The sequence below is a fragment of the Hibiscus syriacus genome, unplaced genomic scaffold, assembly GCF_006381635.1.
Source record: "Hibiscus syriacus cultivar Baekdansim isolate YM2019G1 unplaced genomic scaffold, ASM638163v2 tig00113725_pilon, whole genome shotgun sequence".
NCBI lineage: Eukaryota > Viridiplantae > Streptophyta > Magnoliopsida > Malvales > Malvaceae > Hibiscus > Hibiscus syriacus.
Window position 1 is genome coordinate 5,663,654 of NW_024063471.1, and position 72,089 is coordinate 5,735,742.

A 72,089-nucleotide genomic window follows, 5' to 3' on the forward strand; every position below is an offset into this window, starting at 1 on the left:
CAAATTCTTGAGAACACTCTCTCCCAAAGAGAACAATACAAATTTGCAAACTTACAAGGAAATCCTCACAAGGTAGATTGTTTGCACAATTCTAGAACAAAGAAAAGAACACTCAAGAATGAATACAATTGAGCACAATAAGTGTTCTTGAAAGCAAAATGAATAATGAAAAATAGGCTTGAAATGCTCAAACTTGAGGTTTGATGCTTTCTCTTTGATTCTCTCTTGATTCTAGTTGCTTGTTGTTTCTTGTTATTGATCAATGGCTTCTAAGCTTGCTTAAATACACCTTGAATCACTTTTGAACATTGGGGATTATTAATGAAGTTTTTGGAGCCGTTTAAGTGTGAAAACAATTAATATTTCTGCTTGGAGCGTGGGGGGAATCGGTACCCCTAATGGGGAATCGGTTCCCTAGGTGTAAAATTCAAAAATTTCGACCGTTGAACAGTGGGGGGGAATCAGTTCCCTCCGAGCATACTGGAATTATCAGAGCCAAACCATTCAGGGGAAATCGGTACCCCCTTGGGGGGAATCGGTTCCTTCTGAGCAATCTGTAATTTTTGGCTTTGAAATGGTTCGAAATATTTTGTAAAATCGTTTTAAAATTATTTTAAGATTAAAACTTAATTTTACACTTGAGTAAGGATTTAAAATGAACTTTGAAATACTTTGAGTAATATTTTGATATTCGATTTAATATATCGAATATGCTTAGAAAAAATCTTTTTCAAAATTAAAATTCTTTTAATTTAATTTGTTATATCGAAACATCAAAATGTTTTCAACATAATTATAAGAGTTGATTGATCAAAGTTTTATCAACTCGAGTATTTCAACTTGGGAAGTATGTGTTATTAGCAAAAAGAAAGATAAATCCATGTGGTTATACATAGATTTTGACAGTTAAATAAAAACTCTTCAAGAGCAGAACTTGTTTGCCAAAATATTCAAATGTGACACTTTGGTTAGTAGAGATGGTTTCTTGTGGCCATGTTGTTTCGGTATAAGGTATAGGAGAATATATTAAGAAAAACTCATGTTGTAGTAAATTGGAAACTCCCAAAGAATGATCCTGAAGTTCAGATTTCTTTGGGGCTTGTTGTTTACTATTGAAGGTTAGTGAAAAAGTTTTCGATATTAGCTTTGTTGCTAACCATGTTTTAAGGAAAGATATGTCTTTCTGTAGAACGAAAAAGGGTCAAGAGAGTTCTGAAATACTAAAGATGATTGTAATAGAGACACTAGTGTTTATACAACTTGAGTTGGGTAAAGATTATGTAGTTTTTACTAATGCATCTATCAACGGTTTATGAAGTTTGCTTATGCACAAAGGTAAGGTGGTGGTATATGCCCCAATAAAGTTAAAGAATCAAAAGAGGAATTATCCACGCATGATTTAGAGTCGGTCGTAGTCGAATGTCTTAAAAGATTTGACTTTGTGCTAATTACAAAAGTCTTATGTTATTCTAAAGAGAAAAGTGATTGAGTAACAAAAAAGTAGTAAAGTTTTCTGAAAGTATCGCTTTGGAACTAAGTATTGCGGTTGGGATCAAGTTGAGAATTATTGAACTTTAACAGAATTTATCAATTAGCTTTTGTCTTCTGAAATGGACAAGACCTATAATGTTTTCATGTGTCATTGCTTATTAATTACCAATCAAATCCATTGCATGTTCTTACTTTGGCGAAAATAGAGATTCGATTAGATTTGAATTATGAAAAAGAACCAATAGAGATCTGGATTAGAGAAATCTAGAAATCACGTAACCAAAATGATTCTTCTAGTTTAAGTATTGTGGTAAACGCATAAAGTGTTTAAATTTGAGGATGAATTTTTTTTAGGGGGAGAATTGTAATACCCCAAATATCAGGTCAGTGACTAAATTAAAAAGATTTTAAATTTGAAGACTTATTTGAATAAATGGTAAAAGATAAGAAAATGATTTGAAATAGTGTTTTGGATTAAATTATAGCAATGGATGAATATAGAGGGTATTTCAGTATTTTAAGGAAAAATGAATTTAAAATTTATCCTTATTAGGGATTTTAGGAAGAAAAAGGGAAAGTAGAAACAAAGAGAGTTATCTCTTCTCTTTTTCTTCTTCTTCTCGTGCAAGGACCACCCTCCGTAGCCAAAGGTAAACTTCAATTAATCAGTTTTTTCTTTCGATTATGGGTTATTTTTATAACCTTAAGTGATATGTAAGCTAAAGGGAGGGTTAGATAGGATTAAAACAAAGATATGAAAGAAATATTAGAGATTAAAGAAAATGGGTTTTGAAATGATATGTTAATATATGAGTGTTTATGGATGTTTATTGGTAGATTTGACTTGTCAAATAGGTAAATGAGAGATTGGAAACATTTGATAGGATTAAGAACATATTAGAAAAAGTAGTGTGATTCTTAGAATTGAATGTTCTTAGAAGATTTTTGATGTTTTAAGAAACTAAATGAAGGAAAGTTAGTATGAATAGGTAAAAAAGAGTTTAATAGTATTGTATGGTGTAATCATAATGAAATTTGACCCCATTTGGGTGATAATCGGGTTGACAACTGGATATTTTGGGCACGAGTATCAATACTGATAAAACAATACTGATACTATAGGCTTAAAATCAGTATAATTTGTTGAGTAGTATCAATACCGATTCAAGTGGTATCGATACCAAAAGGGGAGTATCGATACCATGAGGATGGTATCGATACCATTGAACACAGAATGCAAAAATGGTATCGGTATCGTAATAGAGTACTGATACTATATTATAGTAATATCAATACCATGGTGGGGGTATTGATACTATTGAGCCAGAAATGTTAAAAATAGGCTGTAGAAAGTTAATAATATGTACTCTTGAGTAACATTTAAGTATAATTGTTAGGAAATATACTAACAATTGATATTGTACGTGTCTTTATTAGATGCTTGAGTATATCAAAATCAAGCTCCCGAGTCAAACAAAACTAAAGGCAAAGGCAAAGTACCGGAGTAATCAACTTTGAATTTTGGATATAATAGCGAGACAATCCAGGTGAGTGTGTTTATTATGTACGTATATGTTACGGTGGTCATAGGTTTATTATTGATTGATATATGTATGGTGATTACCAAATGGCACTGAGTGTGCAAAGAGCTAAGGAATTCATACTAAGTGTAAGAATTTCCGTATGGGTACTATGTGTGTAGAACTAAGAAATTCATACTAAGTGTATGAAATTTTGTGTGGGAAATATATGTGCAGATATAAGAAGTTCATAATAATTAGGTGAATTTCCGTATTAGTAGTGGGTATGCAACCCACCTAAATTATAGTATGGGTTAAGAAATGACGATATTAGCACTACCAATGTAACTATAAAGTTTATAATGAGTTGAGAGAGTTCATTGATATTATGAATAATTATTATAGTAGAAACTGTTCTAAAATACAAGATTAATGACCTAACTGTGCATTTGACAGAAAGGTGTCAATCATGCGAGTTAGGTGAAAGGCTAAGTGCCTTTGAGGCCTAACTGTGCATTTGATAGAAATGTGTCAATCATGCCAGTTAGATGAAAGGCTAAGTGCCTTTTAGGCATGACTGTGCATTTGACAGGAATGTGTCAATTATGCCAGTTAGATTAAAGGTCAAATACCTTTGAGTAAAAGATTAATGGCCTAGGTGTGCATTTGATAGAAAGGTGTCAATCATGCCAGTTAGATGAAATGGTAAATGCCTTTGAGTAAAAGACTAGATGAATAACAATGCATAACGTTGTATAAAATGCATGAAAGGATGCCATAATCGAAATGCATGTGTGTGCATTATCGGTATGAAAGGATGCCATAATTGAAATGAATATGGGTACATTATCGGCATGAAAGGATGCCATAATTGAAATTTATATGGGTGCATTATTGGCATTAAAGGATTCCATAATCGAAATACATATGGGTGCATTACCGGCATGAAAGGATGCCATAATCGAAATGCATATGGGTGTATTATCGGCATGAAAGGATGCTATAATTGAAATGCATATGGGTGCATTATAGGCATGAAAGGATTTAATAATTGAAATGCATATGAGTACATTATCGGTATAAAAAGATGCTTTAAATGAAAAGGCATAATGATGCATTATAAATATGAATGAATGCTATCAATGAAAATAAAGAATAACGAAAAAAGAGATAAATGAAAAAGAAAAATATAAAAGAAGATAGGTATGCTAGGCATACTAAAAATAGTTAAGATAATTGTGAATGAAATGCGGTTTAAATGAGGAGGATTATAAGATCCTTAAAGAACATACGATTTAGTACGAACTAAATAAATTTGACATACCTATGTATACACAAAGGTTACTTTACAATATTATGTCTCACTAAGTAAATACTTAACGTGTGTTGTTTCCATGCGTAGGTGATTGCAGAGACAAATTAAATAAGGAGTGCAACAGTAGCAATATATATCATCTATTAAGGTTGACTCTCATCAGTAACGGTAGGACAATCATGTTTATTTTGAACAACTGCTGGCATGTAATCAAATTTTAAAAAATGCTCTGTAACGTATATAAAGTTGACATTTTGATAGTATATTTCGATGATTGTTTTATCATTGTGCTAAAATGTTTTAATTTAAATTTCGAAACAAACTTTTAAGGGTTTTCAAAAGACAAAACTATTTCAAAAGTAAGGTGACATCCGTATCTCGTATACGGAAAGGTATACGGGAGATGGGTGTTACACCAATGGTTAAGATCATCATATTTTTAGGGTTTTCTCATAACCCTAAACTAAGTCACCACTACTCAGGCCAAAGTTGATAGTAATCGCCATTTCTGTTGTTTACTCGAGTCACGCTAATTCCGCTAAAAACGAGATGATTTAACCAACAACCGATAGATAAATCAACTAATAGTGAAAAAATCAGTCAAAAAAAGGGAAGACAAAACAAAACAAAACCCATTAAAATAAAGAAAAATCCCGAGGAATCCGAGATGTTAAATGCTCAAGTTGGGATAATCATGCTCCTACAATAGAGCTTCCATACTCCACCAAATATTTCTGACCTAAGAAACTCATCAAATATAAACATGCAACATCAAATTCGGAGAGGGATTGAAAAGAAAACAAAAGAGAGAAGAACAAAAAATATAATAATAATAATAATAATAATAATAATAATAATAATAATAATAATAATAATAATTAAACCTTTACTTTGGTTCGAAGCCTCAGATCGAGAATTCCTTCGGTCAAAGCCTTCATTGGTGATTAGAAAGTAACATATCTCGACGAGAGCTCCATCGGACGATGGTTTCAACGACTACGGAAGGTAGACCTTACAATTACTTTTGTTAAATCTAGTGCTTTAGAGTCATTTTTTGGGTGAAGCTAGCCCAAGATTTGGATTTGGGGAAGTGAGGATAGTGTTTCAGTCAATTTTAAATTTTCTGACCAACGATGATGGTTGTCGACGCCGATGAGCGGCGATCGATTAGTGCATCTCGACCCCCAAAGGAGAGAAGGGAGAAAGGGTTTGGGAGTTTGTTTATGGGTAAAAAAGTGGCGAGAGTTTACAAATGAGATTAGGCTAATATTTAGCCTTAGTTTTTATTTTTATTTGTAACCCAAACTATGTCGTATAGAGAGAGTTAGGGTTTATGAAATAGAGCTTGGTCTATCCACGTAAGGAGGGTCCCTAGTTTTGTAATGTTATATTTTAGTCACTAAATACAAGCTTTCGTTTGTTATGTTTTGATCTTTAAATTGTGTTTTGCTTATGATTCGGTCAATGTTTGTCTATTAACAGATTTTAGTTAAATCTCTAATCATGGCTAGTATATCGATATTTATTTTATTTTAGCCACTATGTGTGTTTGTTTTCATATTGGGTTAAATTCTGATTTGATTTATTAATTTTAGATTTATTATATTTTAGTCCTTCGAGTATTGCATATGAGAAAATGTTTTATTTATGCTTTATATCCCTATAAGTCTGTTGTATGCTTATCCCCTTTTATTGTTCTTTTAATTTAAATTTAGTCCATGTTCATTTTAGTTCTTTTAGATTTAAAAATCCAGCCCTTGTTTTTGTTAGTCTTTATAATAATATATACATATTATAGTTTAAAATAGTATTTTAATATATGGTTACAATTTTTTAATATATTAAATATACACAGTATTATATGTCGGCTATATGTTATTAAGAGCGACCTTTTTTATTTTAGTACATATGTATAATATTTTATGAATAAGTCTTTCAATTGTTTTAGTATTTACAAAATCTTTGGTTGTTTGACTAACATAGGAAAGACCTCCAAAAACCTGGAGTGCTCTTTCGAGATTATTCAAATAAGGTTGATATTTTACCATTATTATTTATTTATATTTTCAATTTTTTTTAAAGGTATATAAAATGTGTTTCATTTTGAATAAATGTAGTTTTGTATATTGATTTTCATATAATGAAATTATTTTAATAAATATAAATTTTCATTGTATTTTTATTTTAGTATTTTGTTATTTTATTTATTTATTTATTTATTTATTTATTTTCCATATTATGTGGATATTTCACCCATCATATATATATGTCATTTATTACTGTTGCATTCATAAATTATGTATTTGTTTTTTAAATATTGCATCATGTATTTGTTGTACATTGTCTCATGTCGTAAGTTAATGGAATTGCGTCCAATATAACTTGATTTCAATTTTCGTTAATTAACTTAGTAAGAGAACATCCTTTTTAAATAAAATCGAGTGAATTAAATCATTTTTTTATCGAGCCAAGTGTTTTAAAAAGAGATTCACTCATTTTCTTTAATTCATAAAATAAAATGATCGGAACTTAAATCTTGAGCTCAAATTTGCGATATCCCATCATTTTAGAAAACATATAATTGAGGGTACCAATTTTAGGTGCCGTGGGGTACTCATTCTTCTCTATGCGTAACTGACTCCTGAATCCTAAAAAATGAACTTCTAGTAATACATAGACTAATTTTTATCTTTGAAATGATTTTTTAAAAATTGTTTTAAAAAGATATTTTTAGGTATTCGACCTACATAACCAAAAGATAGGTATTCGACCTACATAACCCAAAGATTGATGGTGATTCCAAATTAAACAAAAATTCAAATTTTCCAAAATAAAGTCATAATTATTTTAAAATTATTAAAAATTTTAAAAAAGATAAAAAAGGATAATTATGACAATCTAATTTCTTATTTTAAAAATTATAATATTAAAAAATAATTTTATATTGATTAAAATCCACTTATACTAATAAAATTAATAAATTCTATATTAATTTATAGTTATTAAATTTAAATAAATAAGTGATTTAAATTTAATTAAAATTTAAAACTCATAAGTAAATATTTCTTTTAGCTAACAGTAAAATATTTTTTATTTTATTTTTAGGATTATGGTTCAAGATTTTGATTTTAGAGTTTAGGATTTAAGATCTATGATTTAAGGTTTTAGGTTTGGAGAAAAAATTATTGTTTTACCGTGAATTAAAAAATATTTATTTATGAGTTATAAATTTTGATCAAACCTAAGTCATTTATTTATTTAAATATAATAACTATAAATTAATGTATAATTTGTTGGTTTTATATTGTATAAGTGGAACTTATCTCATTTTATATTAAATTTATATAATTATATGATTAAATTTTAAATTATATTAGGGCTGATCAAACCGCATACTAAATTTATTGTCCACAACATTCGGACCGGATAGATCACCCGGGCCATGGATAGGAATAGGGGGAAGACCGTCAATTGACTACAAAACTGGAGAGAGTTCGAAGTGAGAGTGGCTTTGCCGCTTGCGTTATCCATTTCTCTCTTTTGGAGTTAAAATTTTAAGGTAGTCGTGCCAAAACAGCTATATCATTTTAATTTTTTTTCTTCCGCCAAACAATGGCGGCAACGGCATCTCTCAATCTATGCCGTCCATGGCTATCGCTGCCGCATCGTAATCAATTCGTCATCAAATCACGACCGTCCATCCGGTCTCCTATCACCTGCTACGCTCCTCACTCCGCTAACAAGGTCTGTTACTTAGTTCTCTTTACCTTTTTCTTTTTTTGATTGTAGAACATACATATAACTTTCTTTCGGGAGCGGATTCAGTGTAAGAGGGAGTACACAAGCGTAATGATAGTGCCGACGGGAGTGGGGGCCAGCATTGGAGGATTTGCCGGTGATGCTTTGCCTGTTGCTCGAGCCTTATCCTCCGTCGTTGATTGTCTTATTTCACATCCTAATGTAAGCTTCTAAGCCTTTCTTTTCGTTATTCGTTAAGGTTCCAAATAAATTAAATTTAATGGGTTGAAATTAATACTATTACAATTTTGCAGGTTTTAAATGCAGCAATGTTATACTGGCCCATGCCTAATGTAATGTATGTTGAAGGTTATGCTCTGGACAGATTCGCCCAAGGCTTATGGGCTCTTCAACCTGTTCATCAAAACAAGGTTTTGTTTCTTCTTAATTTCTCATTTCCTTATTCGTTTCTAAATTTGTTTTTTAGGTTTGAGTTTCAATGATTTAGTCTTTGTTGATAAATGTTGAAATCTATTACGATTTGTGATGTTGCAAGTTTAAAAAGAACATGAAAAGTTCCATATTGAATGAGAAAAAGTAGGGAGTTTTAAGGGTTAAAGGAGAGAAAACAAAAAGGAAATAAGCAGGATTTTGATGCGTTTGAAAAATAATGATGGATTTTCAGTTTGAGTTGGTACATGATATGCATTATTACCATATTGATTATAGTTTTGTAGTTGCTTGTTTTTTAGGTTCCTACCATTTAACTTTTCCGAGATATTGACTTGATGCAGGTGGGATTGGTTCTTGATGCAGGCATAGAAGAACATCTTCGAATCCGCCATTTGCAGGTGGCTGATGCCACAAGGGCTTCCCTTGGATTGTCAGTTGTTGAATATGTTGTCACTGACACCCCATTAGAGGTACCAATTTGATTTAGTTGAGAAAAGATATTTAAAGTTCTGAACTCTTAACACAAACTACAAAATATTTCAGGCAATAGAATTTTCTAGTTTCTGCTCGATGCTGCTACTCTACCGGCTAAAAATGATAAACACCAAATTACTGTATGTTATAAATTGCATCTTTGTATCAAACTTGCACTATAGCTTTCATGTTTTGGGGAGAAACTGTGAAGCTTGGAGCTGTCATGTCACTGCATAATATTGTTATTCTTGATCTTTGTTGATGAGAGAATTTGACTTTGTAAAAGCCATGGAAGAGGATAACCTGATGCTCCATAAACTAAAACAAGTTTTGCAGGTAGAAAAGTGGATCAATCCAACAACTGGGCAATCAACGGGCAGGATTAAACACCCTGATTCTTTACTGCGGGCTGTTGATAATTTAGTCGAACGATCACAAGTGGATGCTGTTGCTATTGTTGGGCGCTTTCCAGATGATGAAGTGGATGATCTCGATGACTATCGACTTGGACTTGTAAGGCAATCGTATCTTCTCCTTGACTTCTTCAGTAAAATGAAAAACTTATTGTGTTACTATTTTGGAAAGTATACTAATTAGATGTTTTATTCAAATTACCTGACTATTGACATGGTTAGAAGAAGTCCTCTAATTTGTTTTGATATTGTTGGCTTTTGAATAACATAGATTGATAGTAGATGCTAATAATGCCACTCTTCTCTCTCCTTGTCCCTCTGCACAGGTTCCTGTTCTTTTGTTGGTGATTTGTATTAATTTAAAATTTCCATTGAAAATGATTTTAAATGAGCTCTGTAATGATGAGCACTGCTTGAACCACGACTATAAACTTCCCTTGCATTTCCAAACTTTATTAAGATATATAAGATTCATTGACATATAACAAGTACTCAAATGATAAATGTTAGCCTCAAGTAATAGTATGTAAATCTTGACCCAAATCTCCAAAGTTTCATTGATTCTTAAACCTAATGTTTTAAATATCAGTCTCTCATAAACCAAAACCTAGCAGACGTTGAAATAACATAAACTTTAATAAGTCCCAAAATTTATGAGAATTGATGATCTGTTGCCGTTATGAACTATATCAAGTTGAAAATTGTTGGTGTATAACAACTTAACGAATACTTTCAAACTATAGCACTCCATTGATAATCTGAAATCCTCAAGAATTCTCAAAATCTATGCATAGAAAACAAAATCCTCCTAGAAACTAAAATAACATAGGTTTTTATAAGTTAAACCCTATCACTGATAAAAACACAATAGCTAGTCACCCTAAAACCCTAGTACTTGAGAATTAATCAAAATATTAACTAATAAAATAACCTAAGTGTTGGAACTCCTTATATTAAGTAATAGAATCTTATAAATTATTCCTATAATCTAATCCCTAATTTCTAGGAGTTAACATAGACTAAATATTAGCAAAACTATAGTTTCTGATTTTTAGGAGTTATTCTTAATTTTTGTTGTACTATTTTTCCTATAAATTGTAAACCTTGGTTCTTGGAATAACAAAGTGAATAAGGATCTTTTCTTTTCTTAGTTTTGTTCATGGCATTAGAGCAATAGGTATATTTGGTCTTGCTCTAACAATCGCTAGCTCTATCAATCTCTAACTTGTGCGATTTTTTTTTAAAAAATTCCTTATGTCTAGTTGTTTTCTCCCATGATAGACCCTTGGGATTGTGGAAACTAAAAACAAATTTGTTTTTCAGTATTTTTCTCATTGATTGCAGCATACAAAGTTAGCCTTTTATAGACTAGAGTTTTACCTAGTTAGGGTGCTTAACAACATACAAAGATTTAAAATTTAAATTAGAGATAAAGTCAATCTAATCAAAACTAACAAATAACAAAATAACAAACTAACTAAATGTATTCACAACTCACACTCCCCCTCAAGCTGGTGAATATACATTGTATAATCCCAGCTTGCACATAAAATTATCAAAACTTGCTCTTGGTAGTGCATTAGTAAGCTCATCAACTAACTGCTGATTAGAAGAAACATAAGATAACTCACTTGCTTCACCATTAACCTTCTTAGAAATAAAATGCCTATCAATCTCAACGTGCTTAGTACGATCATGATGAACAAGGTTTCTAGCAATCATGATGGCATATTGATTATCACTAAAAATAGAGAACTTGTCATCTTGATTCAGCTGCAATTCCTTAAATAGCCTTAACAACCACATTCCTTCACAAATTCCAAGAGCTAAAGCTCTATATTCTGCCTTAGCATTGTTCCAAGAAACAACTGATTGTTTCTTGCTTTGCCATGTCACTAAATTCCCCCACAAAAAAGTACAATGACCAATAGTTGATCTTCTATCTGTCAACTCTCCAGCCCAGCTCGTATCCGCATACACTTTTACTGTTATATCTTCAGATTTTCGAAAGATTAAATCATGACCAGGAGTAGACTTTAAGTTTCCCAACCAACCTTTGGAATTGCTCCTTTTCCATAAGATCTCCCATGTCCCCCTTATTCATCTTCAAACTTGTATCCATTGGAGTTGCCACAAGCTTGCAACCTAACATCCCAGTTTCGGTCAAAAGATCAAGAACATACTTTCTTTGATTAATGACAATTCCTAAATTTGATTGAGCTATATCCATTCCCAAGAAATATCGTAATTTACCCAAGTCCTTTATCTCGAACTCAGTATTAAACAATCTTTTCAACCTGTCAATCTCACACGCATCATCACTAGTAATAACAATATCATCTACGTACACAATCAGAATAACGCATTTATTACTAGGGGTTATATTCACAAAGAGTGTATGATCAGCCTGACATTGCTTGTAACCATCACTAAGAATTACCTTTGTAAATCATTTAAACCAAGCACGTGGGAAATGTTTAATGCCATAGAGAGCCTTTTGCAATTTGCAAACCTTCTGAGTGTTTGAGTCTGTTTTCAAACCAGGAGGAAGCCTGCCATAACTCAAGGGTTGACAACCAAAACTTCCCAAAAGATGAGTGAGAGAGAAAAACGTAGAGAGAGAGAATTTGAAAGAAAAGTCAGTTCCCGATGAGTGTTGGTCGGCGTTTATCGACAACCTGAGTAGGAGGGTTTCTCGTCGTACGCTTAGGGAAATATTCTTAGTCCATGGTCCTGTTATGAGAGTTTTTATTCCCAATCAAATTAGAAATCCAAAATAAAAATTTTCCACCTTTGCTTTTGTTCATTTTAAAAGGGAGGAAGCTTTGAAGAGGGTTGTTGATGAGTTAAACGGGGTTGTGATTGATGGACGAAAGATCTCAGTTAGTCCCGCCAGATTTAAGGATGAATGTTCAAGGTCAGGGGTGGTGCATACTTTTTCAAGCAAGCCTTCTGGTCAGATTAATGCAGATTCTTCAAAATCAAGAGAAAGAGAAAATATTAACAGAAGCAGAAGGGACGACGAAACTTATAGGGATGCTCTGATGTCAAATGGGAATACAAGGGGGAACAAAGAACTATTGTCTGAGGATATCCAGAGGAGGAATGTCAAGAAAAATATTTTGGAGATGCATATTTCATCAGAAAGTGCCAACTGGGTGAAGAGGTCATTAACAGGGATTATCAAATACTCTTTCCAAGTTGAGTTCATTTAGAATGCCTTATTGAAAGAAGGCTATGATGTTCAAATTGCTAGATGGGGTTATGTATGAAATTCTTGCGTTTTAGTTCTTAAATCTCATGAGGAGATGCTGGATTTATGAAGCAACAAGGAAGAGGTTTTAAAACAGTGGTTTGAATGAGAGAAACCTTTACTGAATGAAGCCGGAGTTCCAATGGCCTTCTGCATGGCAAAATTAATAGTGGTTCCTTTGTTATGCTGGAATGATTCTTTCTTCGAGAAGTTGGCTGGTAGATGGGGCAATGTGGTAGGTATTCATGATAGTACAAGGAAAAGAGAAGTTCTCACAATGGCAAGAATTTTATTGAGGGTGGCAAGCCCCTTTGATGTTCCAGAGGTGATCACTCTTGGATCTTATGAAAGATCATTCAAAGTAAGTATCAAGATTGGATTAACAAGTGAGTTTTCAAGTTCGTTTTTCAGTAATTTTCCGGTGGAGGATTCCGGTGAGGCATTTTTTGAAGAGATTATGTCTGAGGAGGATGAAGACATATTGTTGTCAGATCTTGGGGAAGGTGAGACATGTGCAGCAAGGAAAAATCGTCTGTCAGTAGACAATTGGATTGACCAGGGAGTGTTTCGTGTTTCTGGAGGAGTTAGTGAGGATAGACAACTATCAAGACTTTCCTTAGATAGGAAAGATATTAATTATGATCTGCCAGAAAGTTAAAATGTTGGGAGTTTAAAAGTTGGTGAGTTTGCAGGTTTGGGGATTAGAAGTCAAAATTATTCGGCTGATGGATCTCAGGCCCATTCTGAAGACTCTGGGCAGTCTGGGTCAAAAGATTTTTCGGGTTTCATTTCTGGGCCAGCATTTACAATTAATAAGTTTGGGGAATTGGTTGAGAACCTTAATTTATCAGAAAAAAACAGGAAAATGTTTAAAGTATTGGAGACGAGCCCAATTGCAGAGAAGCCAGTTAATGCATAAATAGAGGTCAAAGAAGAAAGCTTAAGGCCGGTTGAACTGGTCTCAACTAATTTAGGAATCTACTCAAGGGGGAGACAGTTACATCGTTCTAGAAGAAAATTCACAACAGAGAGTGATGTGCTGGAAACTAGAAGTTTGAGCAGTTGCAAAAGGGTCTATAGTAGGTCGAGGGAAAGAAGATATTGGTATGGGGATTTGTTGAACCTCTCGATTGAAACAGATGGTATCATAGTTACGCAGAGGAAGTTTGATGTGGATTCCAGTACTAAAAATCAGCTTTGTTTATCAGCAGAGCACATTGCTGATGGGAGTCTTCTTCCTCGCATTGACAATGGTTCTGAGGATGGGAGCGTAGAGAGGGAGATTGAAGGTTACTTTTCAGAAGGTGAATGCTTAAGATCCAAATCTGGTTTGTTAATTAGAAGGAAGAGAAGAACTAGAAGGATCCTGTTTCGAGAAGCCCTTGACCAGGTGAGCATTGATACAACATCCTCCTCAGCTTTCTCGATTTTATTGAAAGAAGCTGTAAAAACTTGGGAGGTTAGTAAGCTTTTGGGGGTGTCTTTTAAGGAAGGGAAAAAAGCCTTTTTGGAAAAAATCATAGCTCTAGAGAAAGGATTGAATGAGGTTAATCAAGGTTTGGTTGATTGAGGGTTTTGTTTGTAACTATTTCCTTTTATGAAGATGCCAAAGTTAGTAATCTGTTCATGGAACGTTAGGGGCTTGGGGAAAAAGGAAAAAAGAGGGCTGTTCAAAATTTATTCACTAGCTTAAATCCTACTTTTCTTTGGCTGCAAGAAACCAAGACTAAGAAATTTAAGAGGTCTTTTTTTTAGAAGAAGTGGGATTAATAAGTTGAAAGGAGTTTTGGAATCTCCTTCAATTGGATCAGCGGTGGGCCTGTTGTGCTGTTGGGATGACAATATTTTTGAGTTGGAGAGTCAGTTTATTAGGAGATTTATAGCGACTTTTGGTAAATTTCGGAATAATAATTTCAGATGTGGTTTCATCAATGTATACGGTCCAGCAGTGGAGGAGGAGAAATCTGGTTTTTTTTTTAAGAATTAAGCAGTTTTCTTAGTGGACAAATTTATCCCGTTTGTGTGGGAGGGGACTTCAATGTCTATTTACAAGAAGACGAGAAGATGGACAGAGGTCAAAGTAGGAGTTCAATGAAGATCTTTAATGAGTTCATTATTCATACGGGCTTAATTGATATTCCTTTGAATGGGGGTAGGTTCACTTGGTGTAATAACCAAGAGAATCCCACTTTTGTAAGATTGGATCGTTTTTTAGTTGATTGTCATTTTCTAACGTTGTTTCCGAACATTTTGCAGTCTCTTCTACCAAGATCATTGTTAGATCACAATGCTATAGTTCTTGCGAATAAAGGAGTGGACTGGGGTCAAAAACCGTTTAGACTATTCAACTATTTGATGGATGAGGAGGGTTTTGAGGATCTGGTTATTTCTTCTATTCAGAGTTGTAAATTAAGTCAGAAGAAGGCAGGTGCTTTTAGTCTTTTAAGGAACACCAAACATGCAATAAAGAAGTGGACTGGAAACAGAGATAAGTATCTAGGAGCCTTGATTTCTGAGTTAGAGAAGAAAATTTCGTTGATAGAGGCTGATATTCAACAGAAGCAAGGTGCTGTCGACAGAGAGGTATTAAAAGAGTTGAAAAATTACAGAGTAGAATTGTGGAAACTTCACAAGATCCAGGAGCAGATTTGGTTTCAGTACTCGAGATCTAAATGGATTGAAGATGGGGATCGCAATACTAAATACTTCCATACCTGTGCTACGGTTAGGAATAAGAGGAATGCCCTGGTTGCACTAAATTTTAGAGGAGAAACTGTTGAAGACCCAACTGCAATTAAGGCCATAGTAAAGGATTATTTTTTTAAGATCTACAATGACCGAGCTACTTTAGAAATTGATGACTTAAAACTGGATTTTTCCAGAATTTCTTTGGAGCAGATTCAGTTCTTAGAGCAAGAATTTTCAGAGGAGGAAGTTTGGGATATTGTGAAGTCTTGTGGTAGTAACAAAGCTCCGGGTCCTGATGGCTTTAATCTGGGATTTTTCAAGAGGTTTTGGCAGGTCCTCAAGGAAGATATTATGAAATTCTTTCATAATTTTTACTTGGGGAAGGAATGGGAACATGGAATAAATCACACATTCATCACTCTAATTCCAAAGATTTCAAATATTGGTGGTCTGGACGATTTTAGACCTATAAGCTTAGTTGGTGGTTTGTATAAGATCCTCTCTAAATGTCTGTCAAGGAGACTGAGGAGCTGCATTTCAGATTTGATCAGTCCATGTCAATTCGCTTTTATCCCCGATCGACAAATCTTGGACTGCTCCCTTATAGCCAATGAAGGGATTGACTTTTGGAAGAAGAATGGTTTAAAAGGATGTGTTTTTAAAGCTGATTTCAAGAAGGCATATGATACTCTTGACTGGTCTATCTTGTTCACAATAATGCAGGAAATGGGCTTTGGTTCTAGATGGATAGGTTGGATTTCGAAGTGCATCACATCAGCAACTGTTTCAGTCTTGGTGAATGGGGTTCCAACCTAAGAAAATTCCAATGGCTAAGGGTCTTCGTCAAGGCTGTTCCTTGTCTCCATTGTTGTTAAATATAGTTGGGGAACTCTTGAATTTATTGATACTTAAGGCTGTTTCAGGGGGGCTTTTTTCGGGTTTGATCAGTAGAAATGAGGAGAGGAATTTCACATCTTCAATTTGCTGACGACCTTACAATTTTCTGTGGTGCGTCGAAAAAACAGATCTTGAATGTGAAGAGGGTGCTTCGAGTGTTTGAGATTATTTCTGGACTTCAGTTGAACTTGAAGAAGTGTAAATTGTTTGAGGTGAACTTAAAGGAAGAGGAAATTAAGGATTGGGCAGCTATGATTGGATGTTCTGTGGGTTCTTTTCCCTCAGAATATTTGGGACTCCCTCTTGGTCCACACAGAAACTCCAACATTCTGTGGGATCAAGTGGTTCAAAGCATCAATAAGAGGTTAGCGGGCTGGAAAGGCTCCTCTCTGTCACTGGTAGGCAGGTTGGTTCTGATTAAATCAGTCCTATGTTCACTCCCTATATACTTTTTGTCAATGTTCAAGGTTCCAACTTCAGTATACAAGACCCTCAATTCTATTATGTCAAATTTTTTATGGGGTGGTGGAGATGGGAAAAAGAAGATTCATTGGGTAAGCTGGACCAACGTTTGTAAACCAAAAATTGAAGGAGGCTTGGGAGTTCCTAATTTAAATGTGAAAAATAGGGCTCTATTGGAAAAGTGGGCTTGGAGGTTTGCTATTGAGAGGAAGGCGATTTGGAGGGAAATGCTTTGCATCAAATATATAATGGACCCTACTTTGATGCAGTTTGACAGTAATGTTTCTCCGAAATTTTCTTGGATATGGAGATCTATGGTGAGTAATCATTTTAAAGCTTATTCGATGGGCTGTAGTATCAGAAGCAAATATAGCTATAAAATTGGTAATGGGAGGAATATTCGGTTTTGGCAAGACACTTGGGCATTGGATCATCCTTTGATGGTCATGTTCCCTAGACTTTTCTCTATTGCAGTGAACAAAATTGGAAGATTATTTCAGTTTGGGGAATATAGCTCAGGGGGTTGGTTTTGGAACGTTCAGTTGAGAAGGGAGTTGAATGACTGGGAATTTGTGCAATGGTCAAATTTGATGGCTGTTATCTCATATTTTTCTATTTCTGCTGATGCTGTTGATGGACTGTTTTGGAAGGGGACTGGAGAAGGGATTTTCACTGTTAAATCATGTGCCAATCTATCTTATTCGGGTACTTCCGATTCGGAGGAAGCTAAATTTTGGAAGTCTATTGTTTGGAGGGGCTTGCTGCCTCCAAGAGTGGAGACTTTTCTTTGGCAAGTTATCTTAAAGAAGCTGGCAGTGAAGACAACTCTGGTTAAGAGAGGTGTTCAGGGCATAAATGGTACTTTGTGTCCTTTTTGTAATCTAGAAGAAGAGTCTTCATCTCATCTATTTTTTTCCTGTTCGGTTGTTTGGCCAATATGGACTAAATTCATGGGCTATTGGAATTTTCAGTCTGTTTTTCATGAAGATGCTAAAAGATTCCTACTAGCATGGACTGACTTGAAGACCAACTCTCTTATTTGGTCATTTATCCCTGGAGTGGTTTTATGGACAATATGGAAGACTAGGAATTTTATAGTTTTCGAAGGAGGGAAGCTTGATCGAGCATAAATTTTCTTTCTAGCAAGGTTCAGACTTGCTTCATGGTTTCTAGCTAGGGAAACTCAAATTTCTATCTCCAAGGATGCTCTTATTGCTGACCCTTCCTTAGTGGATTCTTGCTCGTCCCATTATAATCGGATTTCAGCTAAGTTTCCTTGGTCCCCTCCTCCAAAGGGCTTTATTAAACTTAAAGTGGATGCAGCTACTTCTAGTGATTGGAAGAGGAGTGGTTTAGGTGGTGTTCTGAAAGACATGTCTGGTTCGATTCTTGGCTCCTTCAAAGAGCCTGCTGGTCCGGGGCCTCCAACTTTGATGGAATTGAAAGCTATCCTAAAGGGTTTAGATTTTTATGAATCTATTTGCCATAGGTTTAAAGATAGATTGATTATCGAGAGTGATAATAAGGTGACAATTAGTTGGGTTAAGGATGTTGTTTCATGTCCTGTCGTTTATGTTCAAATTGTTAAAGACATTATTCAAAAGCTTAGTGTTTATGAAGGTCTTATTAGATGGGTTAGTAGGACAACCAATATAGAGGCGGACGTCTTAGCTAAGGCTGGTATTGGTTGATAATTATGTTCTGTTGAGGGCAGTTTCTTTTTGGTTTTCTATCTCTTGAGGGAGATTAGATCTTGTATTACTTTGTAATTATTTGATGTTAATGAAATCCTAGGGCACTCTTTTCCTCCTTACGCTGATTAAGGAACTATTTTCAAGTTCCGTTAATCATGAAGGGTTTTTTTAATGAGGCCTACTATTCCTATAAAAAAAAGAAAGACATTTTTATATCCAGTTGATGAAGTTCCCAATCCTTATTAATAGTCAGACTAAGCAAAACCCGCATTGTATTAAGTTTAGCTACTTGTGCAAATATCTCTTTATAGTCAATTCCATGGGTCTCAGTAAAGCCCTTGGCCACAAGCCTAGTTTTGTACCTCTCAACGCTGCCATCTGAGTTGTACTTCACAGCAAATACCCATTTACATCCAACAAGTTTCTTCCTCTTTGATAGATCAACCATGATCCACGTGCCATTTTTCTCAAGAGCTCCAAGTTCATCTTCAACTGCCCTTTTCTATTTCAAATCCTGTAAAGCCTCCTCTATAGTTGTTGGTATTTGCACCTTGTCTAAGCTAGCTGTAAAAGCTTTAAAAGAAGGCGTTAATCTTGCATAGGCAACAAATCTTTGTATCGGATGTTTAGTACATTGCCTAACATCATTCCTTTTAACAATAGGAAATCATCAAAATTTTGTTCTTTAAAAGGAACTCCACTACCTTCATTACCTTGTGAAGCAACTGGACTGAGTGCCAACTCTCAGCAAGCACTAGACTGTAAAATAGCCTCTAGAATAGGTTTCGGGCGTCGTGTATAGACTCGTAAGGTCTCGGTTTGAGTATTCAGTGAGCTGAAGTAGGTGAAGGACTAATGGGGGACATAGCAATAGGAGTGGGTATGGAAATGGGACTTGAAAAACTGTTCGAGACAGAAGTTTACATAGGTTTTGAATGTATCACAGGCAAAATAAGAGGGTATAACAGGTGATCAATGAACGAAGAAAGCTGTAATCCATTCACACTCTCCCCTTTGATTGCAGCCACATTGAAAAAAGGAACATGTTCAAGAAAAGAAATATCCATAGAAACAAAAATTTTGTGAGTAATTGAAAAATAACATTTGTAACCCCTCTTAAGAGAAGCATACCCTAGAAAAAGACATTTGTGTGATCGGAGATCCAGTTTGGAACGAGTAGGATTTGTGTTTCGAGCAAAGACAATACAACCAAATACCCGTAAAGGAAGAGTAGAGGACATAGATTTAAAAGAAGGATAATTGGCGAAGAAAATATCCCGAGGAGTTTGAAAATTTAATACCTTATTAGGCATTCAATTAATTAAATATGTGGCAGCCAAAACAACTTCACCCTAAAATTGTTTTGGAACATTCGTAGAAAAAAGTAATGCATGAGTTACCTTTAACAAATGCCTATTTTTTCTCTCGCCAACTCCGTTTTGCTGAGGAGTATCGACACAATAAGTAATTTGTACTATGCCCTTCTCTCGAAAAAAATCGCCCAAGGTGTTTGCAAAATACTCTCCTCTATTATCATATTGTAGGATTTAAATTTGAGTTTGAAACTGGGTTTTAACCATAGCATAAAAATTCTTAAAAAGATAGACAGTTTCATATTTGTCTTCATTAAGTAAGTCCAGGTAGTCCTACTATGATCATCAATGAAGGTAAGAAACCAACGACAACCATTAATATTTTTGACCTTAGAAGGCCCCAAATGTCACTGTGGATTAATGCAAAAAGGTTAAGAAGGTTGACATAATGATGGTGGATAAAAGCTTTTGGTGTGTTTAGCCAATTTACAAATGGAACACTAAAAGGAATTAGGCTTTTTATTCATGAATAAGTGAGGAAACAATCTGGCCAAATAGTGGAAGCTAGGATGTCATAGCCGATAATGCCATAGCATCACATCATAATTTTTTTTCTAAGGGAAAAGAACAAATAGAAGAAGAAAAACGACTTGGAGTAGGTGAAGGCTGCCGAGGGAGGAGAACATAGAGCCTATTCGACAGTCTAGCATTGCCAATCGTCCTCCCCGAGTCCGTTGCCTGCAAAGTACAAATATGATCGGCAAACGTAGCAACACAAAATGAATCTTTAGATAATTTACCAATGGATAGGAGATTGCATGATTAGTTAGTAACATAAGGAACATTCTGCAGAATTATGTCCTCATTTGTAAAAACAAATCCACTTCCTGCAATTTCAGACAAGGAACCGTCTGCTGTTCGAATAGATGATTGATTGTGAGGAACTCGAAACTCACAAAGAAGATCGCGATTGCCAGTCATGTGATCAGAAGCCCCAAAGTCAACTATCCAATTTGGTGCATTCTTTGCAGCGTGAAGAGAAGCAGAAGAGGTGGTGTCATTTGGAGAATCTCGAGCAACAAGATTTGTATTTGAAGGAGCAAGAAATTGCCCAAACAGTCGTTGCAGATCATCAATTTGCTGTTTGGTAAAGCTGCTGGGCATGTCACTACTAGCCAGATGAGAGCGAGTCTCCTTGGAAAATCTGCTAGAAGAAGATTTCCAATCCACTGGTTTGCCATAAGCTTCCAGCATTGATCTCGAACATGTCTTGTGCGCTTGCAGTAATCACACCATGGTTTTCCTTTACAATTTTGATTTAAAGAGGATGAATGAGTGAGCAATGCCGATCCATCAACAGAAGCAGCAACATCAACATCAAACATCAATGTCCGCCTACTCTCTTTCCGTCGAACCTCAGAGAACACTTCACGAATGGAAGAAAGAGGCTTTGTGGCAAGAATCATGTCACAAACAACATCCAAGTCGTTACTTAATCCATTCAGAAATTAAAAACTCCTTTGCTGAGGAATGATCATTTTGTAAAGGGCTGCATCATTCGGAGTTTCCCAATTATTAGCATCATAGAGATCAAGTTGCTGCCAAAGACGAGTGAGAGTATTGTAATAACTTGTGACAGTCATCGCTTCTTGTTTGAGATTCTCAGCCATACTTTTAATCCCAAAAATTTTAGAAACGTTATCTAAACTAGAATAAGTTTCACGTACTGCACACCAAATGTCATGGGCAGTAGCATAAAGGAGAAAATTCTCCCCAACAAGTGCCATGGAATTGATTAGCTAGGACATAACCATTCCATTTTCGCGCACCCATTTGTCATAGCCTGGTTTAAGTGGTGGGTTGTTGAATCTCACCGGAAATATATCTGATATACCCTTTTCTAGTAATGAAAAACTTTACCGACTATGACCATTGAAGATAATTATGGCCCAATAATTTGTGGCATGTGATAGCCGAATTTAGGGATTTCGAAACATCATCAGAACCAAAACTTGGTTCTGTGATTGGGTGGACATTATTTAAAGAAGAATTAGTCATCGCTAGGTTGTTAGAAACTGAAACCTATGCTGATACCATGTGGAAACTGAAAACATATTTGTTTTTCAGTAACATACAAAGTTAGCCTTTTATAGACTAGAGTTTTACCTAGCTAGGGTGCTTAACAACTATACAAATATTTGAAATTTAATTTAGAGATAAAGTCATTCTAATCTAGACTAACAAATAACAAAATAACAAACTAACTAAATGTATTCACAACTCACAGGGATAACTCTTCCATCATATTATCCGACTAACTGCCCCCACGGATACTGTCATGGATATTTACCTAACTAGAGCACAACTCGAAACTCTCCATCGAATGCTTGAAACTCCAACCACACATGAATCATTGGTTGTTCAAGGTACTGCTTTAAATACCACTTTTGAACCTAGTGATTCTTCCTCCTGGATTCTTGATTTTAACGCCTCCGACCAGGGTTTCAAATTGTGGTCGCAGTCACGTTTTTGGTCATTTTGGATTTACCGTGATTGTGGTCGTCGCGGGCGCTATTGGGTGCTATTGCGGGTGTAGCGGGTAACTTGGACGGCGGCGAAACCGCTATTTCACGGACGAAATCATGTTTTCAGACCGTGATTTGAAACCCTGCCTCCGACCATATGAAAGGTAACTCGTCACTATTTTACACATGCCCTTTGTCACATCCAATCACATATCCTAATATATGGCTCTCACTCTCCCTTGTTGGAATCGGGGCTGTTTACCTCGCCAAGAATTTTACACTTAATAAAGTTCTTCATGTCCCTAAATTATCATTTAACTTTTGATTAGTAAGCTTGCAAAAGATGACAATGTGTTCCAACATTGTATTATACATTAAAGTTTGTGTTCCAACACACCACAACAAAATGGTGTTTCTGAAAGAAAAAACTGTCACTAATTGGCTGTGGAACGGGCTTTAATGTTCACAATGAATGTCATGAAATATTTGTGGGGAGGTGGTCCTCACTGCTTGTTACCTGATAAATCAGATGCCTTCCATAGTCAATTTTCAAACGCCTTTCAGTGCCCTACAAAAAACTTTTCCTATGTTCCGTGTTCTTACTCTTCAAGCCAAAATTTTCAGTTGCAAGGCCTTTGTCTATTATTACCAACCTGGACAGTTTAAATTGGACTCTCGGGCTCATAAATGTGTTTTCTTAGGCTATTCACCCACACTGTAGAAACTTAGTAGTTGAATCAGATTCTCAATGGTGAATAATCTGCATTTCTTTTCAATTGCTTTTTATTGATAAGAATGATACCTATTTATAGATTACAAATAGAGTCTAACTAGGAAATTATACACAAAATCATCAAATCAACATTTACATTATGGTAAAATCTCTAAATATCAGCAATTATAAATTAGGGAATTATATTCCAAAACTCCTGCAATTTGTTCCAATTTACAGCCTACAATCTACCAATTTACAGCCTACAACTTACACTCCCCCTCAAGCTGGTGAATATATGTTTTAGAGTCCCAGGTTGGATGTAATTTCATCAAAGATAACTCTTGAAAAGCCTTAGTGAGAACATCAGCTAGCTGGTTTTTAGTAGAGACAAACTTGAGTTCAACAACTCCATTGTTCACCTTTTAAGAGATGTGTCTATCTATCTCAACAGGTTTAGTTCTGTCATGATACACAGGGATTTTAGCTATACAAATGGTTGATTTGCTGTTAGTTTGTAGCTCAAATTGTTTGGAACCACAGTCCCAATTCTGTTAGGAGTCTTTGTAGCCGTATTCCTTCACATATTCTTTGTGCAAGTGCTCTGTATTATGTCTCAGCACTACTCCTGGCTACAACTGGTTGCTTCTTACTTCTCTATGTGTAAAAAACAGACTGTAGAAAGAAAACAGATTGTATTGTAGAAAACATACTGTAGAAAACAAACAAGTCTGTTATTTTATTATTGCATACTTTCAGTAGAAACATATTACATATTTATATACAAATTATGCCTCTAAACTAGGAAACTCTAAGTTAGGAAAGATACTAATCCTAGGAGATGTAATCCCTTGAAATAAGGGATTGAAAAACAGAAAATAATTATAGAATCTCTTGACAGCTCATTTCTATAATTCCTACACTCCCCCTCAAACTAGTGTATATATGTTGTATGTACCCAGTTTGAATGACAGCTCATCAAAAGTCACTCGTGGAAGGGCTTTGGTGAAGATATCTGCAAGCTGTTTCTTTGTCGGAATGTACTGCAGTTGTGCAACTCCATTGTTGACATTCTCGTAAATAAAATGTCTGCCTATCTCAATGTGTTTCGTTCTATCATGCTGCACTGGGTTTTTTGCTATACTCATAGCTGATTGACTATCACTAAAAATCTCAAAATTCTTCTTGTCATCTAAGTCCAGTTCTGTTAGCAGTCTTTTAATCCACATTCCTTCACATATTCCGAGAGCCATTGCTCTAAACTCTGACTCAGCACTACTTCGAGAGACAACAGCTTGTTTCTTACTTCTCCAAGTCACCAAATTATCCCAAACGTAGGCACAGTAGCCACTAACTGACCTTCTATCAGTTAATTCACCTCCCCAGCTTGCATCCGTATAAACCTTCACTGTTTTGTCTTGATTTTTTCTAAATATAAGTCCAGCTCCTGGGGTAAACTTCAAGAACCTTAGAATTCTGTTAACAGCTTCCAAATGTTCTTCTTGAGGATCACTCATATGTTGGCTGACAATGCTCACTGAGTATGCAATATCAGGCCTGGTCAGTGAAAGGTAGATCAACTTACCTACTAACCTTTGGTAGGTTTCCTTGTTTACTGGATTTCTAGTCCGATCCTTGCAAAATTTCAAGCCTGGCTCCATTGGAGCTTCAACTGGTTTGCAGTCAAGCATCCTTGTTTCTGCAAGAAGATCCAAAACATACTTACGCTGGTTAATGACCAGCCCTTCTTCGGACCTTGCAACTTCCATACCCAGGAAATACCTCATACTCCCTAAATCCTTAGTTTCAAACTCCTTTGCGAGATTTATCTTTAGCTTTTCTATTTCTTCTATATCACTGCCAGTTATAATCATATCATCTACATAGACAATTAGGAGGGTTATCTTACCACTCGGTGTAATTTTTTTTAATAATGTGTGATCTGCTTGGCTTTGTTTGAAACCATTCTGTGTCATAGCCTTAGCAAATCGATCAAACCAAGCCCTGGGAGACTGTTTTAAGTCATATAAGGATTTATTGAGCTTGCACACAGTTTTCTTAGTGATCTTTCCTTCTAATCCGGGGGGACCTCCATGTATACCTCTTCTTCAAAGTTCCCATTAAGAAAAGCATTCTTTATGTCCAGCTGATGCAATTTCCAGTCCATGTTAACAGCTACTGATAACAATATTCTGATGGTATTCAATTTTGCAACCGGTGCAAAAGTCTCCTAGTAGTCGATGCCATAGGACTGAGAAAAACCTTTAGCAACCAGCCTTGCCTTGTATCTTTCCACACTCCCATCTGAATGATATTTGAGTATGAATATCCACCTACATCCAACAGCTCTCTTCCCTTTTGGCAAATCTGTTAAACTCCATGTCTTATTCTTTTGCAACGCTTTTATCTCCTCTTCCACAATCTTTTTCCACTCAGGAGATTGAAATGCTTCTGTCACATTTCTTGGGATTTTCACACTGTTAATGCTGGCAGTGAAGGCCCTGAAATTAGACTGTAATTTCTCATATGCAACATACTTATTTATGGGATGAGCAGTGCATTTTCTTACCCCTTCCTAATAGCAATAGAAAAGTCATCAAGATCAACAGTAGTAGCCTCTTGGTAACCATCATTACCTTCTGTTTCAGATGCAACAGGGTCCGAATCTGGTTCTTGGCTTTCAGAGGCAACAAGATCCGAATCTGGTTCTTGGCAAATGCTAGGCTGGCTGATTTCTTCAGCAACATCTTTCCTTCTTCTTGAGTAAACACTGAGTTGTTTCGGATGGGGAGTTATGGTTTCAGGGTCATTGTTAGGTGCATTTTTGGTAGTGGTGGAAGGTGTTTTGCACGGACTAGAGTTCTGAGATAAGGAGAAAGGTAATTCATCAGAGTTATTTAGGTTATTCCCATCACCCTCACTAGGAACTGGGACAGTGCTAGCCGGCTTTGGAGAGACAGTAATAGGTAAAGAAAGGATAGGCTTTAAAGAAATATTGGTTTGAACAGGCTGAAATTCCTTATAACTCACCTCTTGAATTTCTGTTCCCGAAAAATAAGGTTGGTTTTCAAAAAATGTAACAATAAAAGAGACGTATGTCTTTTTTGTGGAAGGTGAGTAACACTTGTAATCCTTCTGACTCGAAGAATAGCCCAAGAACACACTTTTTGGACCTAGAATCTAATTTCCCTCTATTGTGGATATGAACAAAGGCTGTACACCCAAACACCCGAAGAGAAAGACTTGAGTTTAAATGTTTAAAATGGGGAAAAAGCTGAAACAGAACCTTAGTAGAAATTTTGAAATCTAAAGTCTTACTTGGCATTCTATTGATGAGGTACGTGGCTGTAAGAAGAGCTTCCCCCCAAAGATACTTAGGAGCATTAGCAGCAAACAGAAGAGACCTAGTAACCTCTAGAAGATGTCTATTTTTCCTTTCTGCTACCCCGTTTTGTTGAGGTTTGTTGACACAAGACGTAAGGTGAACAATGCCTTTTTCCTTAAAGAAATACCCAAGAGTTTTATTCAAATACTCACTTCCATTGTCACTCCTCAGAATTTTTATTTTTGTGTCAAATTGGGTTTCAACTTTTTGATAAAAACTTTTAAAAAGAGACTCATCCTCAGACTTTTTTCTCATTAAGAATACCCATGTTGTCCTAGAGTAATCATCTATAAAAGACACAAACCACTTATATCCAAAAATACTTTTGACAGGAGAAGGGCCCCAAATGTCACTATAGATGATGGAAAAAGGTGGTGTTGGTTCAAATTTGGCTGCAATATATGATTTTCTGGTGTCTTTGACTATTTGAAAAATTTCACAGGAAAACAAGGATGTATCTTTATTTATAAACAAGTTCGGTAACATTTTGGAAAGAGAGTAAAAATTAGGATGACCTAATCTAGAGTGCCATAACATAATTTTATCGGTATTGAGACCAGAAGATAAAATTGGTTTCCTAAGAGCACTGGATAAGGCATGATTATGAGATGTTTTACCTCCAAGAGTGTACAATCCTTTGCCCAGCCTAGCACTGCCAATCACCCTCTTCGAGTCCTGTGCCTGAAAAATGCAACCACCAGTACCAAACACAACATTACAACCAAAATCTTTAATTAATTTGCTCACTGACAACAGATTGCATGCAAGTCTAGGAACATAGAGGACATTATGAAATATTAGATTTTTGTTTAATGTAACAGAACCACTCCCTTTGACTGTAGTGAGAGAGCCATCTGCTATTTTGATAGAAGCTGGTAAGCTGCTTTTATTATATTCCTCCAAGAGATCAATATTTCCTGTCATATGATCTGATGCACCAGAGTCTATTATCCATTGTACCGAGAATGCATATGGATTATTTCCATCAGTAGCAATATAAGTCACATTGGTAGGCTTGGCTGTCATACTGCTCAAAATCTACTGCAGCTCCTCTATCTGTTTCTTGCTAAAACTGCTTGAGGAATCATCTTGAGAGGGAATATGGGCCTCCTTTTGAAACCTGGACCGTGTGGGCTGCCAGTAGGCTGGTTTTCCGTGCAGCTTCCAATATTGATCTATCATATGGCCTGGTTTCTTACAATGTTCACACCAGAGGCGATTTTGCCTCTGCTGCACTGAAAATCTGAAATCTGAAAAACAGATTGAGAGGGGCTGGTCTGGGAAGTGATTTCGGATGCTGAGGGATCCCGATTAGCCATGACAAAAAATAGAGTTGAACAGGAATTGATTTAAAGAGAAGCAGAAATCGGATTGATCACTCTAACCTGATACCATGTAGAAAACAAATTGTAGAAAGAAAACAGACTGTATTGTAGAAAACAGACTGTAGAAAACAGACAAGTCTGTTATTTTATTCTTGCATACTTTCAGTAGAAACATATTACATATTTATATACAAATTATGCCTCTAAACTATGAAACTCTAAGTTAGGAAAGATACTAATCCTAGGAGATGTAATCCCTTGAAATAAGGGATTGAAAAACAGAAAATAATTACAGAATCTCTTGACAGCTCATTTCTATAATTCCTACACTATGCTATCAAGTTCCTCCACAAAAATGAACAATAACCACTTGTTGACCTCATATCTGTTATTCCCCTGCTCAGCTTGAATCAGTGAAAACTTTAACTGTTTTGTCTTCATTTTCCTTGAAAAATAAACCATGTCCAGGAGTAAACTTAAGGTATCTCAAGATTCTGTTGATTGTCTCAAGATGTTCTTCTCTAGGATTACACATGTGTTGGCACACAATATTGACTGAGAAAGCTATATTGGGTCTTGTAAGTGACAAATAAATGAGTTCCCCAACTAATCTTTGATATTACTCCTTGTTGATTGGATTGCCTATCTCTTCCCATTTCAACTTTAAGTTGGTTTCCAAGGGAATATCTACTGGTTTACACCCTAGCATTTCAATTTTTGAGAGTAAATCAAGGATATATTTCCTTTGATTAATTACAGGACCAACTTTTGATCTACCTACTTATATCCCTAGGAAATATTTGAGGTTGCCAAGATCCTTTATCTCAAACTCATTAACCAACAACTTTTTCAACAGCTCTTAGAGTGGATTGCAGGGTGGCTCATATGTTGTTAAGAGTGGAGAGACCGTTCGATATTCCATCCCATGTCACAATCAATATATATGGAAGATCATTTGTTATTAAGATTAAGGTGGAAGGTTGTAAAGATTTTTTCCCTGAGCTTGAAGATGGGGCTGAAGAAGACGACACTGTGGAAGGGACAGTAGATTATGTGAACGAGACTTCATCGGAGGGGAGCAAAGGGGATTTTCGAGGAGGTCTGAAAGGGCAGTTGAATATGCAGACGTTGTCAGACTCTGTGAATGAAACAGAAGCATGGGGTCAGGGAGTTTCTCATGGGGTTGACACACTGATCGATGGAAATTTGAATATTAACGTGGAAAACAAAAATTTTTTAGGGGCAGATCCATGTGCTGAGGGGACAGTACTAGGTGAGGTTAGAAGTCAACAAAAAATGGCAGGAGTTTCTTTTGATATGAGAAAAAGGGTGTTCAGCTTGGAAGGGGTCACCTCGGGGCAAGATAAAGTTGTCAAAGATATTGGGCTGAATTTAAATTTGGGAATGGAGAAGACTTTTGGGCCTGAACAGGAAAATCCAAGATCAAATAGGATTGGTAATAAGTCTGCAGACAGGGTTAATGCTACACAGCAGAATCTGATTGGCAATCTGGGTCTGTTTCATCGTCCCAGTGGTGTGAGGTGTCTGCTGAGCCTGATGAGAATTTAAAAGGGGTTGAGACTAAAAGTCCTGACCAGGTAGAATTACCTTATGAAGCGGTCAAGGAAAATAGTAGTAACATGGTAGAGGAGGCAAAAAAAGGTATTCAGGATATTGAGGTTGCTGATATGGGTAACCAAGTAAATAGGTATAAGCAGAAAAACACCCAAATAAAAGAGAAGTGTTGTAGGAGATGGAAATTGGGTTATCAGGTATTAAAAGGCTTGTCATTAAGAAGTATATCCGAAGGATCGAGGGGTAGTGGACGTTTTACCAGAGTCTACAGAAGGTCAAAAACAAGACGAGTATGGTTATGTTCAGAGAGGAGCCATAAGCACAATCAGAATAGGTTCGTCTTTCATAATTGTAAGCAATTTTCATCAAGTCAAGGGGAGAGAGGTCAGGATAAGGAAATCACAGGTTCTGATCAGGATCAGAGTAATATTTTGGCTCCACTTATTAGCAGCAACCTCCCAGATAGAGTGGTGGCAGACCCTTCTACTGCTTCAGGGAAAAACAAAAAGTATAGATTGAAGAGAAGAGGTTTAATCACAGAAGCTTTGGAAAACACAGAAGTTACAACTGTGTACTCCCGCTCTTTCACTAAAGTATTAGAGGAAGCATTAGCTACATGGGAGGTCTGTCAGAGTCTAGGCATTTCTTTCAAGGAGGGGAGGGAAGTTTTTATTGATAAGATCAAAAAGTTGGAGAATGGTTCAGGGGTGGTAAGTGAAGCCGGTTAGTCGACCAGCTTTTGCTTCTAGTAGGTTTTTGGTGTATAATGGATATGTCAGATTGCAATATTATTTCGTGGAATGTCAGGGGCCTAGGGAGGAAGGAAAAAATTAGAGCGGTGTCGAGACTAGTGAAGAAGAATAAACCGATTATTTTGCTTTTACAGGAGACAAAATTGAATAAACATCAGAAGGGGCTTAGAAGGAAATTAGGAGGATTCCAGCTTAAAGGAGAAAGTTTCCAGCCAGCGGAGGGGACAACTGGTGGTCTGCTGTGTTTGTGGAATGAGAATGCATTCGAGGTTAGCAGGGTTTATAATCAGAGTAGATTTCAGGCGTTATCAGGGAAGTTCAAAGTATCTAAAGTGGAGTGTGTTATTATTAACGTGTATGGTCCTTCTGTAGAGGAAGAAAATGAGGAGTTTTTTAGTCAGCTGTTGAGCTATGTTCATTCGGTTAATCTGCCAGTTTGCATTGGGGGCGATTTTAAGGCTTATCTCGACCAAAAGGAGAAGATTGGTGCCTCACAAAATTGGCATTCAGTGGCCTTGCTAAGGAGTTTTTTGCAACAATCTAATTTACTAGACCTTCCTTTGGTAGGAGGCAATTTCACGTGGGGTAACAATAGAGAGATTTCTACTTGGGTTAGATTGGATCGTTTCTTATTGAGTAGCAGTTTCTTAGTTTGCTTTCCTAAGGTCGTCCAGAAACTGCTTCCAAAATCATTATCTGATCATAATCCGGTGGTTATAGTTGTAGATGGGAAAAATTGGGGACCTAAACCTTTTCGCCTTTTTAATTATATGCTGGAGGAAGAAGGTTTTGCAGACATGGTCCATAATGCTTTGACAGATCGGGTCGTAAGTAGAGGGGGAAGAGGGCTTTTTAATCTGCTACTAGGTGCAAAAAAACGACTTAAGGAGTGGCCAATCAGAAGTAAAGAGGGGATTTCAGAATCTATCACAGTGTTGGAGAATAAAATTAATGGATTGGAAGTTAAGGCTCAAGGCAGCGGGCTTTCTAATTATGACTGGGAACAACTCCTAACCTCAAGAAAGGAGCTTCGGAAAATGCACAGGATTGAAGAAAGTATTTGGTTCCAAAAGTCGAGGGCGAAGTGGATCAAAGATGGTGATAGAAATACTAGGTTCTTCCACCTTTGTGCTGTTAACAGAAATAGAATTAACACCATTTCAGCTTTGATAGTGGCAGGAGCTGAAAGATCCGGATCAGATTAAAGCTTATGTTTCTCAATTTTTTAAGATTTATAATTCCAAAGATTTTTTGGAGGTAGAGGAACTGAATTTGAAGTTTGCAGAGTTGAGAGTTGATCAAAAGAACTTCCTGGAGACTAAATTCTCAGAAGAGGAAGTTAGGGATACTATTTTCTCCTCGGACAGTTCCAAAGCTCCAGGGCCCGATGGCTTTACGATGGGTTTTTTTAAGAAATTCTGGCCGTCTCTTAAGGTGCAAATAATGAAGTTTATGGATGATTTCTACTGTGGGAGGAAGTGGGATCATGGGGTAAATCACGCTTTTATTTCTCTGATTCCTAAGAAAATCAACTCGGAAGGTATTGAATATTACCGACCAATAAGTCTTGTGGGCAGTCTTTATAAAATTGTATCCAAAGTTTTATCGAAGAGATTAGTGTCAGTGATTATAGATATTGTGAGCCCTTCTCAGTTTGCTTTTATTTCGGGTAGACAACTTTTAGATTGTGCTTTTCTAGCAAACGAAGGCATAGAATATTGGAGGAAGCTAGGGCTGAAAGGGGTGGTGTTCAAAGCTGATTTTCAGAGAGCTTATGACTCGGTTGAATGGCCAATTATCTTCAGATTAATGAGGCTTCAGATTAATGAGGGTTATGGGATTTGGAGAGAAATGGGTCTCTTGGATAAAATGTTGCCTTTCCACGGCATCTATCTCGGTGTTAGTGAATGGCTCCCCAACTGAGGAGTTTTCGATGGGTAAAGGGTTGAGACAAGGGTGTAGTTTGTCCCCTCTATTGTTCAACATAGTGGGGGGACTTAATCTTATGTTAAGCAAAGCGGCTGACTTGGGACTATTTCAAGGTTTCGCTATTGGAAGATCAGATTCATTTAATCTAACCCATCTACAGTTTGCTGATGATTTGATTTTGTTTTGCCGTGATTCCCCTACTTATATTTTGAATATTAAGAGTGTTAATGATATTTAGCATAATGACAGGGTTGCATTTAAATTTGTCCAAGAGCAATTTGTATGGCATCAATGTGGAGAACGAAATATTAAATGAATGGGCAATGAAGGCTGGCTGTGGTGTGGGTGTTTTTCCCATAGTGTATCTAGGCCTACCCTTAGGTGCAAAGAGAAATTCAGAGGTTCTATGGGAGCCGATCATCCAAGGTTTTTCCAAAAAACTATCATGTTGGAAAGCAACAACACTGTGAATACCCATTTGCACCCAATTGGTCTCTTTTCTTGTGGTAACTCGGTTAATATCTATGTCCTATTGCTCACTAATGCCCTGATTTCCTCTTCAATAGCATTCTTCCACCTTGGATCTTTTAAACCTTCCTCTATAGTTTTAGGAATAACAAGTTTGTCATGTTTGGCAACGAATGTCCTAAATGAAGGCTTCAAGTTTCCATAGGCTACAAATCTTTGAATTTGATGATTTGTACAACTTTTAACACCCTTTCTTTGAGCAATAGGTAGATCAATATTGTCAAAAATAGGAATAGGAGCTTTAGTTTTTGATAATTCCTTACCTTGTGAATTTTTTGAGTTTATTGGACTTGAGCCCATCACTTAGCAGTTTCCAGGTAGTATGGCAACTTCTATGGTTGGCCTTTTCCTCCTTTTATGGACACTTAGTTTCCTATTTTCAAGTTGAATAGGTTGGGTTCTTTGGGGAGTACTAGGTGAGTTTGGAGGAGGTAAGGAGGGCTATTGATCTGATAAAAATTAGAGTTGTTCTGGTAAAAGTATTTATGGATTAGAGGAAGGTTGCTGGTCTAGAGGTAATGATGTAGTAGGATTATCCGGTTGGGAGGGTTCTGGAAAAAGTATTTCTAAATTAGAGGAAGGTTGTTCGTCTGAAGGTAATGATGTTGTAGGATTGGGCGATTGGGAAGGTTGTTGGTTGGGAAAGAAAATTGTTGTTGGTCTGGGTTCAAGAAACTGAAATTTTGTCACATTTGTTGGGACCGTCGGCGCACCCCATGGCGTAGCGGAAACAAAACTCGATGGTCTCACCAGCGATCCAAGTACGAAAAACCGAAATCGGGAGGAAGATATGCGAATACTTACAGTGGGTTCCTTGAAAACAACAAGAACAATAGTGAATACGGTGGTGTAGATCGATTCGAATCGAAAGTTTCCACGAAATCACGTCTCGGCCTCTACTCAGTTCACCCGATTGAGAGCAATATTTGTTTTCCCCAAAACTGTTTTGAGAGAAAATGGTTGAAGGGTTTGTGTGTTTGTTGCAAAAATGGCTGCTAGACCTAACACACCCTTTTATAGCCAAGTTACCCTAATCATATTAGGGTTTTATTATTTCAAATTAATTAAATTTATATTTAATTAATTGAAATTTAATAATCCTCTTATATCCAAGTTACCCTAATCATATTGGGGATTTTATTATTTCAAATTAATTAAATCTATATTTAATTAATTAATTGAAATTAAATATTCGGGATTATTAAAACATATATTTTAGTAACGTACAACAAATTGTACATCTTTGCTCGTTTCAATCCTAGGGCGTGACCTTGTAGGTTCTTGTAACGTTAATAGTAATTATTAGAACAATTCTAATATTACATACAATAAGTGACATCTAGCAATATATCATTGTCACCTAAGTTATAAGAAAATTTGATTCGACATATCATCTTGGTGATTACTCTTTTATGTATTACATCCTTATGTCCTTTATATTTAGAATAGGCACAAGTCTTGGAATAGTCACACTTGTATAGCCCATCTATTGTTTCTTGATATCTAGAGTAGACTTTAATTAACGAATAGTTTATGATATCTCATATCAACTTATTCGAGCATGGCCATGCATTTCTAGTCTTACTCAATCAAGTGGTCTGTGATATATTTCCTATTATGTAGGAAGGACAAATCCTATCTTAATCATACACACCCACTACATATATTGAGATATATTCAATAACAGTCTTTATAGAGCAACCAGTTACGGAGCTTGTCTAGCTGCATCAAAACATACAACAATATATGTTGGGATAATATTGATCTCAAGTCTGAGAATCATACATATAGTCATCACCATGAGCAATGTTATGACTGTCACATAATAATCCAAGACATATGCTCATGGTCGGTCAATCCAATACATTGTTCTCTAACAATATAATCATGTATCAATTCTGACATCCCTATGTTAATGACAACTCATTGTCATCAATCAATAACATACTTGACTAGAGATCTTTTAATAATAACAATTATGTCATTATATGGACTTTATTATCTTCCAGTTTATGTTAAACACATATATAAATGAAAATAATAGCGGTAATGCCTTTATTCAATAAAATCAGTAAATAAAATTATTATTACAATCATCATATGATTGGTCTTTGAGCATACTCTAACAACATTCTCCCTCTGAATTGCAGTATTGGTAAAGCAAGGCTGATGTTCAAAGAAGTGACACATTGAGACATAGGTTTTTCTTTTGGTGGGACACTTGTAGCTGTTCTTAGTAGAGGAATACTATAAGAAAACACACTTGAGAGCTCCTGGACCTAATTTGGATGGAGGGGTTAGAAATATGAACAAAAACAGTACACCCAAAGACCTTGAATAAGATTGGAAGAAAGAGGCTTGAAGTGAGAAAAAGTTTGAAGAAAGACATTTTTAGGGGATTGAAATTTTATAGGTTTACTAGACATCTTTTTAATCAAGTATGTAGCTGCAAGAATGACCTCTCCCCGATAATGTTTTGGAATATTGGAGAAAAATAACAAGGATCTAGCGACTTCTAAGAGGTGTTTATTCTTTTTCTTTGCTATCTTATTCTATTGAGGAGAATTAATAGAAGAACTAATATGTATAATCCATTTTTCTTAAAAGTATGGTCTTAAGGTTCTAGTGAAGCACTCACTGCCATTACCAATTTGAAGGATTCAAATAGTTCTTCCAAATTGAGTTTTTGCCATATTTTGAAAATTTTCAAAGATGCTTCCAGTTTCAAAATTTTCTCATTAAGAAGGTCCAAGTTGTTCTTGAATGATGATCTGTAAAGGTGATAAACCATCTAGATCCATCTAAATTTTTTACTCTTAAAGGACCCCAAATGTCAATGTGAACAATAGATAAAAGGTGAGGGGATTTATAAGTGGAAAATGGTAAGAGCCTTTTGTTTGTTTTTCCATGGGACAAATGTCACAAGTAAACAATTTTGTATTTTTAAAAATAGTAACATTTTTGCAAGGTAGTGGAAATTTGGATGACCTAACCTAAAATGCCATAATAGGATATCTTGAGAGGAATTTGAATCAATGGATAAATTTGAAGGTGAAGAGAACAACTTGAATAGGCTAGTTGTTTAAGAGGTGACTTCCCTTGAAGAATGTAAAGTTTTCCAGACAACCTAGCACTGTCAATCACCTTCCTCGAACCCATAGTCTCAAATTCACAAAAAGTTTGAGAAAAATTTAGTAGTACATTGTAAGTCATGAGATAATCTATGAACTGATAGAATATATAGCAAGCCAAATTAGGCACATAAAGCACATTAGATAACTCAATATTCTAGTTAAGGGAAATTGAATCACTCTCTTCAATAGTGGATAAAAATCCATCTTCAATCTTAACATGGGATTGAGGCAATACTTTATGAAAGGTTTGGAATAATTGCAAGTCCCTAGTCATATGATCTGATGCTCTGGAATCTACAATCCATTGAGTAGAATCACTTTGATGAGATAAATGTGCAAAAGATGGACTACCTTCATGTGTTGTAGTAGCCATTGAAGATGGATCGTGTAACCTAAACTGATACTATGTAGAAACTAGGTATTTGAATCAGATTCTTAATGGTGAGTAATTTGTATTTCTTTTCAATCGCTTTTTATTGATAAGAACAGTGCCTATTTATAGATTACAAATAGTCTACTCTAGGAAACTATTAAAATCAACAAATCAACATCGCCTTCATTCTTCTGAAGTAGACACGACAACAGTGCCAAACTCCTTCACTCTTGATGATTGTTCCGAAGTGTCACCTGCACTGATGCCTATCGACCTCTCAATTGTAGTTTGTAAGGGCACATGGATATTCATCCAATATTGTATTCCTTGGTTTGTCTCTTACGAGAACTTATCTAAGTCTTATAAGTTATTTGTGACTAACATTAATCATGTAGACACTCTGAGAAACGTGAAAGAAGCTTTTGAGTCACCAAAATGGAAGCAACTTTCCAAGAACTGATGAAGGCACTCAAAAACAATGGAACATGTGAAGTTTTAGATCTACCTGAAGGAAAAAGAACAGTGTGCTGCAAATGGATCTTTACCATAAAGTTCAAACCTGATGATAGCATAGATCGACACAAGGCTATACTTGTAGCCAAAGTTTCACACAAACCTATGGTATCGATTACGGGGAGACATTCACACCCATAGAAAAGCTTATACATTACGAGTACTTCACACCCATAGAAAAGCTTCATACAGTATGAGTACTTCTCTCTCTTGTGGTCAACTTAGATTGACCATTAGTCTAATTGAATTTGAAGAATGCCTTCCTCAACGGCGAGTTGAACGAGGTGTATATGGATTTTCCATCGGGGCTTTAAGAGGAGAATGGTCGAGTGTGCAAACTAAGGAAGTCCTTATACGGGTTGAAGTAGTCTCCAAGGGCATGGTTCAGTAAATTTGTCAAAGCCATGATCAGCAATGGATACACCCAAGGACAAACAAATCATACTGTGTTTTACAAGCACTCATAAATTGGTAAAGGTGCAATATTTATCATTTATGTTGATGATATCATACTTACAAGGAATGATCCAAGTGAAATCAACCAATTGAAGAAGTTTCTTAACACATAATTCTAGCTGAAGGACTTGGAAAACCTCAAATACTTCCTTGGAATGCAAGTAGAAAGGACATGAACATATATGTCAATTTCCCAATGGAAACATATCCTTGATTTATTGATCGAAACTGGTATGTTGGGTTGCAAACCTGCCGAGATCCCAGTTGAGTTCAATAAGAAATTTGGCATTGATGAGGATGGAGAAGTGGACAGGGGATATATCAATGACTAATAGGGAAATATATATATCTCACACACAACCTAATATTACTTTTGTACTGAGCATCATCAGTCAATTTATGCATGCACCAAGAGAAACACTTAAGAGGTTGCCTACAGAGTACTACTATATTTGAAAGGGACAACATGCAAGGTTCTACACTTCAAGAAAATAAAAAGTAGATGTGTGGAGATTTATGCTGATGCAGACTGGGCTGGTTTAGTGAGTGACAAACGCTCTACGAGTGACTACTGTAGTTAGGTATGGGGTAACCTTTTGACATGGAAAAGTAAAAAGAAGTCGAGTGTACGTAGTAGCGCCGAGGCTGAGTTTCGACTTTCGAGCATTGTCCCATGGTATATGCGAGGGAATTTGGATACAACAATTAATGGAGGAACTCTGAGTGCTATATGTACGACCGATGAAGATGTACTATGACAACCAAGCAAAAGTCAATATATCCCATAATATTGTCCACCACGACTACACAAAGACATGGAGATAGATCAACACTTCCTCAAGGAAAAAGTCGACTCAGGGGAGGTGTGCATAACTTACTTACCCACGAAGCAACAAGTTGTGGACTTGCTAACTAAAAGTCCCAACAAAATTCTGTTTGAAGAATTTATTGGCAAGCTGAGTTTGATCTATATCTACACGCCAGCTTGAGGGGAGCGTTGGAATTTTGTATATTAAGTAAAGAATCTTGTAAATTATTCTTATAATCTAATCCCTAATTTCTAGGAGTTAGAGTAAATATTAACTAAATCATAGTTCATGATTTTTAGGAGTTATTTCTTAATTTTTGTGGTATTGTTTTCCTATAAGTTGTAAATCATTGGCTTTTGGAATAATAGAGTGAATAAGAATATTTTCTTTTCTCGGTTTTGTTCACTAAACTATCTAAACTATCCTAAATTTACATTAAAATTACAATTAAACCCTTAAGATATTAATGGTTTAATTCTTTAGTAGCTTGCCTTCATCCCTCCATTGATAATTGCTTATGATTTTTATTTTTAAGTTTCATTTGTTACCAATTCCGTTTTCATCTTTAGGATGTTGGATGTTGCCTAAGCCGCCTCTGAATTTGATTTCTTTTCAAACAGTTTTATCTGATACCATGTCATGCACATGCTTTCAGGGAATTGATATATTGGCCGGAGTGGAGGCAATAATAAGTCATCTTGTGGTGAAAGAATTTCAGATACCTTGTGCACATGCGCCTGCATTATCTCCCCTTCCCTTGACCTCATCTCTTAGCCCAAAATCAGCTGCCGAGGAGGTTTGTGAAGTTCTATGAAAAAAAAATTATTTCTCCTTCCCTCATGCCACATTGATAGAAGAGCACAATAAATAATAGATTAGACAATAAAAAAGAAATGCATGACTAGTTATTCACTCTTTTTGGCTGAATATTCGGTTACATAGTTTTATCATTACAAAGACATACATCATATATGCATACTTGCAAGGATGCACTCCCCTGCATACTCATGCTAATGACTCTATTTCATTCCTTTTGACTAGATAGGGTACACATTTTTGCCATGTGTCCTTGCGGGACTTAGTAATGCACCACAGTACTTGGTTAGAAACCCGGAGTCCTTGGCAAATGGTTGTATCTTGGCAAGTGATGTTGACAGTGTTATTCTCCCAATAGATGCTTGTGGAGGAGATGCTGCTCTTGCTTTTGCAAGAAGCAAGAGAAGTAAGGTACAAATTTGTTGGCGAATTATCTATGCTTTTATGGTAAAAAAGGATTTTCTTTTAATCTAATGATTTAGATTCGTAAAAATGTGTAATTTGTAGCTCAACCATTATATTAAAACTTTTCCTTTCCTTTCCTTTCCTTTGTACCAACTGTGGTTACTAGCATTTTGACCATATTTTCTTGGTTGACCAAAAACATTTTGTAATGTTAACCATTAGTAACTTTAATTTGCTGCAAATTCTATATACTGACATTCCTTTCTTCTCTCCTCAACCCCCACCCCATTTTTTCCTCTTTACAGCCTCTAATAATTTGTGTGGAGGAGAATGAAACAGTTCTAAAGGACACCGCAGATAAACTTGGGATCAAAGTGGTATGGCATCTCATTTATGGCTTAAGTTTTTGTTATCAGTTTCTTTATATTTCACTCGATAGTTTTATATATCACCAATGATGCGTAATGGTTGTATAATAAATATTCTCTAGAATCCTTTCTGAGGCAACATATTTATTCTGTCTTATCCATCTCTCTTGTTTCTACATTTAGTCCCCCTTTAAAAAAAAACATAACAGTAGAGAATGATTGTGTTACAATGAGTGAGATAGTTTTCCTTGAATTTTTATTTTGTTAGATGTCATGTTTATATAAAATTGAGGTGCAGTAATTGAAGGCAGTGGAATCATGCGTAGCGTTAAAACCAAAAGTGTAAACACTTGTTAACCAATGCAATGCTATCTTTTGTGCAGTTTAAGGTGAAAAACTATTGGGAAGCCATTGGTGTAATTTCAGCTCATAAGGCAGGAATTGATCCAAATTCTCTTCGTAGAAACAGAATTCGTGATATTCGTCGCTCGTCTGTTGTTCCAGCTAATGGCTTTGCAATTTCAACAGCCTCATCCATCAGATAATCGTAAAAGGTACGGGAAATCTCCCAAGAAAATTGAAGGGGCAACATATTAAATGAAATCATCATTCATTGTGAAACAATGGAGAGTTTTTGTTCCTTTGATTTATCTATTTGGTTAGGCCTCAAGGGAATATACAACATGCTTATGTTGAATGTATATATAATCATATTGATATGCCTTAATGCTTGAGGTTTGACTGAATGTGGTTTCCATATCCATGATGTTGAAGGCACGGTGATTGACTTTTGCAGGTCTAAAGTCGAAGTAGAAGACGAACAACTGCAAAATTTGATTACGAAGCAAACAAATTTTGAAAGGAGCACCACTGTAGTCTGGGATAGAAGGTTATGCCTTCTGATGATCGACAGAACACTGCTGGAAAATAAAACTATCAAGTCCGTGCAAAGAGTGCCCCTATTAGTAAATTTTTTCCTTTGCTTAGGTTCAATCCCAACCCAAAACCTCAGTTTGTTATCCCCAACAATTTTTGCTTTCCTATTAATTAAAGGTTATATGAACTGCTAATCACACGGTTTAGATAAAAAGCAAGTTTTATGCATTTGGCCACTTGTATTAATTAGAAGGAAACTTTCCAACTATATGGGCTTTTAATTCGTATTGACGCTGTGGGATGAAATAGTTCGTTGTTTGATTATGAACTAGAAAAATAAAAATAAAATCAAAAATTTAAATTAATTAAATTTAAAACACATGCTTAGTTAACTCTAGAATTAGGTGATTTAGACCCCCCAATCTTCTAGTCCTTGCTTTGCCTCTCTACCCACACCTGTCCAGCATTCTTGCTTCACCTTGTCCTCTATGTTGTCTCGCCAATGTTGTCTTTAAAAAGGATTGCACGAATCTGGCAAGGATGATAGCTCTCATCGCTCATTTGCGCGAGGTTTCCTATAGTCTGATAACGATTATGATCTTCCCTTCTCTTCAGTTTCATGTTTGGCTGATCCGGAGGAGGCTCTCCAGACTGCACAACCTCTATTGTCCGTCGACTCCATTCACCGTTCTGATGTTTCCTCTGTAGAGTCCGGTCTGATGTGTCGTTAATTTTCTCAAAGTTCATAACCAAAAACAAAATTACAATACACATCATCGGCATAAGAATAAGTATCACCAAATTATATTATAAGGTGGGATCATATTGATAATCAGAATATATTTCGATCTAGACTAAAATAAAATGTTCATTAATCAATATTTATGTGTAACAAATTATTTAATTCTTTAAAATTTGGGCCTTTCTAAGTTTTAATGTCGACATGTTGTAATGCTAATTATATGAAAACTGTATTCTGAATATATGCACATTTTATCTCAATATGTTATGTTCTAGCTAAATCTATATGAAGTTTCTTGCATCTTGATCTAATGATGAAACTGCCAAAAGTTTTTCTTTCCAATTCCAATGTGTTATATGGAAGCTGAAAACAACTTTAGAGAAAATTCCATATGATCAGTTTCATATCTTAAAGGAGGTTCAAGAACATGATTTTTATTCATTCTTTCTTCCCTATATTGGCCAGCCTTTTTAACATCAATTTCCTTTTCTTTTTAGTTAGCATTGGTGAGAGCTCAATTGAGACTAGCTGTTGAAAGATATGGGTCTTTGAATTTGTGAAATTGTTTGGATGACGAGTTGAGCTATCGGAGAAAGAATGTGATGGTACCAACCATGAAACTTCAGCACAATTGGATGCCATTTCAGAGAAGTATGGTACTATAAGACATGTTGCAGATACAATTAAGATGTTGGAAAGAGTGATGAACTCTGGCAATTCAACCTCTTCATAGGCCTGCCTCTCAAATGAATCCGATTCCAAGATGCATGAAAATGTGCCTTTAAGGGTTTTGGAAAGGAAAAACCAAGAAGTCTGATCCACCAATAAGTTGCGATGATTTTCTATGCTTTATATCATTTAAACTTGTTTATGGTAAGATTAGGGTTATGACGACCATGCTATCATTTAAACTTGTTTATGGTAAGATTAGGGTTATGACGACCGTGGCGTGAACAATTCATCCCTTCTAATTTAATTAGAGTCACATTCAGTGATTCTTTAGGGAGCGATGAGTTGAAGACAATAAATAATGAGAGAGAAAGACATCGTATCTTTTTTCAACCATGTATGAAGGTTTATATACTTACCTTTAGTTTTGATGTCCGACTTAGGGTCATGATTACTATTTGTAGATGGGCAAAGTGAATTCATATAGGCATTATACAATAAACTCCGAAGGCTTGAGAAACTTGATCGTCTGGAGGTTATAGAACTTTAGAAGCCCTGAGAACTCCGAAGGCCTTGATAGGTGGAGGATTTTTTTCGGAAGTGTTGATCAGCGATGGAGGTTTAACAGTTGACCCCCCTTGATCGAGTGAAGCTCATAAAGTGACTTGATCTAGGACTTGTAAACAGGATGATAACTCCTTGAATATGGTAGTGTCCATTTAGTGAAATTTTGATTCTTTTCCTACTTCAGCTTTTGAATTGCACCAGATCGATGTCTCCGTGTTAAACATGAAGCGGAGGACCTCGACATACTTTTAATTATGTATTTATCTAAATGTCACAATATTTGGAAATGTTATCTTAATTTTCTTGGAAATTAGGTATGAAATTTGTTACTTTAACAGAGTTATTTCAACGCTTGACATTCAACGAAACATTCTCGACGTTATGACTGGATGACGGAAGAAATGGTAGCATCTCGACACTATGTGAAGACTAAAGATAAACACTTTTAGTCTCCTGAAAGGTAAATTCCTCATCTCCTTCATTCTCAAACTTGTCTGGAATGCTCTCGTTTACTTCATTTGAATTGAGAGGAGTAGAAGGATATTTGGGAATCATGTAAGCAGTGGTGATGAAGTTTTGGATTCTATTAGGGAAGTTGTTAGAGTTAAGGCTGTTTGCAAATGTATAGATAGAAATAATGGAGTGTAGTATTTTATGAGTCCTATTAAACATAACCAATTTCACATTTAGACATGCTTTCAAGTATTTTTACCAAAGAACCAAGCAAACAAAAAATTAATCAAACATATGTAGCACCGAGAGAGACACCTCGATAACTAGCTAATGTCGGTTATAGAACCTATCACGATCAACTTGAGCAGTGGACCGAAACAATTCCTACAAATTAATTTAATAATAAATCAATATACTTGATAACCGAAAAATCTTGACGACTAAAAATAACAACTATCGCTCAATACGAGGAATACGGTTCGGTTTGAAGTTTGAGGGTAACGGCGAAGGAGGCAGTAATTCTAGTTCCGAGTAAAGTCTCCAACAAAAATACGATATCCGATTTAATATTCCAAATTTGTCAATTTCGGATTAATGGCATAATTAAATCGATATCTAAATTAATTCTGATTCGATATGAGGGAATCGATAATGGTGTTTCGATTCGAATATAAAGGCTGCCTGTATGACAGAAAAGGCTGCCTTGTCACGACCATAAACAACCGACCACAAAGAACACGTGCTACCAAACGATGATAGCAATACAAAACATATCCGACAAGTGCCTCCGACCGACTAAGCATACCATTTGCAACCCCCGGCCACGTCATGGCCACGAACGGCTGAAATGAGCCTCAACGGGGCGGACACAAATCACAACCGCGGGGTTTTATTTAAAATCCCAGCGCTGCCCAACGTCGATGGCAAGAAAAGGTAACTATGTGGAGCACTCGGATGTTGACCGGCAACCTTACCTACGACCAAAGGATGAAGAAGATACGATGACAATGGTTAGTAGTTGAAACAAAGATGAGGGAAAAGGGGGTCGAATGCGCCGCTTGTGATATAAAGAAAGATGTAGGGTTTGTGTTTTGAAAAAAAGGCTAATCATCCAGTTGGTCCTCCAATTTTATACGGTTTATGTAATTAACTCCAAATCCTTACGACCAATTAAATTTAATACTTGAAATAAATTTAGGGATTTGAAGGGAAATTTCCAAATACTAGGGTTTTAATTTGGGGAAAGTTTGTAGTGTTACAATTCTTCCATATTTTAAGAAAATTTCGGCCTCAAAATTTATCAAAATGGAAATAGAAGGACTTACGAAAATACCTTCAATACCATCTAGCTAATTCCAATCCACAACCCACCGAGTAAAATATACCAACTTAGGTTGCCTCATTGCAGATCTATCTGTTGAAAACATTTTGATGTTTCGATATAACAAATTAAATTAAAAGAATTTTTATTTTTGAAAATGATTTTTCTAAGCATATTCGATATATTAAATCGAATATCAAAATATTACTCAAAGTATTTTAAAGTTCATTTTAAATCCTTACTCAAGTGTAAAATTAAGTTTTAATCTTAAAATAATTTCAAAACGATTTTACAAAATATTTCGAACCATTTCAAAGCAAAAAATTCCAGATTGCTCAGAGGGAACCGATTTTCCCCCAAGGGGGTACCGATTCCCCCTAAATGGTTTGACTCTGAGAATTCCAGTATGCTCGGAGGGAACCGATTCCCCCCACTGTTCAACGGTCGAAATATTTGAATTTTACACTTAGGGAACCGATTCCCCCCACGCTCCAAGCAGAAATATTAATTGTTTTCACACTTAAACGGCTCCAATAACTTCATTAATGATCCCCAATGTTCAGAAGTGATTCAAGGTGTATTTAAGCAAGCTTAGAAGCCATTGATCAACACAAGAAACATCAAGCAACTAGAATCAAGAGAGAATCAAAGAGAAAGCATCAAACCTCAAGTTTGAGCATTTCAAGCCTATTTTTCATTCAATATTCATTTTGCTTTCAAGAACACTTATTGTTCTCCATCATATTTATTCTTGAGTGTTGTTTCTTTGTTCTAGAATTGTGCAAACATATTTGCCTTGTGAGGTTTTTCTTGTAAGTTTGCAAATTTGTAATATTCCCTTTGAGAAAAGAGTGTTCTCAAGAATTGGGGTATATTCTTGAGGGAGTTGTAAGATTATCTCTTTGGCCTCAAAAGAAAGAAAAAATTAGTGAATTTGTTGGAAAATCCTTAGTGTGGATAGCTAAGGTAGTGGACGTAGACTTTGGTTGATAAAGTCGAACCACTCTAAATCGCTGTGCAATTACTTTCAATTTTCTGCAAAAGCTTCACAATTTTTTTTAATTGCCAATTCACCCTCCTCTTGGCCGATTCCGTCAATCGATTAACTCAACAATTGGCATTAGAGCCTAACTCATTTGAAGGTTTAACCACCTCTTGAGTCGATTCGGGAAGAGTTACATCGATAATCAAAGTCATCAATGGCCTCTACTTCAAACTTCGACTTCGGTCTCGATTCGATGCCCATCAACAAGCCTCCTTTCTTCAATGGGGCTAACTATGCCTATTGGAAAAATAGGATGATGTACTTCATTCAAGCAAGTGACATGGGAGCATGGAATGTCGTAGAAGAAGGATACATCAAGCCTCTCACTCATCCAAGATTGTGGAGTGTAGGAGAGACAAAAATATTCCAGCTCAACTCCAAAGCCATCCATATCATATTTTGTGCTCTTGGACCAGATGAATACTGAAGAGTTTCATCTTGTAAAACCGCCAAAGAAATATGGGACAAACTTCAAGTCACTCATGAAGGTACCGATGAGGTAAAGAAATCTAAAATTAGTATTCTAACGCATAGCTATGAAAATTTCAGGATGAAACCAAATGAAGATATCAAAGCTATGACGGATAGATTCTCAACGATTGTCAATGGTCTCAAATCATATGGAGAGATCATTTCAAATGAAAAGCTTGTGAAGAAGTTAGTTTACTCCCTTCCAAAATCATGGCAATCAAAGAAGACGGCAATCATCGAGTCTAAGGACCTAACGTCCTTAACTCTTGAAGAGCTAATCGGTTCACTCCTCACTCATGAAATGATGATTGAAGATGAGGTGGACCTCGATAAGATTGAAAAGACACTAAAGGAGAAGGAGAAGAAGAAAAACATTGGAGTTGCTCTCAAATCCACAAAAGATGAGAGTGATTTGGATGAAGATGACTAGGAAATGGCATTGTTTGCCAAACGGTTCAGAAAAATGATGAGACCTTACCGAGGAAGAAAATTCAAACGAAATGAAGGCCTCAAAAATGAACCAAAAGAGAAGGACCCAATCATTTGCTATGAATGCAAAAAGCCAGGGCATGTCAAATATGATTGCCCACAATTGAAGAGAAAGAGTCAATCAAAGAATAAGCACAAGGCTCATGTGGCTACATGGAGCGATGAAGGAGGTTCCGATGAAGAGGAACAAGAAGTAGCAAACTTGTGCTTGATGGTATTCGGGGAAGATTCTAAGGTAACCTCTAACTCATCTGATTTTGATGATTTATCCTATGATGAGTTATTAGAGGAATATAATGGGTTGACTTCGGATTATGAGAAATTGTTTTTAAAATATAAAAATGATATTTCAAAATTGAAAAATGAAAATAAACTCATATCCAAAACCAACAACGATCTTGAAAGTAAAATCAAAGATTTGCAAATCAAACTAGAAGAGTTTGAAAAGAAAATTTGGATTTGAAAAATTTACTTTCAAAGGTCAATGATGATCATCAAAAGAAAATTGATGATTTTAAAGCTTCTTTTCATAAAGTTGGAACAAAACATTTTGAAAATGAAGAAAATTCAAAATCCAACTTTGTTAGAAAAAGTTTTAAAAACTACAATCATAGAGGTCCCCAAAGAACCTCTAATGGAAAAATCATTAGAAGTATATGGGTTCCTAAAGAGCTCATTACTACTAAAGATAAGGATATCCTACACAAATGGATACCTAAGGGGACTAGGATTTTGGAAACTAATGAATATGGACCCAAAAGAATTTGGGTACCAAAAATAAAAAAATAATCTATGTTTGTAGGAAAAGGAGCATTGCTACAAGGCACGGGAAACAAATCTAAATTCATGGTACATTGATAGTGGATGCTCGAGACACATGACCGGGGACAAAAACTGGTTCATAGAGCTTAACGCCAAAAATGTAGGAGAAGTGACTTTTGGTGATGATTCAAAAGGTCACATTGAAGGTATAGGTACAATAGGTAATACCTCTTCCATACAAATTAAAAATGTGTTATATGTGACTGGATTAAAGCATAATCTCTTGAGTATTAGTCAATTATGTGATAAGGGATTCAATGTCATATTTGAAACTAATGGTTGTAAAGTCATTGACATTGCATCTAATAGGATTATGCTTGTTGGTCATAGAATAGGAAACATATACATGGTGCATTTAGACTCTATAGAAATGACTAATTTATGCCTAGTTGCAAAGGATGGGCATGATAGTTGGTTATGGCATAGGTGACTAGGACATGCTAGCATGAGTGTTTTGCAACGGTTAGTTCAAGGAGAATTGGTTCGAGGGCTGCCTAAACTAAAATTTGATAATGATAAAATCTGTGATGCTTGTGCTAAAGGAAAACAAAAGCAAGTTTCTTTTAAATCCATTAATGATGTGTCAACTAGTAGAGTATTACAATTGATCCATATAGATCTTTTTGGGCCAACTAGGACTACTAGCTTGGGTGGAAAATAATATGCATTTGTCTTCGTAGATGACTATTCTAGATATACTTGGGTTCTATTCTTAAGTACTAAAGATGAAGCATTAGAAAATTTCATCACATTTTCAAAAGTAATCCAAAACGAAAAAGGTTACTCTATCACTAGTGGTAGAAGTGATCATGGCACTGAATTTGAAAATCTTGGATTTAATGAGTTTTGTAATTCAAATGGTATTAGCCATAATTTTTCTTCACCGAGAACCCCTCAACAAAATGGAGTTGTTGAGAGGAAAAATCGAACTTTAGAAGAAATGGCTAGAACCATGCTTTGTGAAAATAATTTGCCAAAATATTTTTGGGGGGAAGCCACAAATACCGCTTGTTATGTTGTAAATCGAGTAATGATTAGGCCAATTTTAAAGAAAACTCCATATGAAATTTTCAAAAATAAAATGCCTAACATTAGCTATTTTCATCCTTTTGGATGTAAATGTTTTGTTTTAAACAACGGTAAAGAAAACCTTGGCAAATTTGATGCTAAAAGTGATGAAGGAATTTTTCTGGGTTATTTCTTAAATTCTAAAGCTTATCGAGTATTTAATAAAAGAACTTTGGTTGTAGAAGAATCTATACATGTTGTTTTCGATGATAATCTCCTTCCGAGGAAGGATTCTTGTTTGAATGATAATGTAGGTATTATAAATACAAATGACGTTAGACATGACGCTGGAGAATCATCATCAAAGGAAGAAACGAAAGATGAGGAAACTCATGATCCTCTTGAGAATCCAACCATTGAAGAAATGGAAGTATCTTATCCAAAAGAGTACAACTATGTCAATGATGGTGAGATTATAGGTGATCCATCTAAAGGGGTAACAACTCGATCTTCTCTTAAAAATATTTGTAATTATGTTGCATTTATTTCATGCATAGAGCCTAAGAATATTAAAGAACCATTAAATGATGAACATTGGATTATGGCTATGCAAGAAGAGTTAAATCAATTTGAGAGAAGTAAAGTATGTAAATTAGTTGAAAGACCTAGTAATAAATCTATTGTAGGTACTAGATGGGTATTTAGGAATAAGCTTGATGAGAGTGGTAATATAGTGAGAAACAAGGCTAGACTTGTTGCTCAAGGGTATACTCAAGAAGAGGGCATAGACTATGATGAAACATACGCTCCCGTAGCTAGGGTGGAAGCAATTAGAATGTTATTAGCATTTGCATGTTTTCATGAATTTAAACTATATCAAATGGATGTTAAAAGTGCATTTTTAAATGGTTTTATAAAAGAAGAAGTGTATGTGGAACAACCTTCAGGTTTTGAAGATTCAAAATTTCTGGATCATGTTCTTAAATTGACAAAAGCCCTTTATGGTTTAAAACAAGCTCCTAGAGCTTGGTATGAAAGATTGTCAAATTTTTTAATTGAAAAAGGTTTTTTAAAAGGAAAGGTTGACAATACATTGTTTTTAAAGCATAAAGGTAAAGATTTATTAGTAGTTCAAATTTATGTTGATGATATAATATTTGGTTCTACTAATGATGTTCTTTGCCAAGAATTTTCTAAGCTAATGCAAAGCGAATTCGAAATGAGCATGATGGGGGAACTCTCATTTTTCTTGGGACTCCAAATCAAGCAAAGAAAAGATGACATCTTCATCAATCAAGCTAAGTACGTCAAAGATATGCTCAAGAAGTTTGGACTGGAAAATGGGAAACCTCATGACACTCCAATGAGCTCTTCTACCAAGCTTGACTTGGATGAAGGAGGTAAATGTGTGGATGTTAAATTATATAGGTCAATGATTGGTTCTTTGCTTTATCTAATTGCAAGTAGACCGGACATTATATTTAGTGTTTTCTTATGTGGTAGATTTCAATCATGCCTTAAGGAATCACATTTACTAGCTGTTAAGAGAATCTTTAGATACCTTAAGGACACTCCTAGTTTAGGACTTTGGTATCCTAGAGACTCTAGATTTAGCTTGCATGCCTTTTCTGATGCGGATTATGGAGGATGCAAATTAGATAGGAAAAGCACCTCTGGTACTTGCCAATTCCTTGGAAATATGCTGATTTCTTGGTTTTCAAAGAAACAAAATTGTGTTGCATTATCTACAACTGAAGCCGAATACATTTCAGCTGGTAGTTGTTGTGCACAAGTTTTATGGATGAAACAACAACTTTTTGATTATGGAATTGAAGTAGGTACCATTCCTATCAAGTGTGATAATACTAGTGCTATTTGTCTCACTAAAAATCCCATCCAACACTCTAGAACTAAGCACATTGAAATAAGACATCACTTCATTAGAGACCATGTCACTAAGGAAGATGTAGTTCTAAAATTTGTTGATACTTTGCATCAATTAGCGGATATCTTTACAAAACCTTTAGACAAGGAACGATTTTGGACACTTAGGAGAGAATTAGGTTTAACTGACCTATCTTCACTTAGCGTTTAAAATAACTTTAGCATTTTTAAGACTAAATGAAAAATGCTTATAATAGTAATTTTTGATTGCATTCATTGCTATTAGTTAGGGGGAGTTTATGATTCTTGATAAAAAAAATTAACTTTATGTTCAAATGTAGTTTAAGGATTAATTTGATTGATTGAACATAATTAATTTTTGATATATGAGTTGCCAATACCACTAGAGAAGATTAATTTAGCATTTTAAGTGTTTAAAATATTGAATTATAGGGCAGAGGGAATCGATACCCCCTTGAAGTGGAACCGATTCCCCCTTTGAAGGGGAACCGATTCCCCCCCAAGGGAATCGATACCCCTTGAGGGTTCTAGTTATATCATGCCAGAACTCTTTCTTTGCCTCAAACTCTTTTCCCTCATTCTTCACGCCGTTCCCCTCTCTACTCTTTCCCTATATCTATTTTTGCCTCAAATCAACGTTTCTTATCGGAATTCTTCAAATATCATCTTCTAAACCTGCTAGCATCATTAAAATCGTGCAAACAACATCAAAATCCACTCAATCTCATCTTTCAAGGTATTTTTTTCTAAAATCTCTATTTCATTGATTTTGAACATATGACTAGTTTTAATTAGTTCTAGATAGAAATAGTGATCGGACATTGATTGTTTAGTAATTAGAAACTTGATTTTACAACTAATTTCATCAAAAACACAATAATTTTCCAAAATTCTTTGAAATTTTCGAAATAAAAAAAATCTTTTTCAAATTATTGTGTTTTGATTGAATTATGTTGTTGTTATGAAAACTATACATATATTGATTTTCAAAATATTATTTTTCAATAGTTTTCAAAAACTTTGCCCATTAGGATTGGTTTAGAGAACCTTGAAATATTGAGGACTCAATTGAGTTTTGGGATTGATTGAATTGCATACATGTGTTTTCTAAATTGCAGGTTATCCATTCTATTCCAATTTCCTAAACCATGTCCAATCCTAAACATGCTAGGTCATCATCTAGCCACTCAAACTGTCAATCCAACCCACCTCCAAATCCTCAACATATTCCTGAAATTCCTATTCCTAATCTTGTTGACCATAATATGACTATCCAAAAATCGTGTTTCAATCATCCTGGTCCTAGAAATCATCATTTTTGGTATTATCAATATTTTGACTCTTACAAAATTAGAGAAGAACGTATCCCTTCTCGTCAAGCTATGATAGATATCAATTTTAGATATCTTCCTCTTTTACAAGAGTGGAAATTTGATAAACTTTGTGACCTTGAATCTATAGTTTACCATCAACTTGTTCGCATATTCTATTCTAATGCCGTGTGTGTTAAAAACCGAGCTCAAACCAAAACCATAGTAGTTCGTTCCTATCTCCTAGGACAATTCATCCATCTTGACTCGGCTTACATAGCTAATGAATTAGGATTAGATAATGATGGTATATCAAATGAAAAACAATTTTTAGATTCTCGTTATAAAAGAAGGGATAGTGCGAGTGTCTTAGATCTTCTTGATCGTTTTCTTCATCTAATGATTTCTTGGTGGTTTCGACCATCCGGAGGTCGTTACTCTACTCTTCATGCTTTATATCTTTGGTGGTTACATTGCTTCCAAAACAATCTTAAAATAAATCTTCCCGAGATTATTTTTGCTGAAATTGTTGAAACCGTAAACCAAGTTCCATATAAGAAACTCTGTTCATCTCTAGTTTACGGTTGCATTCTGAGTAATCTATTTTCTAAATCCGGACTTAGGGTAGGTCTAGATGCCATCTTTCCTCTCAAGAAACAAATTAATCTTCTTTCCTTAACGAAAGAGGGATGGATAAAGAATAAGGACACCAGTGAATGGGTTTGATCTTCTGAAAATACTCCGGGAGCTAGCTCTTCTCAAGTTCCACCAGAAGCTGACGACGATCCCGAGCTTGAACAATTAATGCAAGATATTGACGAAACCGACGATGAGCCGAAACAACACAAGGAACAAGATCAACAAGAAGATCATGTGCCTCCATATTTTCAATCATTTATGGAGACATTTGATTTCTGTTATGCATCCTTGGATTCCCGCTTCACTTCTATAGAATCTCACTTCTCGACTATGGAAGCTCAACAATTGGAAATTCTCCGGGAGATGCGTGTAAACAATGAAGAAACCAACGCTCGTATTAATGAACTCACTCATGAAATGGCAGCTATAGGAGCTCATTTCCCACCTCCCGATCCTTCTACGGATGCTTGAACTATGATCTTAGCTTTGCTTGTTTGGATTGAACTTATTGTTAAAAGATTTTGAATGCTTTTGGATTGTTTATTTTTGGTTGTTCGAACTTATGTTTAATACATTTGATTTGGATTTCGTGTTTATTTTGCATCTCTAGACATATATGACCAATTATCCATTACATGTTTATGAATATTGATTATGGAACTAATGGCTAACGTTTCTCTTGATTATGTTCTTAGCAGCGTATTTATATATATATATATATTTATATATATATAATCAATTGGCTAAATGATTTCAAAACCTTGTTTAAAAAAAACTTTTACGAGTCTTTTTGATTTAACAAAAAGGGGGAGAAATGTTAAAAGCGTTTTTGAAGAGGAGTAGTGTTAAAGTAATGGGGAGTAGAATTTTTCAAAATCAAAATTCATTTTGAAATTAGAAAATCTTAAAATGTTTTGTTATATCAAAAAGGGGGAGATTGTTGAAAACATTTTGATGTTTTGATATAACAAATTAAATTAAAAGAATTTTTATTTTTGAAAATGATTTTTCTAAGCATATTCGATATATTAAATCGAATATCAAAATATTACTCAAAGTATTTTAAAGTTCATTTTAAATCCTTACTCAAGTGTAAAATTAAGTTTTAATATTAAAATAATTTCAAAACGATTTTACAAAATATTTCGAACCATTTCAAAGCAAAAAATTCCAGATTGCACAGAGGGAACCGATTCCCCCCCAAGGGGGTACCGATTCCCCCTGAATGGTTTGGCTCTGAGAATTCTAGTATGCTCGGAGGGAACCGATTCTCCCCACTATTCAACGGTTGAAATATTTGAATTTTATACTTAGGGAACCGATTCCCCCCACGCTCCAAGCAGAAATATTAATTGTTTTCACATTTAAACGGCTCCAATAACTTCATTAATGATCCCCAACGTTCAGAAGTGATTCAAGATGTATTTAAGCAATCTTAGAAGACATTGATCAAAACAAGCAACATCAAGCAACTAGAATCAAGAGAGAATCAAAGAGAAAGCATCAAACCTCAAGTTTGAGCATTTCAAGACTATTTTTCATTCAATATTCATTTTGCTTTCAAGAACACTTATTGTGCTCAATCGTATTTATTCTTGAGTGTTTTTTCTTTGTTCTAGAATTGTGCAAACATATTTGCCTTGTGAGGTTTTTCTTGTAAGTTTGCAAATTTGTAATCTTCTCTTTGAGAAAAGAGTGTTCTCAAGAATTGGGGTATATTCTTGATGGAGTTGTAAGGTTATCTCTTTGGCCTCAAAAGAAAGAACAAATTAGTGAATTTGTTGGAAAATCCTTAGTGTGGATAGCTAAGGTAGTGGACGTAGACTTTGGTTGATAAAGTCGAACCACTCTAAATCGCTTTACAATTACTTTCAATTTTCTGCAAAAGCTTCCACAATTTTTTTTTAATTGCCAATTCACCCCCCTCTTGGCCGATTCCGTCAATCGATTAACTCAACACTATCTAAACCATTACTCTGGATAGGTCTTCCTTAACTAGCCAAACCATAATTAGTCTGTCTAGTATGATCCCTAACCTGATCAATGCCTAAACTAAAACTTGTGACTGACTAGGATTGTAGGAACTAGTAAACGAAAGATGGCGCTCCTTGAAACGTTACTCTAAATACCCACAACGAAAATACACTCTATTCTTCCTCCAACACTCTCCAACATGCCTCTTATGACATTATGAACACTGTGGTATCGCTCGAGTATCAGTCGAACCTCCAACACTAATAGTCAGAATGGTAGATGCCATCGGACTAACTCGTGTATATTCTTGAAAAGCAGAATCATCTCTTCATCTCTTACCAAACTGATTCATATACCCAACTAGATTAAGTGGTCCTAGTTGCCTTTAGGTTTTATCAAAATTATAGGGTTTAGGATTCGACGGTATGGCTCAATCTTCTCAGCAGTCCAAGCCTGAAAATTTAAACTATTAAAAATCGTGTCATGGTGTAAGGCAACACCTGACTGAATCGAGGGCTGAAGAACTTTTAGGAACCAATCACATTTTTCATTCTCATTCGAAATCAATCATAGAGCATGCTTGGCCAATCTCAAGAACTCAATATCATATTCTATCACAAACATATCATTTTGCATCTGATTTAGAAAATCCTTCCAACACTTTGTCAAATACTCAACCCCACATAATGATCTCAGAAAGCCTGTCAGAAGTACTCCCAGGTGACCTAAACAACCGAAATAGTATCCTACTCAGACTCCCGCTAATCTCGAGCTTCACCACCTAACAACGATACAATAGCCCTAGACATACGATCATTCGGGTAATCCATTTTCTCAAATAGTCATTACAGCTTCTTCAATCAATATTCAACATCAGCGAGATCAATCTCGGTCATACCCAAAAACATATTTATCTTAATACCTAAGAACTCGGTCAAGATGGGTTTCCTAGCACCCTCAATCTGAAGATGATAACGAAGTAGCTCCCAATTCATAGTAGCATTATTAATTCCAACAGTTTCACCGTCCTCAAATTCTCGTGTATCATCATCTTGACTCTGATATGTTGGTGGATTTTTACCTCTGGTCTATTGAAATCCATTCCGATCCATAGGTTACTCAACTCTCTTAGTCTCATTAGTATCATTCAGATTTTGGGTCTAACCCGCTAGTGGGGGAGGGTTAACTCTAGCAGAAGTGGTACGACCTTGACCTTGGCTGGTCGCTAAACGAGAACTCTTATGAGATGCCATAAAGAACTATCTACAAAAGGTAAAACCTAAGACTAGAGTTGGTTCTTGAATTTTTTTAATTAAAACATTATTTATTATTCTTAAAATAGGAAAATAAAAGAAATAAATTTATTTCGAAATCAATATAACCTGAAAATATTTATATGCATGTAAAAACAATTTTTGGTTAAAAATTTTGTGATTAAGCTCTACAGTCTGAGGGTTGAACCGAGTTTTGATACCACTAAATATAACCTTCTAAATCTAACCTAAAAGGAATTAGGTATAATCTAGAGAGTGCATGTTAAAATTTTTCCCTCGCGAAATCTATATTTGATTCGCAACTTAAAAATTTACAATTTAACTAAATAAAAATTCTTCAAATTTTAATCTTAATTTATTAAAAATATTTATCTAAAACAAATTACTTGTAAACAATAAATATTCGATAAGACATGAATAAAAATTTCAAAAATGATTATAATGTCCGAGGTATCGTTTACAAATATATCTATTCCAAAATATAAACAAAAGTCTTGTGGAAGAAAAGTCGAATAAAAATCATACTGAAATAATAATTTTATCTGAATAAAGAATGTGATTCTCCAAGTACCAATTCTCCTAAGTCCAAGAATCTAAAATAGAAACTATGGGGGGTTTAAGCTATAAAACTTAGTGTGTCTCTAAAGTACAAACAAACACAAGTCATAACATAATCCGAATCAATCAATAATAATCATAAATTTGAATGCTATGTGAATTCTTATTTACCCACTTGTACTTCTGTCACACTATCCGAAGAGTGGATTCCCTAGAACCACACTATCTATAATCAAACCACACCATATGAAGTAGGGTCCGTCACAAATCCAGAGACCACTGAATCCAACAGTAACATTCAGCCCGTCGAGTGAATGTATTGAACTTACCTTATCAAAATTCGTCTCAATATGACATGCAAAATGACATACAAATATGATTTTCAATCTGATTTGAATAAAAAGTATTACATAATCAGATATTCGAGGCATATAATTCGATTTTTGATAAACCCAAGCAATCACATATTATGTACGCACATCACATAATCCAATTCTGACAATTCATCACACATCACATACTATTTTCCAAATCAAATTAAACATAACCAATTTCACATTCAGACATGCTTTCAACTATTTTACCAAACAACCAAGCAAACAATAAATTAATCAAACATATGTAGCACCGATAGAGACATACCTCGACAACTAGCTAACGTCGGTCGTAGCGCCTATCACGACCATCCCAAAAAACTCATACAATTAATTTAATAAATAAATATACTTAATAACTGACAAATCCCAACGACTAAAAATAACAACTATCACTCATGCTCAACACTAGAAATACGATTCGGTTCAAAGTTCGCAGGTAATAGTGAAGGACACGGTAATTCTAGTTCAAGTCAAAGTCTCTTACAAAAATACAATATCTGATTTAATATTCCAAATTTATCAATTTCGGATTAAAGACATAATTAAATCAATATTTAAATTAATTATTGTTTCGATACGAGGGAATTGACATTAGTGTTTTGGTTCAAATATAAAGGCAATACGTATGATATAGAGGGATTACCGACGACGGGACTACACCGGTATCAATCTTAAGGGCTGGTGACTTCACACCTGACCTTGCTGCTACCTTAAACGACCGACCGCAAAGAACTCGTGCTGTCAGACGACGATAACAACAAAAAACATATCTGACGAAGGCTCCACACGATCAGGGATTTAAATAGCGTTCGCGGCCGCGTTTTCGGTCACGTCACGTTTATCCGGTTGGAGACATAACGGATGCCATCACGGTCACTACGGGTGCTGTAGTCATGAATTATTTTAAATTTCACACAATTTATCATAAAATATAATAATTATAATTATAAAGAGTCATTTTTAATGATTTTTAGAATGTTTTCTAAGCTAAAATGACATATATAATATAGTTTAACCATATAAAAGACTTTAAAATTCCGGTAATAGGATAAGATAATTAATTCATGATAACATTGTGAATAAATTATTATTTAAATTACTGAAATTAGGATTAAATTAAACAAAAATTAAAGTTTACATTCTAAACTATATATTAAATTATAAATTTTAAAAAGTGAAAAGATGGAAAATTAATATATTCTTTAAAGATATATTTTATAACTTACTTTAAAAAAATGGGCCCAAAATATTTTGTTTTAAGCCTAATAAACCTAAAATATTTTAATCCTAAATTATATCCCTCCCCTGCACACGCTCTCCTTTTTCCACACGCTCTCCTTTCTTCCACACGCTCTCCTTTCTTCATCATTTCTTCCTACTCTCTTCTCTCAACAGAGTCAACACTCAATATCAAAAACAAGTAAAAACTCCAAATCCATAACATGTTATAGCCTAAATCTAGAGCGTGAATGATTTTCTCTTTTTCTTCAACAATCTTAAGCTCCGACGAAGATTCCTTTCTCCGATTACAATGAATTCTACTCCGAAGAAATCTACAAAATAGGTTCGTTATTCTTTTTTACTTTTCCATTTCCTTTTTCCTTTTGAATCACAACATGCATGTATAAAAAACGTGAATTTGGAAAGAAAAAAAATATAGGTTTGGTGACGATGAACATAAAAAAACATCTTTCCTTAAGTTTTTTTACAGTAACAGTTGAAATAATGGTGATTGAGTCCCGTTATCAGCACAATCGTCTGTTTCCTGTTAAATTACGGGCGTAATAGACCGCGATTGGTGTGAATCCGTGACCCACCGTAAAAACCATGAATAGTGGTTTCAGACGGTGGCACGATCGCAATATTACGTCTGATATAGCGTTTTGGGAACGCTATTTGATACCCTGCACACGATCGACAAGGGTCTCCCTAGAGTGCCTACAACTGACTAAGCCTACCATATGCAACTCCCAGCCACACCATGGCAACGAACGATCGAAACTAGCCTCGGTAAGGAGGACACAAATCACACCCGTGAAGTTTTATTTAAAATCCCAGCGTTGCCCAACATCGACAGTAAGAGAAGGTAACACCATGGAGCACTCGGATGTTAACCATCGACCTTACCTACGATCAAACAACAATGAGAAGATACGATAATAGTGGTGAGGAGTTAAAGCAAAGAGGAGGAAAAAAGGGTCGAGGCTCCGATCGTGATATAGAGAAAGGGGTAATGTTTGTGTTTTGAAAAAAATGGTTAATTTCCCAATTGATCCTCCAATTTTATATTTTTTGCAATTAAATCCAAAGTTTCATTTCTTATAATTTAGTCACCGAACTTACTACCAATTCAATTTAATCCTTGAAATCAATTTAAGGATTTGAAGGGAAATTACCAAATCATAGGGTTTTAATTTGAGGAAAGTTTGGGGTGTTACAATCCCATCATTAACATCATTTTATTGATTCAAGTCTTAGGTTCTTTATAACTAAAGAAAAAGTGGGGGTTTTCATCTAAATCATAAAAGAAAGGAGTGTGGCTAAGCAAGGAGCTTCATTTCGGGATTTAAACATCAAGGTAGTGTATTTATAATCCTTTGGAGTGTCAAGGATTTCATAAATATGAAGAATTGTTAGGATTTTAATATTTGAGTATTTTAGGGTTTTATACGTGATTCATGACATATATGATGAATTTGATGTAAACCATGTGTTTTTCTGACAATTTAAGACCCTAATAATTCCTAAAGTTTTAACACATAATTAGGAACCAAACTAAGGCCTTTAGAGTGATTTTTAATGTTTCCTGAGCTTAAATGAGGCATTTATGGGTTTGAGTATCGACACTGGATGAACATTACTTATATTGGATGATTTGGGATGAAATTTAGGGTTTTCAAGCATAGAGTATCGATATTGCAAGAGAGAGTATCGATATTGCCCCTACAATATCGATACTCATGATACTCATTATTGATATTGGGCCAAATTTTCAGCAATATAAGCCATTTTTGGCACTTATACTCATAGGGGTATCGATACTTAACCCTAGGGTATCGATACTGCAAGTATAATATCGATATTACCACTTTGGATGGTTAGATTTGACCTTTTTAAGGCCCGTAATAGGTAAGGATGATCCGTAATGGTAGAACTTAGTCTATAAAGGACATAAAGATCCAAATAGGCCCGAAACCACTCGTAGGAGTGGGTTACAACCGAGATAACCATAATAGGCATAATATGTTCAAGTACCTTTAACCGAGCAAGTAGTGAGTATATAAGAATCAAAGATCATTGCAGAGGATGTATCGGTAAACGATATGATGAATTAATTAGATTACAAAATAGTGGGATCGTGTACGATAGAAATTGAGGGATACGTGCTAAAATTAAATATAATATAGCTACCTAGTAATAAACCGAGTCAAGTATCAGGCTAGTTAGTATCACAGCCAGTAAAAATCAAACACAGTGATAGTCGAGGAATAATGAATCACATAAAGACCTCTTTAGAGATATAAATGACTAAATTTCCCTTAAGTAATGAATGACCAAAATAGAGAAGCTTAATAATTCAACAGCAGTAACAGACAAATAAATCAGTATCATTAACGAATTACCAAAAATAGTGAAGCTTAATAAACCAACATTGAAGTTGCTTGTAACCAACATTTCGAAGCCGTCTCAATGAGAAGTGGACTCCAACTTGGGAAGAATGATGAGCTAAAAAAGAAAGATGATAAGAGGCATAAACAACAATTCAAAGGCAAGGAGTTTGAAGTAGAGATTGAGCCACCCAGCATTGATGTCACAGCAAAGGATGCAGGCTAGTGTAATAACTCTAGGACATTGCCACCAATAAAGCTAACAACACCTCCACCTGCAATGTCATCATAATTACCTATGCAACATAAAGGAAGGCCACCATCTCTATTTCCCTAAAGATTCCAAAAGATCGAGGAGGACCATCAATTCAAGAAATCCCTTGATGTGTTGAGGTAATTAAGGATCGATATACCATTAATTGATGCCTTGGAAAAATGTCGAACTATGCCAAATTCATAAAAGAAGTGCTTTCAAAGAAATATAACATTGGTGAGTTTGAAACAGTTGCACTCACTAAGGGTGTATCACCATGGTCAGAAGTGGATTGAAACCAAATTTGAAAGATCAAAGAATATTTACTATCTCTTGCACTATTGTCAATCAATTAATTGCTATAACAGTGTGTGATTTAGGTTCCAGTATTAACCTTATGCATTTGTCTATTTTCAGGAAATTTGGGATTGAAGCAACTGCTATGTTACAATTTTCTAATCATTCTATTGCCCATACTAAAGGGAAAATAGACAATGTGCTATTACAAGTGGATAAATTCATTTATCCGGTAGACTTCATTGTCTTGAACTACGTAGCTGACAAGGATGTGCTAATAATATTGGGTAGACATTTTCTTGCTATAGTACAAACATTGATTGATATCCGCAAGGGGGAACTCACAATATAACTGAATGACCATCATCTTATATTCAGTATTTTATAATGCAGTGACAACGCTGAATGTCTTGCTGTTAGCATTATCGAGGAAACAAAGCAAAAACACTTGGATAAATGTTGGAGCATGTCTAATGGGCATATGATGAAACATTATGGTTGTAACATACCCCAACATATTGCCTCAATTTGGTTCCATGAACTCAAGACTGACTAGTTATACTTTTATTTTATTTTTAATTTATTAGTTTTATTTTGTTTTCTTTTCAAGTCATGTTTCCTCATTGGTCATCGCACCACCAACCATCACATGTTGTCTTTACTTCACAAAATCAAATAGAATTACAGACATTCATTGTTGTAGCATCATCTGTCAGCAAGAGGAAAATACAGCTAAAAGAGAAGACATCAGCAAAGAACCCACCCAACTTTGCCCAGCCCAAGAAAGACTTGCTAGATGAGTATTGCTTCCCTTCTCTCATTTACTTTTATTCATGTTTTTATTGTTTTCTTATTTCATGCTTTAAAGACAATGCCAATCTTAGATTTGGGGGTGTGTTGTGTCATTTAGTTGTTTTAAAGTTTACTCATATGTGTTATAGGTGTTGCATTTTATTACATTTTGTTTACATTGTTGTTCATATTATTTGCATCATTTAGGATATTGCATATATAATATTTTATATATGATGCAACTAGATTAATGAATTTTTTATGAATTTTTGATGAAGCTCGATGATAAACAATTAAATTATGAAATGTCATGGGCATGTCTTAGATACTTGTTAGGATTAGGATCCATAGAAACCCTTTTACACAAAAGGTGTATGTTCTCAATACTTACAGACATTAGAAAATTTTAAACTTTAAATCTCATATCTTTATCAGATGTTGTAGCAATAATTTTTATTTTAAAAAAGAAAAAAAAAGAAAGAAAAAAAATCAAATAAGTTGGAAAAGTTGATAATGGCTCCAACATTTTGGGAAATAAGTTGGAATGGTCCAACATAGTTTTAGGGAGTTAAATAAGTTGTAATTGTTCATTATTAGTTTAAAAGGATTGCTACAACATGAAAATTATTAATTGAGTAGGAACAAATTTTTCTAATTTAGCTAAGTATTGATTGGATACACTTTGCTTGTACATTACTACACTATGTGGATTCTAATTTTGATAAGTTGACATTATATTCCCTAATTAGAGATCATTTGATGCTATCACTTTTTTGGCAGCAATAAAAAGTTTGATAGCTAAAAAAATGAACATTAAAAATCTGACTTAGTTTGGTGGCATTATTCTGCAGGATTATTGTTTAGAAGTAGTTGCATTTCATGCATGTTTTTTTCTTAAGCACAAGTAATACTTAATTTTGGGGGTGTGATAACTCTACAAAAGAGTTATCTTTTTAGTATCTTTTTACCTAAGTTAAGCTTGAACTTTAGCATAATTAGGATCATTTTAGATTTATTTTATCATATTTTACATCATTTTCATATTGGGAGTGAGTTTATATATTTTGGGATATTTTATGATATTTTGCTGTAATTTGGTATGTTGACACTGTAATATTATTGTTGTTGTAGATGTTGATGTGCACTAATGTTGTATTGGATTGTTGTGCTGTTGTTGAAGCAACTAGTGACTCAGCAGGCAGTTACAAGAAAATTCTAGAGTCGGACAATTATCTAATACAGTTGGAAAATATAGGAAAAATCATATTTTTCTTATTGGTAGATGCTTTGACCTTTAGGATTATAAATAAGGTATTCATTCACACTTTTCACAATTTTTCTTCAACATTTCTTCATTTCATTTATTCTTTTCTTTCCTCCACCGGCAATGGAGGTTTGAATTCGCCAATGAGTGTAACAACAATCGAGGAGTAGTAATGTCGTGTAATAATGATGACCATTTGGGGTTTAATATTTTTTTATTTCTTTAATTGAGAGAGGGAGAAGCTTTCTTAAGTTTGAATGATTTATTTTTATGTTGATATTTAGATTCAATCAGAAAGTGGTCGATGAAATGCTTGACTTATGGTTTTCGCTTTAACAATGTTTTTATGGGTTAAGTTTTTATTGGATGTATTTAGAGATGAATTCATCTTTATGTATGCCAATATTGTTTATTTTTAGAGATGGAAATCACTAAGGATGGATGCTACTCTAGTTTTAGCAGTGGTGTTTATGAGAATAAATCTAATCATATAGAGATGTATGATGTCGATTGTGCTTGCTTTGTTAACTGTTTAATTGATAGGTTTGATGAGAGTTAAATCCATTTGATTATGTGTTTCATTCTTGAGAGATAATTAGCGTGTTAATCATTGCAAGACTCATAATTGTATTGCCACAACATGACCATCTATTAACTACCGGATGATAACAACATTCTTAGGTCTAGTTGTCTATTTTTTCTCATGTTTGCTACTGCATTCATTGCCTTTAATATTATGAATTTTTTTCTTTTTTGTAAGCCTATCACTATTTCATTCCAAACTTATCTTTTGCAAAGAATCAATGATTCCAAACTATAATTCCTTGCTCTCTATGGGTTTCACATCCAAAACTCTTGTAGCTCCCACTTTACTACTTGATTTGCGACACATGCACTTGCATATATTGATGTATCAATTTTGTAGATTTAGTTGCATTCAAATAATGTACAAGAGTGTTAGTGTCACATTTAGATAATGTTTACTCATGAAAAAACCCTTAGCAGAGGACTAAGGGAAGCGTGAGACTCTTACTTTAGTGCTAAAACATTTAAAACCTAAGTAGGTAACACTTGATTAAGATCATACATGTACCTATTGCTTAGTAAAATGTCTTTAGCATGCTTATGTTTATGGGACTCATAATGCTGCTCTAAATTAGAGATTATACTAATGGGCTTTGTAAGCTCAACGTTCAGATGTTTATCATTTGCATGTCAATAGTTTGAGCTGTTTGTGGAGAATTGTTGTAGCAAGACTTCCAATATCTCCTTCAGAGTATTGTATTGTAACTTTAGTGGAAATTTGTATTCAGAGGACCTTACTAATGTATTTGCTTTATCAACTCTGAGTTTGTGCTATTTTTATTTTAAACTATGTGTCATGAAGCTTCGGTTTATAAAATATTTTAATAATTGTTAATTACATCTAATTTGATACCATATTGTATGTTTAAAAAAGAAAATAAATATGTTTGAAAATCAAGGGTTACCTCGGTGGCCCAATTTGATACTTTAATCCCTTTCGGGTTTAGGGTGTTACATTTAGTGGTATCATAGTGCCAGGTCGAGTCGATCTTTAGACCCAGTGGTTAGTTTTAGTCAGGTGTTAGTGAATAAACGCCCCTAGGAACTAAAAGTACTTGTACAAGTTTGGAATCCTTATGGTTCTTCCTTTCTTAATATGTGTTGTATAGTTTTGCAATGGATGATAATTTTGAGGGTGGTCTCGATGATAGGATGAACAGTCGACCCTCTCAACCTGATAGCATTAGTGACAAGTTCTTGTCTAGGCCAGAGGATAATGAGATCCGGTTAGGTGTTAGAGTCGTAGAGGTGACCTTATTAAGAGGTTTGACCTATACTCTTAGAGAGATTGTGGATGTCATATATAGGGTTCAGATTGTTTAGCCAGCTACCCAAAGCACGTTAATATTGTTAGAGTCCCAAATAAAGAGACTATAGAGATACAAGATAATTGACTTCTTCGGTTCAATCAATGATGATTCGATTTCGGTCAATAAATGGTTAAGAGAGAGCATGAGGACGTTGAGGTAGCTTTATATTACGCTAAAGAGTTTCATCTTGTAAAACCGCCAAAGAAATATGGGACAAACTTCAAGTCACTCATGAAGGTACCGATGAGGTAAAGAAATCTAAAATTAGTATTCTAACGCATAGCTATGAAAATTTCAGGATGAAACCAAATGAATATATCAAAGCTATGACGGATAGATTCTCAACGATCGTCAATGGTCTCAAATCATATGGAGAGATCATTTCAAATGAAAAGCTTGTGAGGAAGTTAGTTTACTCCCTTCCAAAATCATGGCAATCAAAGAAGACGGCAATCATCGAGTCTAAGGAGCTAACGTCCTTAACTCTTGAAGAGCTAATCGGTTCACTCCTCACTCATGAAATGATGCTTCAAGATGAGGTGGACCTCGATAAGATTGAAGAGACACTAAAGGAGAAGAAGAAGAAGAAAAACATTGGAGTTGCTCTCAAATCCACAAAAGATGAGAGTGATTTGGATGAAGATGACTAGGAAATGGCATTGTTTGCCAAACGGTTCAGAAAAATGATGAGACCTTTCCGAGGAAGAAAATTCAAACGAAATGAAGGCCTCAAAAATAAACCAAAAGAGAAGGACCCAATCATTTGCTATGAATGCAAAAAGTCGAGGCATGTCAAATATGATTGCCCATAATTGAAGAGAAAGAGTCAATCAAAGAATAAGCACAAGGCTCATGTGGCTACATGGAGCGATGAAGAAGGTTCCGATGAAGAGGAACAAGAAGTAGCAAACTTGTGCTTGATGGTATTCGGGGAAGATTCTAAGGTAACCTCTAACTCATCTGATTTTGATGATTTATCCTATGATGAGTTATTAGAGGAATATAATGGGTTGGCTTCGGATGATGAGAAATTGTTTTTAAAATATAAAAATGATATTTCAAAATTGAAAAATGAAAATAAACTCATATCCAAAACCAACAACGATCTTGAAAGTAAAATCAAAGATTTGAAAATCAAAATAGAAGAGTTTGAAAAGAAAATTTGGATTTGAAAAATTTACTTTCAAAGGTCAATGATGATCATCAAAAGAAAATTGATGATCTTAAAGCTTCTTTTCATAAAGTTGGAACAAAACGTTTTGAAAATGGAGAAAATTTAAAATCCAACTTTGTTAGAAAAAGTTTTAAAAACTACAATCATAAAGGTCCCCAAAGAACCTCTAATGGAAAAATAATTAGAAGTATATGGGTTCCTAAAGAGCTCATTACTACTAAAGATAAGGATATCCTACACAAATGGATACCTAAGGGGACTAGGATTTTGGAAACTAATGAATATGGACCCAAAAGAATTTGGGTACCAAAAATCAAAAATTAATCTATGTTTGTAGGAAAAGGAGCATTGCTTCAAGGCACGGGAAACAAATCTAAATTCATGGTACATTGATAGTGGATGCTCGAGACACATGACTGGGGACAAAAACCAGTTCATAGAGCTTAACGCCAAAAATGGAGGAGAAGTGACTTTTGGTGATGATTCAAAAGGTCACATTGAAGGTATAGGTACAATAGGTAATACCTCTTCCATACAAATTAAAAATGTGTTATATGTGAATGGATTAAAGCATAATCTCTTGAGTATTAGTCAATTATGTGATAAGGGATTCAATGTCATATTTGAAACTAATGGTTGTAAAGTCATTGACATTGCATCTAATAGGATTATGCTTGTTGGTCATAGAATAGGAAACATATACATGGTGCATTTAGACTCTATAGAAATGACTAATTTATGCCTAGTTGCAAAGGATGGGCATGATAATTGGTTATGGCATAAGTGACTAGGACATGCTAGCATGAGTGTTTTGCAACGGTTAGTTCAAGGAGAATTGGTTCGAGGGCTGCCTAAACTAAAATTTGATAATGATAAAATCTGTGATGCTTGTGCTAAAGGAAAACAAAAGGAAGTTTCTTTTAAATCCATTAATGATGTGTCAACTAGTAGAGTATTACAATTGATCCATATAGATCTTTTTGGGCCAACTAGGACTACTAGCTTGGGTGAAAAACAATATGCATTTGTCTTCGTAGATGACTATTCTAGATATACTTGGGTTCTATTCTTAAGTACTAAAGATGAAGCATTAGAAAATTTCATCACATTTTCAAAAGTAATCCAAAACGAAAAAGGTTACTCTATCACTAGTGGTAGAAGTGATCATGGCACTGAATTTGAAAATCTTGGATTTAATGAGTTTTGTAATTCAAATGGTATTAGCCATAATTTTTCAGCACCTAGAACCCCTCAACAAAATGGAGTTGTTGAGAGGAAAAATCGAACTTTAGAAGAAATGGATAGAACCATGCTTTGTGAAAATAATTTGCCAAAATATTTTTGGGGGGAAGCCACAAATACCGCTTGTTATGTTGTAAATTGAGTAATGATTAGGCCAATTTTAAAGAAAACTCCATATGAAATTTTCAAAAATAAAAAAGCCTAACATTAGTTATTTTCATCCTTTTGGATGTAAATGTTTTGTTTTAAACAACGGTAAAGAAAACCTTGGCAAATTTGATGCTAAAAGTGATGAAGGAATTTTTCTAGGTTATTTCTTAAATTCTAAAGCTTATCGAGTTTTTAATAAAAGAACTTTGGTTGTAGAAGAGTCTATACATGTTGTTTTCGATGATAATCTCCTTCCGAGGAAGGATTCTTGTTTGAATGATGATGTAGGTATTATAAATACAAATGATGTTAGACATGACGTTGGAGAATCATCATCAAAGGAAGAAACGAAAGATGAGGAAACTCATGATCCTCTTGAGAATCCAACCATTGAAGAAATGGAAGTATCTTATCCAAGAGAGTACAACTATGTCAATGATGGTGAGATTATAGGTGATCCATCCAAAGGGGTAACAACTCGATCTTCTCTTAGAAATATTTGTAATTATGTTGCATTTATTTCATGCATAGAGCCTAAGAATATTAAAGAAGCATTAAATGATGAACATTGGATTATGGCTATGCAAGAAGAGTTAAATCAATTTGAGAGAAGTAAAGTATGTAAATTAGTTGAAAGATATAGTAATAAATCTACTGTAGGTACTAGATGGGTATTTAGGAATAAGCTTGATGATAGTGGTAATATAGTGAGAAACAAGGCTAGACTTGTTGCTCAAGGGTATACTCAAGAAGAGGGCATAGACTATGATGAAACATACGCTCCCCTAGCTAGGATGGAAGCAATTAGAATGTTATTAGCATTTGCATGTTTTCATGAATTTAAACTATATCAAATGGATGTTAAAAGTGCATTTTTAAATGGTTTTATAAAAGAAGAAGTGTATGTGGAACAACCTCCAGGTTTTGAAGATTTAAAATTTTCGGATCATGTTCTTAAATTGACAAAAGCACTTTATGGTTTAAAACAAGCTCCTAGAGCTTGGTATGAAATATTGTCAAATTTTTTAATTGAAAAAGGTTTTTTAAAAGGAAAGGTTGACACTACATTGTTTTTAAAGTATAAAGGTAAAGATTTATTAGTAGTTCAAATTTATGTTGATGATATAATATTTGGTTCTACTAATGATGTTCTTTGCCAAGAATTTTCTAAGCTAATGCAAAGCGAATTCGAAATGAGCATGATGGGGGAACTCTCATTTTTCTTGGGACTCCAAATCAAGCAAAGAAAAGATGGCATATTCATCAATCAAGCTAAGTACGTCAAAGATATGCTCAAGAAGTTTGGACTGGAAAATGGGAAACCTCATGACACTCCAATGAGCTCTTCTACCAAGCTTGACTTGGATGAAGGAGGTAAATGTGTGGATGTTAAATTATATAGGTCAATGATTGGTTCTTTGCTTTATCTAATTGCAAGTAGATCGGAAATTATGTTTAGTGTTTGCTTATGTGCTAGATTTCAATCATGCCCTAAGGAATCACATTTACTAGCTGTTAAGAGAATCTTTAGATACCTTAAGGACACTCCTAGTTTAGGACTTTGGTATCCTAGAGACTCTAGATTTAGCTTGCATGCCTTTTCTGATGCGGATTATTGAGGATGCAAATTAGATAGGAAAAACACCTCCGGTACTTGCCAATTCCTTGGAAATATGCTGATTTCTTGGTTTTCAAAGAAACAAAATTGTGTTGCATTATCTACCACTGAAGCCGAATACATTTCAGCTGGTAGTTGTTGTGCACAAGTTTTATGGATGAAACAACAACTTTTTGATTATGGAATTGAAGTAGGTACCATTCCTATCAAGTGTGACAATACTAGTGTTATTTGTCTCACTAAAAATCCCATCCAACACTCTAGAACTAAGCACATTGAAATAAGACATCACTTCATTAGAGACCATGTCACTAAGGAAGATGTAGTTCTAGAATTTGTTGATACTTTGCATCAATTAGCGGACATCTTTACAAAACCTTTAGACAAGGAACGATTTTGGACACTTAGGAGAGAATTAGGTTTAACTGACCTATCTTCACTTAGCGTTTAAAATAACTTTAGCATTTTTAAGACTAAATGAAAAATGCTTATAATAGTAATTTTTGATTGCATTCATTGCTATTAGTTAGGGGGAGTTTATGATTCTTGATAAAAAAAATTAACTTTATGTTCAAATGTAGTTTAAGGATTAATTTGATTTATTGAACATAATTAATTTTTGATATATGAGTTGCCAATACCACTAGAGAAGATTAATTTAGCATTTTAAGTGTTTAAAATATTGAATTATAGGGCAGAGGGAATCGATACCCCCTTGAAGGGGAACCGATTCCCCCTTTGAAGGGGAACCGATTCCCCCCCCAGGGGAATCGATACCCCTTGAGGGTTCTGGTTATATCACGCCCAGAACACTTTCTTTGCCTCAAACTCTTTTCCCTCATTCTTCACACCGTTCCCCTCTCTACTCTTTCACTATCTCTATTTTTTTGCCTCAAATCAACGTTTCTTATCGGAATTCTTCAAATATCATCTTCTAAACCTTCTAGCATCATTAAAATCATGCAAACAACATCAAAATCCACTCAATCTCATCTTTCAAGGTAAATTTTTCTAAAATCTCTATTTCATTGATTTTGAACATATGACTAGTTTTAATTAATTCTAGATAGAAATAGTGATCGGACATTGATTGTTTAGTGATTAGAAACTTGATTTTACAACTAATTTCATCAAAAACACAATAATTTTCCAAAATTCTTTGAAATTTTCGAAATAAAAAAAATCCTTTTCAAATTATTGTGTTTTGATTGAATTATGTTGTTGTTATGAAAACTATACATATATTGATTTTCAAAATCTTATTTTTCAATAGTTTTCAAAAACTTTTCCCATTAGGATTGGTTTAGAGAACCTTGAAATATTGAGGACTCAATTGAGTTTTGGGATTGATTGAATTGCATACATGTGTTTTCTAAATTGCAGGTTATCCATTCTATTCCAATTTCCTAAACCATGTCCAATCCTAAACGTGCTAGGTCATCATCTAGTCACTCAAACCGTCAATCCAACCCACCTCCAAATCCTCTACCTATTCCTGAAATTCCTATTCCTAATCTTGTTGACCATAATATGACTATCCAAAAATCGTGTTTCAATCATCATGGTCCTAGAAATCATCGTTTTTGGTATTATCAATATTTTGACTCTTACAAAATTAGAGAAGAACGTATCCCTTCTCATAAGGCTATGATAGATATCAATTTTAGATATCTTCCTCTTTTACAAGAGTGGAAATTTGATAAACTTTGTGACCTTGAATCTATAGTTTACCATCAACTTGTTCGCATATTCTATTCTATTGCCGTGTATGTTAAAAACCGAGCTCAAACCAAAACCATAGCAGTTCGTTCCTATCTCCTAGGACAATTCATCCATCTTGACTCGGCTTACATAGCTAATGAATTAGGATTAGATAATGATGGTATATCAAATGAAAAACAGTTTTTAGGTTCTCGTTATAAAAGAAGGGATAGTGCGAGTGCCTTAGATCTTCATGATCGTTTTCTTCATCTAATGATTTCTTGGTGGTTTCGACCATCCGGAGGTCGTTACTCTACTCTTCGTGCTTTATATCTTTGGTGGTTACATTGCTTCCAAAACAATCTTAAAATAAATCTTCCCGAGATTATTTTTGCTGAAATTGTTGAAACTGTAAACCAAGTTCCAAATAAGAAACTCTGTTCATCTCTAGTTTACGGTTGCATTCTGAGTAATCTATTTTCTAAAGCTGGACTTAGGGTAGGTCTAGATGCCGTCTTTCCTCTCAAGAAACAAATTAATCTTCTTTCCTTAACGAGAGCGGGATGGATAAAGAATAAGGACACCGGTGAATGGGTTTGATCTTCTGAAAATACTTCGGGAGCTAGCTCTTCTCAAGTTCCACCATAAGCTGATGACGATCCCGAACTTGAACAATTAATGCAAGTTATTGACGAAGCCGACGATGAGCCGAAACAACACGAGGAACAAGATCAGCAAGAAGATCATGTGCCTCCATATTTTCAATCATTTATGGAGACATTTGATTTCCGTTATGCATCCTTGGATTCCCGCTTCACATCTATAGAATCTCACTTCTCGACTATGGAAGCTCAACAATTGGAAATTCTCCGGGAGATGCGTGCAAACAATGAAGAAACCAACGCTCGTATTAATGAACTCACTCATGAAATAGCAGCTATACGAGCTCATTTCCCACCTCCCGATCCTTCTACGGATGCTTGAACTATGATCTTAGCTTTGCTTGTTTGGATTGAACTTATTGTTAAAAGATTTTGAATGCTTTTGGATTGTTTATTTTTGGTTGTTCGAACTTATGTTTAATACATTTGATTTGGATTTCGTGTTTATTTTGCATCTATAGACATATATGACCAATTATCCATTACATGTTTATGAATATTGATTATGGAACTAATGGCTAATGTTTCTCTTGATTGTGTTATTAGCAGCGTATTTATATATATATATAATCAATTGACTAAATGATTTCAAAACCTTGTTTAAAAAAAACTTTTACGAGTCTTTTTGATTTAACAAAAAGGGAGAGAAATGTTAAAAGCGTTTTTGAAGAGGAGTAGTGTTAAAGTAATGGGGAGTAGTATTTTTCAAAATCAAAATTCATTTTGAAATTAGAAAATCTTAAAATGTTTTGTTATATCAAAAAGGGGGAGATTGTTGAAAACATTTTGATGTTTTGATATAACAAATTAAATTAAAAGAATTTTTATTTTTGAAAATGATTTTTCTAAGCATATTCGATATATTAAATCGAATATTAAAATATTACTCAAAGTATTTTAAAGTTCATTTTAAATCCTTACTCAAGTGTAAAATTAAGTTTTAATCTTAAAATAATTTCAAAACGATTTTACAAAATATTTCGAACCATTTCAAAGCAAAAAATTCCAGATTGCTCAGAGGGAACTGATTCCCCCCCAAGGGGGTACCGATTCCCCCTGAATGGTTTGGCTCCGAGAATTCCAGTATGCTCGGAGGGAACCGATTCCCCCCACTATTCAACGGTTGAAATATTTGAATTTTACACTTAGGGAACCGATTCCCCCCACGCTCCAAGCAGAAATATTAATTGTTTTCACACTTAAACGGCTCCAATAACTTCATTAATGATCCCCAACGTTCAGAAGTGATTCAAGATGTATTTAAGCAAGCTTAGAAGCCATTGATCAAAACAAGAAACATCAAGCAACTAGAATCAAGAGAGAATCAAAGAGAAAGCATCAAACCTCAAGTTTGAGCATTTCAAGCCTATTTTTCATTCAATATTCATTTTTCTTTCAAGAATACTTATTGTGCTCAATCGTATTTATTCTTGAGTGTTTTTTCTTTGTTCTAGAATTGTGCAAACATATTTGCCTTGTGAGGTTTTTCTTGTAAGTTTGCAAATTTGTAATCTTCTCTTTGAGAAAAGAGTGTTCTCAAGAATTGGGGTATATTCTTGAGGGAGTTGTAAGGTTATCTCTTTGGCCTCAAAAGAAAGAACAAATTAGTGAATTTGT

General features: G+C 34.9%; 1 protein-coding gene across 1 annotated transcript; it reads left to right on the forward strand.

The window, feature by feature from the left end:
- The first annotated feature begins 7,850 nt into the window (after positions 1-7,850).
- Positions 7,851-40,348, forward strand: LOC120187596 (uncharacterized lipoprotein syc1174_c-like). The gene is made up of 10 exons (XM_039191287.1): positions 7,851-8,070; positions 8,152-8,286; positions 8,379-8,495; positions 8,859-8,987; positions 9,328-9,504; positions 38,383-38,523; positions 38,769-38,954; positions 39,254-39,325; positions 39,700-39,870; positions 40,113-40,348. Exons 1-9 carry the CDS (start codon positions 7,939-7,941, stop codon positions 39,859-39,861), a joined length of 1,251 nt encoding a protein of 416 aa, XP_039047218.1. The 5' UTR covers positions 7,851-7,938; the 3' UTR covers positions 39,862-39,870; positions 40,113-40,348.
- Positions 40,349-72,089: the final 31,741 nt, after the last annotated feature.

Excerpts from the sequence above, each read along its gene's own strand:
- LOC120187596 (XM_039191287.1), top strand. The coding sequence starts at position 7,939 with ATGGCGGCAACGGCATCTCTCAATCTATGCCGTCCATGGCTATCGCTG. Across the intron at positions 38,955-39,253 it reads CAAGAAGCAAGAGAAGTAAG|CCTCTAATAATTTGTGTGGA; the intron begins GTACAAATTTGT and ends TCCTCTTTACAG. Across the intron at positions 39,326-39,699 it reads ATAAACTTGGGATCAAAGTG|TTTAAGGTGAAAAACTATTG; the intron begins GTATGGCATCTC and ends TCTTTTGTGCAG.